Source organism: Peromyscus eremicus, chromosome 9, assembly GCF_949786415.1.
Source record: "Peromyscus eremicus chromosome 9, PerEre_H2_v1, whole genome shotgun sequence".
Taxonomy (NCBI): domain Eukaryota; kingdom Metazoa; phylum Chordata; class Mammalia; order Rodentia; family Cricetidae; genus Peromyscus; species Peromyscus eremicus.
Window position 1 is genome coordinate 76,181,567 of NC_081425.1, and position 72,089 is coordinate 76,253,655.

The 72,089-nt window shown below is 44.4% G+C and overlaps 2 protein-coding genes across 2 annotated transcripts; both read right to left on the reverse strand.

Moving 5' to 3' along the window:
• Positions 1 to 20,056: 20,056 nt before the first annotated feature.
• Ptger2 (prostaglandin E receptor 2) lies at positions 20,057 to 30,580 on the reverse strand. The gene is made up of 2 exons (XM_059274510.1): positions 29,619 to 30,580; positions 20,057 to 20,953 (listed from the first exon to the last, which is right to left on the reverse strand). Exons 1-2 carry the CDS (start codon positions 30,459 to 30,461, stop codon positions 20,708 to 20,710), a joined length of 1,089 nt encoding a protein of 362 aa, XP_059130493.1. The 5' UTR covers positions 30,462 to 30,580; the 3' UTR covers positions 20,057 to 20,707.
• Positions 30,581 to 60,445: 29,865 nt separating this feature from the next.
• Ptgdr (prostaglandin D2 receptor) lies at positions 60,446 to 61,420 on the reverse strand. The gene has a single exon (XM_059273108.1). It carries the CDS (start codon positions 61,418 to 61,420, stop codon positions 60,446 to 60,448), a length of 975 nt encoding a protein of 324 aa, XP_059129091.1.
• Positions 61,421 to 72,089: the final 10,669 nt, after the last annotated feature.

Consider the following 72,089-nt stretch of genomic DNA (forward strand, 5'->3'; position numbering starts at 1 on the left):
CTCTGTGTGTCTCTCCACACACACACACATTTAGTCAATTTTCTTACCATAGCAAGATTTATGTAGTCTTTGCATGGCTGTATCTTGTTTATTAGTAATAAGACAATACATTATTGGTTATTTAACTCCGAAAGTGCCTCTCAGTTAAAAAGTACAGAAGATATATTAGACATCAGTGCCAACTGTTCAGAACTGATGAACATCAACCATGTGTTTTGTTGGCTTCAGGTTTCTTCTAAGAAATAAAAATTGTAGATAATGTTCCTTTGGTGTCTCCCTCATCTCCAGGGACAACTACCATCAAGAAGTTGCTGGGCTTCCTTCCTAATGTGTTCCTGCCTTCTATGATGTCTTCCCCACTCACAGTTAATGCGTTAAAAATGTATGCGAGTGTCAGTTTATTCTACAAATCCATCTGAGACTTGTATTTTACTCGACACTTGTGGAGGATCTTTCCATAGCAAGGCATTCTATTTAATTCATCATTCATTTTCATTTTCACTGGTGTTCGAACTGTGTCTGACAAAACACAAAGTGTGTTTGGATTTGTGCTTTCCCGATCATAATGAGATTGATCCTAACTTTGTACGGTTTGGTTGGTCATTTCATATCAGACTCTTCTGCAAATTGTCTGGTTGGCTCTCTGCTTGTTTTCCCTTTGTGTCATTTGTGTTTTCAATAGAAAGATTTATGGACATTCTTTTTATGATTTTGTTACTATTCTTTCTTTGGCTATGTGGATGACAAGCATCTTAAAAATAATGAACAGTTTATCTTTCAACAGTTCTCATGGTGCTGTCTGTTGTGAGAAGCACAGCATTTTGATGCGTTGCAGCATATTGCTTATTTTATGTAGTAAAATGTACATATCATAACCTTTACCACTGGTGAAATCCAGTTATCCACAATGTTGCGCAACCACCACCTCTGTCTGGTTACACAACATTTCATCATTTGGAAAGGGAACACATATGCATTAAGCAATTCCTCCCTCTCTACCCCGCCAAGGCTCCGAAAGCATAAATCTCTTAACTTGCTGATTCTTGGTACTGTACATAAGTGGAATCACGTGACATGCGACTTTCTTGGTGTTTCACAAATGGAATCATGTGACGTGTGACCTTCTGTGTCCCACTCCTTTCACTTAACATGTTTTCCGTGTTCGTTCCATTGTGCCTTGCATTAATACTTCGTTCCTTTTATGATTTCTTTGTTAAAGAGGAAGTGATTATTGATTATGGTTTCTGACATTTCACGCCAGGGTCAGTTAGCCTCCTTGCTTTGGGCCTGTGATAAGGCATGGTGTGGCAAAGCTGCTTATGTCACAAAGGCCGGGGAGCAGAGAGATAGCAAGAAGAGGCCTGAGTCCTAACGCACCCTCCAAGGGCATGTGTCCAGTGGTCTGCTTTCTCCAACCAGGCCCCACCTCCTAAGGTTTTTCGAACCTCCCAAGATATCACCACCAGATAGGGACCAACATAAGCTTATGGGGAACGTTTCATCTTCCCATAGGAAGTATTCCAACCTGCCCCCCCCCAAAGCTTATGTCCATTTCACAAAGCAGAAGAATTCCATGTGCCTCTAAGAGCTCCCCACCACAGTCTTCACAGTTACAGCTTTGTTCAAAAGTTAAATCTGAGGTTCTTATCTGTGAGCCCCTACCAAAAAAAAAAAAAAAAAAAAAAAAAGCAAATTCATATTTGTAGTGCACAGGCTAACAGGGAAGACATTTCCAGTCAAAGTGTAAGATGTGGGGACATGGAGAGCAGGCATGGGACAGAAGTAGTACTGAGATCTAGCTAGGCCAACATTAAATCTGTTGCCCTGGCACATCTGGCATTCAGGATGAGTGACATCATCGTGTGAGTTCCAAGGGACTTGCTTGTGCAGCCCAGCCCCCACAGCCTCCATGGCTGCCTTCATGGTCCCCTCACAGCCTACCCAGGCCTAAGCCGGCTCTGCTTGTTCTCTGCATCTTTTCTCAACAGCTAGTCTATATTCCTGGCATCTCTGACTTGTTGGGGTCTCCATGACATTTTTTTTTTTACTTCATTCCCACGTCTTCATGCTCTGCCTTTCGGGGATTCCCTCAGGCATTTCACCCTCACATACCGTTTGGATTCCGGTTCTTTCTTTGGCATCTGAGTGAAAGCCTCCATGATTCCATATCTCTTGCCTTCTATATCCAAGCAAAACCAGCATTACATGGCCAACACCAGTGTCTGCCACCAGCCTTACCAGTAGTCGGGATTCCTGCAATCAGAGGGACCTTTGAGGGCCTAGATGACTGAACACGAGGAAACATTTTTGTAGGTAGTCCTGTGTGAGCAAGGCGTCCCCAAGCGCTCGTCTTAAAAGTGCACCCCAAAGCTCAGTCTTAAAAATGATTTAAAATCTGGCCAATTCTGAAGTACCCTCAAGACATCTTTCTACTGTCAGAATGCAAAGTGCTCGGCTTGTTTTAATGTCCCTAATCTCTTTGACAGCCACACTTCCCTCGGCCCCAGCTCTGGTTTTCATTGTGGATCAGAGGCAAGCATTTGGGATCTTTCTGTTCTCTATGCTCCCACTTCTCTCTGTACATCTGACTAAAGTGAGGTAGCAAACCCCAAGCCACAGCTTGCCTTCTGAGCAAACTGGAAATCTCTCCCTCCAGATGAATTTTTTTCATCACCTTTCAATTCAACCTGCTAGAGTTTCAGTACATGGACAAAATGTAGATAAGTTATTTGCCAGAGTGTTACACAAACAGCTTCCAGTCTATACAGTCCTGGTTCCCATTTGAAAACTCATAAATAGCCTTCTCTGCCCACATGCCTATCAGCATTCTGGCCTTATACTTCAATCCTTTCTGTAGCTGAATGATAATGGGTTGTGTGTATACAGCATGTTTTTTAGTTCGCCCATCATGTGACAGACACTTAGATTATTTCAGTCTGCTGCTTATTGTAAATAGTGTTTCTATGAACATTGCCACATAGGCTTCTGTTTTAGTTCCTGTTTTTAATTCTTGGGAATAGGTACATAATGGAAATGCTGGGTCACATGTAATTCTGTTCAGTGTTGTGAGGACTGTATTCTGCAGTAGCTACACCAATAAATTACTTTTATTTTCTATCTTCCTTTCCACTCCTCCCAAATGCTTACAAGAGGGACGTAAACCCAGACACTTAACTTTCAGTGCAAACTGCACGACACTGGTCCAAAGCTACACGTCCATGGTGAGAACTTACAGTCTGGACTGTGAAAAGCTTCCTTCTCTGTTTACTCAGCATCACTTAGACTTAAGTGGGTGTGGAACCATTGAAAAACTTACTTAGTTTTTCACAGTTTCATATATATATATATATATATATATATATATATATATATATATATATAAATGTACTTTGACCATATTCCTCCATTATCTTCTCTTCTCCCCTTTCCCTTGCCACAGAACCCCAACCCCTTCCTACTTTCATGATGTGTGTGTGTGTGTGTGTGTGTGTGATGTTTATATGTGACTTGAATTCTTTTTTGTGTGTGGGTGGGTGAACAAGCATGTGTATGTACATATGGAAGCCACATGTAGACAGTGATGTCTTCCACAATCACTCTCCACCTCACTTTTTGAGTCAGGCCTCTCACTGAACCTGGAGCATATTAGTTTGTCTAGGCTAGCTAACGAGCTCCAGGGACCCACTGTCTCTACGTCCCCAGCATTGGCAGAACAGACACAAACTCCATGCCCACTTTTTATGTGTGTCTTGGAGATCTGAACTCAGGTCGTCACACATCTGTGGCAGGCACTTGACTGACTGAACCATTTCCCTGCCACTGTTTTGTGTTCTTATCAACAATATCTAAAGGGTGGATTCTGCCACCCTTGCTGACGTCTACTTCCCATTAAACTATGACTATAGTTATGTTAGTGGGTATAGAGTTGGTAACTTGTGTGGTTTTTAAATTTGCACTTAATAATAGCTGATGACTTTCAGCATTTTTCAGGTCCTTGTTGGCCACTTAATATCTTTTTAAGAGAAATACCTGTTCAAATATTTTCCATTTTTATAAGTGAGTTATCTTTCTGTTGGGTTGTAAGTTCTCTAGATGCTAGGAGTTTCAAATATGTAATTTGTGAATATCTCTCTGAATTTATATGCTTGCTTTTTAAATTCATTATAGTTTTCTGATGCACAAAATTTTCAAATTCTGATGCTTATTTTATCTATTTTTTTATTTTATTTGTGCTTTTGACGTTATAGCTAAGAAGTTATTTCCAATTCAAGGCTATGAAAACTGATCTCTATTTTCCCCCTCAGAGTATTATGGTTTTAGCTCTTACATTTAGAACTTTTATTAGTTTCAGTTAATCTTATGTAATTATAACCAATTGATTTGTAGAAATTATCTATATTTTAAATACTAATGTTTTGGCTGCAAGAATGGTAGAAATGTTTTGAAGTTCATGACTGTCATTTTACACTATGCATGGCATTTTTATTGTGACAAGCATTACATTTTTATGTATAAAACTCACCATGTGTGTTTTTTGGTTCTGTTTAAGAAATCTTTCTCATCTGAGCTTCTAAGATTATTTGCCTACACTTTTCTATTTTCTTTGCCTATGTCTACATGACTTACCTGGAAATTACTTTCATACATGGTCAAGTAGAGATCTAATTACTGTTTCCTGCATAGACAACTAATAGTTTCAATGGTGTTTATTAGCTTTTCCCTCCTAATTTGAAAAACTACTTCTGTCCTACACCAAGTTCCTGACATGGTAGCCTTGTCTTTGGATCTGTCTATTTATATCTTTCCTAGAATCATTCTAATTAGCACAGATTCATTGTAAGTCTTAATGAGATCCATAGTAAGATGAGTGTGTCAAGGTCAACCTCCTAATTCTTCAAAATTGCATGGTAGATGAAGTGATGTCCCCATGTAAGGGTGCATACCTGAGTCCCACATCTTTTAGTTTACATGTTAAAAGGTACTTGCAGAAATAATTCCGGATGGTAGATGGAGAGAAAACTCTGGATGATCGAGGTAGACTTGGTGATGATCAGTGGGAAACAGGGGGGTCAGAGCCAGAGAAGGCGATGTGATGATGGAAGCAGAGGTCAGAGAGACACGGCTTTGGCCTGAGGAATGCTGGCAGCTTCTGAAAAAAGAGGGGATTCTGGGAAAACATAGCTAAATTGTATCTGTTCTGATCAGCCAAGTGCCTCATATATATGCATCAATCATATCATCTTGACTGAAACAGTCTAGTAGGATGTAATTTGAAGGATATTCCTTTTGTTCACTATAGGGTGCCATGTATTTCTGAGTCCTTCGTCACTAACAATGGAACTTTTTTCTTTTTTTCGTTAGTATAAAGTAGCAAATGTTTACTGCTCCATCAACATATGCAGCAGGCAATGGAGTCTTAAAAGAAGAGTAATTTTTTTTAAAAAAATGTTTGTTCACGTGTGTGAACAATTATACACAATTTGTGTGTGGTTTGACGCTGCCACGGTCCTAAATCCTTTTTGCAAAACTGTATGCTCTAAAAACTAAAACCAAAAGGTCACTTGATTTTCATAGGACATTCCCAAGGAAGTCTATGGAAGAACCCTTTTAGCTGTAAAGACATTTCTGGAGATGGAATCCCTTGGTGAACGTGTTCAGTTACTCACATTTAAGATGAACTATACAGTCAACAGTCAAAATGATCTCTTCACACTCCAAATTCAAACTCTCACAGCATGTACTCACTGACTTGGTTACTTTTGTGTTTAATTTTTAGCAAAATTAGAAGCCCATGATGGTCCTGATTCTTTAAGGACTGCTCACTCCAGGTTGCAGCTCAGGGGTCCAGCCTTTGCCTAGTGTGTCAAAGGCTGTGGGTTTACACCAAAATAACAAAACCCAAAGATCCATCACTTGAAATAGTCTGAATGAAAAATAAGACTTCTGGTTGGGCACTGGTGGCGCATGCCTTTAGTCCTAGCACCCAGGAGGCAGAGGAAGGAGGATTTCTGTGAGTTTGAGGTCAGCCTGGTCTACAGAGCAAGTTCCAGGACAGCCAGGGCTGTTACATAGAGAAACTCTGTCTTAAACCCTCCTTTCCCCCAAAAAAGAAAGAAAGAGAAGAAAGAGAAGACTTCTGGTTGAAGATTTACATTGGAAGCCTGCTAAAGGGGTTTTGTATATAGTTTTTGGCCTGGATTTTTATTTATGTCACTATTTTGGGATTTTTATCTGAATTCTTAGGAAAGGCAAGCTTCAGATTCTAACTCTAAACCCCAGTGCATCGCTCTTTGGCAACAGAAATAAGTGCTTATCAGATGTCAGTTTTATTTTGCTTGGAGAAAAGTTCACAGAAAATGATGGGTTTAAGTATAATGCCATTATTTCCAAGATATAATTTATACACCGATAAATCTTCCTGAAATTTATAGTTTTGCAACTGACCAAGCTAAGCTTCTTGTGTCGTTTTCTTCTAAGTTGAGATAGAGCAAGTTCAGGGATGAGCAGCTGACAAAATTGGGGCCTTGCTAGTTTTGCTTCCAGCTTTTTCTTAAAAGCTGTATGCTGTTTGTGAGATCCTCCATGGCAGAAAAGCAACTGGTCTGAAGTTGTTTTCTGTCTATATTAAATTTCCTTCTTAAGACTTGGGTCATAGTACAATTGTGCAGGCATTGATGAGATGCACATTTTATTAACACAATTAGCACTTCCAGATCTAGAGTTTGATGCAGGGCCAGGCTGCTTATAGTGAAGTTATTGATCAGTGTTAAATTGGTTTTATTTTCATCATGATCATAGTAAGAAGTCTGCTCCCCCCAAAGACTTGTATATGGATCCTGTATACTAGGACAGGGAAACTGAGGCACGGGAGGCTTCAGGGCAGTGGAAGCCAAGGCTCAGCGAAGTGGAAGTAGAATTTCTCAGTTCCAGGCTGGCAGGTGTTCTAGTTTGAGTTTTCTTGTTGTGATAAAACTCTCGTAGGCGAGGAAAGGGTTGATTTGGCTTATCCTTCCAGGTCACAGTTGATCACTGAGCAGAGTCAGGAGAGGAATCCACTCCTTACTCACAGGCTCCAATCCTAGCTAGCTTCGTGTATGACTGAGGACCAGCTGCCCAGGGAATGGTGTTGCCCACAAGGGGTTTTATCTTCTTATATCAAATAACAATCAAGATGACCACCTGCATCCCATAAATATGCCCACAGGCCAGTCTGATTTGGGCAATCCCTCTACTGAGACTCCTTTTTCTGGTGACTCTAGGCTGTGTCAGGTTGGCAGTTAATGCTGAGATGGCAAGGTCTCATGAACTGAGATGAGCACAGGTGGGCAGAGCCAGCATACACTGATTTGTCCACTGAGAAGCTGGTAATGACGGGAATCAATCGTGTGGGAAGCTGACGAGTTAGGAAGGAACTGGTTTCCAGGCATCAGAAAGGCCCCTACTCCTCTAGGTGGCTATAGAATGGGGTATTGCTCCTGGAAACCTATGTCATGAGGAAGAAAACAAAAAGCATCGCAAAATGAAAAAAAAAAGAAAAAACACAGAAGTCCACACTGCTTTTAATGTTCATCAAGAGCTTCATGGTGAAGGCTATTTTGAGGGCTTTTCTGCCTTTGTATTAACTGTACTGAAGCTTTCTTCCTCCTCCTCCTCTTCTCCCCTTAGCAAATGTGGCAATACTACATTTTCCCAAGGATCTTTGGACTTGATTAAAAGTTAGGGTTATTTGTTTCTAAACTTAGCTGAAAATTAGATACACTCATTTGTTAACTCAATAAATATTTATTGAAAGTCTACTATTTGAAGTGTTTCAATTGCAAACAAAAAAAAAAGGTCTGCCATTAAGGAGTCTTTTATTTACTTGGAGAGAAAGATGATAAGTATGCACATAACAGAGACATGTGCATAATACCAGGTCCTGAGAAGAATGAAAAGGACCATAAGAAATAAACAGAATGGTGGTGGTGGTGGGAATATGGAATATTTTATAGAGTTATTTTTTACTTTATGTAGGTCAAAAAATATTCTCTATTGTGGTGACATTGAGCCAAGGCCTGAATGAAATGAGAGAGAAGAATGAGACTACCTGGAAGGAAAGATATTGTTTGTGGGTGGTGTGGAGAGAAGTCGGTTCCGTCAGGGCTATTCTTATTGTGAACACAAATGTATTTTCAATGAGGTATATCACCTCCGACTTCAGGGCCTCAGGGCTTCAGTCAACCTCAATCAGTTAGACCCACCAGTGATACCTGACAAAGCCGTTAGCTACATACAAGCATGATGCTGTTGTTGTTGGTTCTGATGTTGTCTTGCTCAGTAATGGCCAGAGCAAGATTTGAGATGATGCCTAAACCTTATACTAATGACTGTGCTGTTCTTTCTCCAAGGGCAAAGCCTCTGTCAGCATGGAGAAGACAGGCTGGGAGGACATCCATAGTGAGAAGAATGAACCATCCTTTTGACTAATGTCCAGACAACAGCCTCTATCCCCTGGGTGTGCTGTTACATACTCTCTAGAGTAAATATAACCCTCTATGCTCTCCAGCATAGATCTATGGTTGGTGGGGAAAGTCAGCGAAGAGATTTATTTGCTGCTTACATGGAAACTGTGGAAAGTTTAGTGGTAGCCACATTATGGAAAAAGTCTTACGTAAATTTACTTTAAAGAATGATAAATCTCAGAGGGGCAGGATGGCTCAGTGGGTAAAGGTGCCTGCCGTCATGCCTGATGACCTAAGTTTGACCTCTAGGACCTGTGTGGTCAAAGGAGAAAACCGGCTCCCACAGATTGTTGCCTTACTTCCACATGTTCACAGCCACACCCCCACCAAGCACGTGAGGTAAATAGTTTTAAAGGGTTAATGAATCTTTACTGGGGAGATGGAATGCTGTGTGTTGGTAGAAGCTGAGCTGAGTAGTAAATACGGTTAAGAGCAGCTATTCTGTAGTTAAGGAAGAGGAGGGTAGTTGGAATTTTCTTTGGGCCTCTAACCAGCTCCCAAATAAAGGCACAGAGACGTATTATAAATTATGAATGCTTGGCCTTCGCTTAGGCCGGTCTCACTAGTTCTTTTAACCTTATTTAATTGTTTCTGTTCCTAATTGTGCCTCAGGGCTTTGTAACTTTCTTTCATTCTGTATGTCCTGCTTTCCTACTTCCTCTGTGTCTGTCTGTCTGGTCCCTGTGGTCTTCTTTTCTTTCTTCTTTTTTCATGCCTAAATTCCTCCTCCTATTTACTTTCTCTGACTGGAAGTTCTGCCTATACTTCCTCCCTCACTATTGGCCATTCAGTTTTTTATTAGACCAATCAGGTGCCTTAGGCAGGCAAGGTAAAACAGCAACACATTTTTACATAATTCAACAAATGCAACACATCTTTACATCGTTAAGCAAATATTCGGCAATGGAAGAAGCTTGAGAAACGTGTGAAACCCCAAAGTTCAAACAATTATATAAGGACCCGGGCCTCCAGTGGGCATGCCTCAGTTTTCTTTGGGACAGAGAATCATTCTCTCATGTGATACTTAAAATTTTCAGTAAGTCCGCACTGGGAAAAAGGGCACTGTGATTTCAAAATACTGCATGTACACTTAAATAACAGTTTGTAGTTGTAGATGTGTTTGCTTTATTTCTCTCTTCTAGTAAGAGGATGATCAGGGGTAGAAGTCCTTGAAGGCAAACTTTAATGTCATAGTAGTGCTTAGCTTTACTGACTGGTGAGCAGGTGAGCTAGACAAAGCTAACGGTTCTTAGAAAAGCAGCTCCATGGACCACACCATTATTTTGTTTCCTATTTCGTACATATTCAGTCCTTTATAACTCAGAAGCCAAACATTTGATGGAAACTAACACCAAACCTGGGAAGATGGCTCAGTGAATAAAGTACTTGTCACAGAAGAATGAGGACTGGCGTTTGTGAGCCCAGAACCCATGTAAAAGGCCAGCCAGTGAGGCAGCTCCTGATCCCAGCACCCAGGAGGCAGAGAGAGGACCCCAGAAGCAAGCTGGCTAGCTAGAGGAGCCAGAATGGGCGAGCTCCAGGTTCATCAAAGACTCTGCCTTGATATGTAAAAGTGGAGAGTGAGGAAGACATCTGATACCAGGCCTTTACATATGTGTGCACAAACATGTGTGCATATATATATATATATATATATATATATATATATATATATATATGAACTTACAACATGCACACACAGCACAAACATATACATATGAACACACATATATGCACATCACACACACACATACACAGACACTGATACACAACCCCTACCTAACCTGAGGATTAGAAATTAGACTGTGATTATAGCTTAGACTAATCTTTCCAGATGTACAAAAACCATGAACTTGTGATCTTGTTTTCTTTCCCCTGCAGGAAGTAAGCTTCCTGATTTATCTTTAAATAATTTTAATGCTGACATGACCGTGAGCTCACAGAAGCACCAGGAGCATAGGACACAACCTTTTCCTCAGAATTACTTGAGATTGGGTTCTGGACCTGATACATCATCACCATGAAGACTTCAGTGTGTTTTTCCGAGGATATTATCCAACATTAGCATGAGACAATAACCAAAGGCAGGAAATTAAGATGGACGCATTACCATTTAGCTCTCAATACCAAGCTACATTTTGCTAATTGTCCTAATAGACCCCAGTGAAAGGATCTAATTCAGAACCACTCATATCTGCTCATTCTGACCCTCAGGAAAGAATTCTGTCTGGGATCGTTCTTCACCTCTCCTTGACTTCCATGGTTTCGGGCTCTTGAAGATCACAGGGCTGGTCTTTCTTCATGATTGTGGGACGAAAATCTTTGACAGAAGGAACCCTCCCAAAAGTGATTCCAGGGCGTATTACACACAGTCTTCTGGCTTGTGACTTCAGTTGTGTCCATCACTGGTGCTGTCTGCTCTGCCCCTCAGACTCAGTCAAAGCCTGTCTGAACATCTCACCATCAAGTTCCTTCCTTGCTTTGCCATTAGCAATTATTTTATCGGCAGATATTTTCACTTCAAAACTTATTCTTGTCTGTGTGGAGTCAGTTTTGTGTATTGCACAAAACAGTATTGCACACACACCCATGATCTGTTACCATTCTACATTTTGAAGTTTGAATTTGCACCACCTTGGTTGGTGGGAATCCTCTTTGAATCCAGCTTCAACGTTCTTGTGGTGTGATTATTTTGTTCTTTGAACCCCTCTCAATTTTCTTACAGGATAGAATATTAAATAAAATTAAAATATTAAATAGATTCGTTCGATTCTCTCCCTGGAATCAATCATTTCCATGAAACTCACTGTCTTCTTTAGAAAAAACAACAACAAAAAAACCCCAAAAACGCTATGTAAAGACCAAGTTGGCACGAGGAGTCCTTGTTACCATTGGGTTGGGGGAAGGCTTGCAAATTTTGTGTTCTCTTGGTGAATAAAGCCAGAGAAGATACACACGTATTTATGTTTGTATTTTGAAAAATATGAGCTAGAACCAAGTCCTTGCTTCCAGTCTGGCCCCACAGTATCTATTCTCATTTCTACTCTTCATCTGTGACATCTTCTCTCTGTTCTCTTCAAATGCTGGCTTATTTGTTAAACCCATCTAAATGACCAATCTCTCATCATGGCCACCACTCCCCCCCCCCACCTCCTTCTTCCTGCTAAAGCTGTTGGCCCAAATCTGAACCTCCAACTGCCCTACACAGACACCATTCTCACGCCAGTTGGGTCCTGATGGCCTATGGTAGGCATCCTACAGGGGCATCTTTCACCTTGTTCAGGCTTACAAGCCTGGTCATGGAGTTATCCCCTTGCATGGACTGTAGTGTGTAGCCATTCCAGCTTTGACCTGGAAGTTCCAACCCCCATTGAGGCTTCGGTAATGGTCATGCCTACAAGGCGGGGCTGAGAGAGGACGCTGAAGACCCAAGATCCAGATGTGCGGCTCTCTTGGTTCCTGGACCCTGGATGCTGGAGCTAGACTGAGCAGAGTTCTCCAGAGAACACCGCCTGACTGTGCCACACCTTACCCTGTAGCCTATCCCTTCACTTGTAAGTTACCCCACAAAATAAACCTCCCTTTTAACTACGTGGAGTGGCCTTAATAATTTCACCAATAATGGACACCCTACTCTCATAGAGAGGAACTCACTGGGTTGCTTCTTATTTTAAAGGGGAGCATAACAAAGGGTGTAGCTGTTGTGCTTACCTGTATGCTCACACCCTGGGCTCCATCTCCAGCACTGCACACAACTGGGCACAGTGGCACACACTTGCAATCCCAGCATTTGGGAAGTAGAGACAGGAGTTCAAGGCCATCCCTGGCTCCATAGTGAATTTGAGGCCATCTTGGGGTTTTAGAAAGAGTATCCACAGAAGGTTTCTGTGGGGTAAAATGACATTTGGCTGGTCTGAGCCGGGAGGGAGGTGAGAGAAGAAGGAGGTGAGAAAGAGAGGGATAAAACCACCACCAGATCCTTCTCCCTCTGCAGTCCAGCCCCAGCTCAGCTTTCTGGGTTAACCTTGTATTGTGCTGTGCATAGAATAACACTCTACTTCTCCTTGGGTGACTGGCCTCCTACTTAATAGTCCTACTATAAAATATCCTATTTTATATTCTTAACATGTTCAATAGATAAACTAAAGGCACAACTTTATTGTTTGAAGATGCCATTAATATTGATCATGAAATAATAATGTTTCTCACATACTAAGTCGTTGCAACCATTAGGTGTCACTATAACATTGTGGGGGAAAAACAAGAGATTCTTAGAAGGGGGCCTGGGGATGCATCTCAGTGGTCTAGTGCTTGCCTAGACCACGATGAAGCTCTGGTGTTGATCCCCAGTACTGAAAAAAAAAAAAACCAAAAAACACAAAAAAAACCTTGTAAAAGGCAGACAGTGTCTACATCTTCACCTTCCTTATTAGTGTTTCAAACCGATGTGTCATGGAAAGTTGTGAACATCCGAGCTGGTGTTTCCTCTCAGGGTGGGAGCTCAACTCCCCCATCACCATAATAGGTAGTAAAGAGAATAAAGGTCCCTCATTTATACTTAGGCATGTTCTTCTTTTATCCTACTTACACAAAGAGATTTATTTTTACAGGTCAGAGAGCAGCACACCGCAGTATGCAGCCCATAACATTCTGTTTATTGTGTCTTTCATCCTCAAGTAACACCAGGACATTTCTTTTTAAGAACACAGGAAAAAGTGAATGTGTTTTCAAAAGTCAGGGCCTTTTTGGCTGGTTTCTCTAAACTCAGTGTGGAAATACTGAGACACCCTCTAAGAGCTAAAAGATAGTCTCAACTCTATGTACAAAGGTCTGGCTGTTGCCAGTTTTAAATGCTGGATTTATCATGCACATCCTTAGGGCTGAGATGACTAGCTGCTAGTTATTTCTAGTAAAGATGTCATTTGATAACTAGGAGCTAAGGAGTCCCATTCCGAAGTGTGGGTTTTAGCTCTGATATCACCTAAGCACTAAGTCACTGACATGAAGGACCAAGTTCCATTAACAATCCAATGCCCACCCCTCCCCCAACTAGTGTACATGGCCAAGGGGGAGGGGAAGGAAAAAAAACAGGTGGTCATGTGGTTACAGATTAGAGTTTTGATCAGAACCATAATCATGGGGGCAACTTAAAGGATACCCTCTGGGCTGGCTAGTTTCATGCCACCTTGATACATGATAAAGTCATCAGGGAGGAGGGAACCTCAAGAAAATGCCTCCGTAAGATCCAGCTGTAGGCAAGCCTGTAGGATATTTTCTTAATTAGTGATTGATGGGGGAGGCCCCAGCCCACTGTGAATGGTGCCACCCCGGCCTGGTGGTCCTCAGTTCTATAAGAAAGTAGGCTGAGCAAGCCATGGGGAGGAAGCCAGTGAGCAGCACCCTCCATGGCCTTTGTATCAGCTCCTGCCTCCAGGTTCCTGTCTTGTTTGAGTTCCTGTTCTGACTTCCTTCAGTGATGAACACTTTGCTTTTGGTCATGGTGTTTCATCATAGCGATAGTAATTCTAACTGGAACACCCTTAATAGCCTCCTCACCTAACCCTGCGCACCTAGCTTCCCGCTCTGCAAACTGGGGTGCTCATGCTTCTTTTACTTGTTAAGGGTTCTAAGGTATGACTTTGTTTCCAAGAAAACTTGGGTGGCATCAGTAGAAACACAATGTTAAGGTTAAGCCAGGAGCCCGTGTATCAGAACTCACACAATTCTTGATTGTTACCTGATAGAGGAACAAGGGCAGAATCACTCCAACCATCACCACCACGTCCAAGTATCAGAAAGTGGAGCCAGGTGTGCGTGAAGTCAGAACGCCCTCTAAACTGGGCATCCAGGAAAACACAGGTCCTAAACTTCTCAGCATTTACTGTGTCCAGGCATAGTGCTAAATGTCCTGGAGATCTGAAAAATGGGGATCATTTAGAGATGAGAAAATGGGAACTCTGAGCAATGAAATAACTTGTCTGGGAAAACTTGGGGAGTCTGAAAAAACATCTACAGCTCTACTAGAGCTTGCACCAAAGGAAGAAGAAGTGTGAGCTGAGTGTGTGCACCAAAGAAAGAAGGAGTGTGTGCACCAAAGAAAGAAGGAGTGTGTGCTGAGTGTGTGCACCAAAGAAAGGAGTGTGTGCTGAGGGTGTGCACCAAAGAAAGAAGGAATATGCGCTGAGTGTGTGCACCAAAGAAAGGAGTGTGTGCTGAGTGTGTGCACCAAAGAAAGGAGTGTGTGCACCAAAGAAAGAAGGAGTGTGTGCTGAGTGTGTGCACCAAAGAAAGGAGTGTGTGCTGAGTGTGTGCACCAAAGAAAGGAGTGTGTGCACCAAAGAAAGAAGGAGTGTGTGCTGAGTGTGTGCACCAAAGAAAGGAGTGTGTGCACCAAAGAAAGGAGTGTGTGCACCAAAGAAAGAAGGAGGCGGAGTGTGGTGGTACAGGCCTGGATCTCAGCATTCTGGAAGGTGGGACAGGAGGACCTTGAGTTTGAGGATAGCCTGGGCTACGTAGTGAGACTGTGTCACAAAAGTGGGAAGAGAAAAGGGGATGAGTAAAGGAGCAAAGACAAACCCTGTGGAGCAGGACCAGCCACACTGGCAGTTGCTCCTGGAACCTGTGCTTTTTTTTTTCTTTTTTTTTTTCTGTATTGTTAAAATCTCCCTGTCCGCTCCCTTCCTGATTCCATTCCTTTTTTTTTTTTTTTCCTTTGGAGACCAGTTGGGTTACAAATCCACTTTCTTTGGGCTCCAGCCTCTCTAGGAATGGGATGATAGGTGTGCCCCTCTGTGCCAGTTTCCCTGTGGTCCTTATTAGTGTTTAGAGGTCGCTGAATTGTTTCGTATGCTCTTTATATGGCAGTGTGGACCTATCCGACTTGTGGTTTGGTTGGCAGGGCCTGCCCACAGTTAGGTTTTTCTTTTCCCAGTGATCCTTCTCAAAATACGACTTCAATTCTAAACCAGTACACAGAGTCTAGGGCAAGTATTTTGGAAAGGAGATCTATGGTATCTTAACCCTTTCTATGCAAATGGGGCAGATCTCTATTTCCCACACTTGCTAAAGGGTATCTATTTGGAGGGCAAGATGACAAGCAGAACTACCCAACACAAATTGTGGATCTGCTCATGTTGGCTGCTTTTCATTTTACCCTCTAGATTTAGCGCTCATGGGTAGACAGCCCAGGTCCTCTTGTATTGTTGAGTAACTACAACTAGGTTTGCCTGATGGGAGCGAGGGGCAGAGGAACTCCTTCCCGTCTGTGGCTGGGCAGCAGCTGTTTCCCCTTTCTGAGCCATGGCTCTGGAGGACTGCGTCTTCTGCATCTCTCACTGCACCTCTATGGCAGTAGCCATCCACATGGCTCTGGAGGACTGCGTCTTCTGCATCCCTCACTGCACCTCTATGGCAGTAGCCATCCACATGGCTCTGGAGGACTGCGTCTTCTGCATCCCTCACTGCACCTCTATGGCAGTAGCCATCCACATGGCTCTGGAGGACTGCGTCTTCTGCATCCCTCACTGCACCTCTATGGCAGTAGCCATCCACATGGCTCTGGAGGACTGCGTCTTCTGCATCTCTCACTGCACCTCTATGGCAGTAGCCATCCACATGGCTCTGGAGGACTGCGTCTTCTGCATCCCTCACTGCACCTCTATGGCAGTAGCCATCCACATGGCTCTGGAGGACTGCGTCTTCTGCATCCCTCACTGCACCTCTATGGCAGTAGCCATCCACATGGCTCTGGAGGACTGCGTCTTCTGCATCTCTCACTGCACCTCTATGGCAGTAGCCATCCACATGGCTCTGGAGGACTGCGTCTTCTGCATCTCTCACTGCACCTCTATGGCAGTAGCCATCCACATGGCTCTGGAGGACTGCGTCTTCTGCATCTCTCACTGCACCTCTATGGCAGTAGCCATCCACATGGCTCTGGAGGACTGCGTCTTCTGCATCCCTCACTGCACCTCTATGGCAGTAGCCATCCACATGGCTCTGGAGGACTGCGTCTTCTGCATCTCTCACTGCACCTCTATGGCAGTAGCCATCCACATGGCTCTGGAGGACTGCGTCTTCTGCATCTCTCACTGGGTCCCAGTAACTGCTCCCTCCCTTGTTACTGAAGGTACAGGAGGAAGAACAGCTTCCAAGGCCCCCTCCACTCATCCCTTCACCCTGCCCACCCCTCGGTAAATATTCCTCTCATTAGACATCCCTCCTTTATCCCTGAGTGTGTCATCCTTTCCTACCTGAATCATCGCTGACTTACACTTGACTCTGTAAAATTTCCACATGTCACATGCCTGAGTTGCAGAATCGGATTACTAAAACTGACCTTTAATACCACGCGCATTTCACAGTGCATAAGGTCACAATTCAACAAGGTATTTACAATTGTTTTTTAAACCACGTAAGTCTCCAGGATGGAAAAGGAACTTTATGAGAACAGCAGTGCTGTGTGTAAATTGGATTGTAGCTTTTGTGAGTTTCTAAACTACTACTGCTTTCCGTAGTCTTTCGGGTGATCAAATGCCTTTTGTTTTGACGTTTGTTTTTAAGATAGGGTCTCACTATGTAGCCCTAGTTGGCCTAGAATTCAATATCTAGACCAGCTGACCTTAAAGAGATTCTCCTGCCTCTGCCTCCTGAGTGTTGGGGTTAAAGACATGTGTCACCATACCCCACTGATGAAATGTTTTTTAAGTTACAAAGTCTGTTGTAATGCTGTTGAGTGATTGGCGCTATGTCAAGAATGCACACAGAGAAGACATACAGTGGGAAGGAATGAACTTCACTAAACTCTCCCAATGAGAAGCACGGGCTCATGACCCTGCATGGAGAAATGTTCTTTTGCAGAAGGGAATGCATCTCTGTGAGTGGCCCAAGTAGGAGTTCTTCCCAAGTCTGGAAAACCATTAGGTTTGGCTTAAGCTAAGTGAAATAAACAAACCTTGTCCCAAGTGAGAGCTAATTGTTCTCCTCTGCCTTTCAAAGTTGTCAAATTCTAAGCCAGAGCATGTTGTTTTTCTTGGTCTTGAGTCCAAATCAGAGCTGTCTTGACTCCAGCATTAGGACAACACCCCCCACCACTCCTGCAAAGTATACTGGTGCTGGGGAGGAGAGTGTTGAAGTTTAACAAGAGTTGCTGGTCATGGGGTGGGGTGGATTGACCCCTCCTGCTTGAAACCCATGCAAGCCCAGGCAGTTTGGGGATGGTAGTTTCTAGAGCATTGGCTCTAGGTTGTCTTGGTTCTGTGGTTTGAGGTGGTTGTTTCTGGAGCATGGGGCTGGTGTAGGTTATCTTGGCTCTAAAGTTCTTGACATTTGTGTCTTCTATAGACTTTACAACAACCTTGGTTCTCCATCTGATCTCTAGAAAGCAAAGGCTCCAATTTAACAGCAGCATTTTCCAGATCTTTCTTGGAAAGATGACCAGGGTCAAAATGGATCACCTTGAAACAGCCCAGCACAGAACAGACCACTTGGTTCCATTCCAGGACACCTTCACAAGGCTGGCATCCTCGGATGAATATTCACTTGACATTTTTCTCCCTTTTCACACCAGTGACAGTTGGAAGCCAAAAACAAAATCAGATTTTCTTTTCTCAAATTCAACCCTGTGGTCTTTCTCTCATCTACCTGGAAAACGAGTCAGTAACTGAAACAAGCGTGGCTGGTGGGATAGAGTCTCTAAAGAGGAAATGGTTACATACCTTCTAGGCAGTATTGTTTTCTAAGTTGCCTTTGAGACGTCATGCACAATAGGTAATTGTTAGATAAAGCTTTGGCGTTCTGTTTCTTCTATGTATAAACTGGTGCAAATGAAGCAACAGAGCTTAGTCACCAGTGTGCAAGGGACAGAAGCACACAGGGATGGGGTCCTGGAGACTGACTAGTTCTTAAATATACGATTTGACAGAACTGAGGAGATGGCTCAGTGGTTAAAGCCCTTCCGCACAAACATGAAGATTAGAATTTGGATCCCCAGAACCCACATAATTTCTGGTCTCGTAGAGACAGAGGACTTCCAGAGCAAGCTGTCTAGCTAGACTGGCCATATTGGTGAGCTCCTCATTTGATTGAAAGATCTTACCTCAAAGGTAGAAAAGCCATGAAGGATGATTCCCAACAACCTGTGGGCCTACACACACACACACACACACACACACACACACACACACACACACACACACAAAGGGATACACTCATGCACATGTGTGTGTGTATATGTGTATGTGTGTGCACATGCAAAAAAATGCATGCACACCATGCTCAAAATTGGACATAATAATAGTAATACATAAATAATTTCAGTGGCTTGAATTATGATATTGTCAGCTCCCAAATGTATCATTTTATTCCCATTAGTAATATGTCCATTTTAAAGAATTCTCAGGCATTGTTCTGGAATGGGTGCAGGGGTACAGTGTGGCCTGAGAGACCATAGTTAATATTTTTTCATTCTGAGATTTTAGGAAGTCATCTGATAAAAGGAATCAAAATTCCAGATTCAAAATAACCGGAATTTTATGCTTGAGGATCACAGCTTCACTTTTCCCCTGGGTGTAATTTCTTGGCATGAAACACTGGGTGGAGAGGGGGTATTTATTTATACCTGTCTAGATTTTAGTTGTTAAACTTTGCCTGTCACGCTTAAATTTATACAAATGCAAGTCATTTATTTATTCTTTTAAAAATAAGAGCTGATGATACAGATAATTTATATCAGAAATGCTTAGGTATTTGGAGTCGCTCTAAATGATCATCAGGTTTGATAACTAATTATAGAAAACAGCATCGAGTAAACAATGAAACCTGAGAAACAACTAAATTTTAAAAAATAACAGCCACCCTACAATTTTGTTGCTCTCAAATAAGGCAATTATATTATTCGATTGACCATGTTAGAAGACAGAAAACTGAAAGCAAAACTCTCTTTGAATATCAAGAACTCCACTGAATATCTTAAAACTTTAATTTATGACAAACACACATTTTAAAAGCTTGCCAAAAATTAATTCGATTTTTTTTCAACTTTCATTTCACTTAAAAGATTCCATGTCTACACTAACTGCAAACTGAAGACTTCCACTTTTCCGTGTTTTGTTTTATAGTTTAGTTTGTAGCGTTTCAGATGTGTTTACACCATAACTCTGACTAAAATGTACACGCTTACTGAAATACTTTAGTGCTGAGTTTACACCATGCCAAATGTTTGGAAATACATTAAGATATGACTCACAGTTACATGATTTCTTCTGTAGTATGAGTCAAAGTATGTTCCTTAAATAAAAATACAGACAGAAGAATTTGCTGTGACACAATCAATCTTGTAAAGTATATGTGCGTGTTAGTCACATCCCTAGTAGCAACACCAGAAGGATTCCAGTGCACTTGAAGAATGGACTCGATTTTTCAGATTTTGATTCTTAAAATCTGGCCTCAGATACAACTGTGAAAAAGATTTCCCCGAAAAAAACCTGAAGAGCATTCATTAGAATTCTTTTTATTTTTAATTATTTCTTTTTGAGAAGGAAATTCCTGAAGTCCTCTTCAGTAGCATCATCACAATAGACAAACAGAATAAATAACCCGACAACAGGACAAGGCTCCTAAGGGAAGGGTGAACCAAACCGCCTCTGACCAAATCAGTGCCGCCCTGTCAGGGGGGCACAGAGTGACTGGAGAGGACTCACCCCCACACACAAACGTTACAGCGTTACAGTAAAAGGGACCGGTGACTTCCAACTTCACGGTCCAAACAAAGAGTCCGTTAAGTAGTCACAAGACAACCACTTGTCCGCCTCAGTTGCTTCATCGCTTGCACGAATTGACTTCCTAGAGAATGAGTTTTCATTTGGCCTGACTGCACTCTGCATTTGTAACAGCAGTGGCATCGAAATCTAAAACAGGAGACAGTCACCACGCAGAGTTTTAAACAAATTACAAAACCACATGCTTTGTCATTCAGCAGGAAAGCTTAAATCAAGCGGGGCTCAGACGCAGCTGGTTGTCCTTCAAAGGCCACATAAGGTGAGCTCTAGACATCCTTCAGGGGACTTCCACAAAGATTTGTCATCAGATCTACAGTCAAACCACGGCTTCATCAGGGCAGCTTCATTTTGTTTATACGCCAGCTCTTAACGTTTCTCCAGCAAGGCTGTTTAAAGGCGTTTGCCGAGGCTCCCTCTTGAAGTGCGTCCTCACAACTGTCTACAAAGGTCAGTCTGTTTACTGGCACTGGGCTGGGTAGAACAGGAAGTTCGTGAAGCTTCTTGTGTTCTCAATGAAGTCCGACAACAGAGGACTGAACGCATTAGTCTCAGGACCGGTGGCCTAAGGATGGCAAAGACCCAAGGGTCAATTATAGAGTTAATTGATAAAAATCTAAGAGCTTGGAGGTCCCACTTTTCCTTTCGGGAAGAGGTTTCATTCATATAAGCAAAGATCTGAAAGAAGAAGAGAGGAAAATGGTGTTAGTTCTACATTGTAGGCAAGCAGACTTGGATCCCGTTGTCTCTTGAGGTCTAGCCTTGTTTTGTGTGGTGGTGAGCAGTGAAAGGGTGGGTGGCAAAAGTCTCCTACGTAAATCATAACCACCATTTTTCTGTGAACTTAAAAGAAATACTCTAGCCCGGCGGCGGTGGTGGCACATGCCTTTAATCCCAGCACTTGGGAGGCAGAGCCAGGTGGATCTCTGTGAGTTCGAGGCCAGCCTGGTCTACAGAGTGAGCTGTAGGACAGGCACCAAAGCTACACAGAGAAACCCTGTCTCGAAAAACAAAGAAACAAAACAACAACAACAAAACCAACCAACCAAACAAACAAAAAACAAACAAACCAAAAACCAAAAAAACAAACAAACAAAAAACCCCCAAGTACCCTAAGGGTTATAATCACACAAAACTTTCTAGTCTTGTCATTGGAAATGAAGGGAACAAACTTTTCTAGGCACCTAGAATAGAATCTGTTTTCCCTTCATTAGATAGCCCAAACTGACCTAAACCGCATGATCTGCCTATAACCTCCCAGGTAGGATTACAGGTGGGGACCACTGTGCTTTGCCAAATAGAATATTTTAATAATATCAGTAAGTAATGATAATAATATTTATTAGCTCAATTTTATCAGTAGCCCAATATATGTGTTGTGAAGCACTCCGGGTCATGAACCTGCTTTCTTCCTAATCCTACTGAAACTTTAACAGATGAGGAGGTAAGCTTCGGGAATAACATGTTACGTTTCCAAATAGCTGGCCTGACTCGACCATCATCATTCATGATTCAGCAAGAGAAAGCAACTGAGTGCTGGGTCTGGGTATTACACTATTATGGCTTGAATTTAACTCTGTTGTGTAACTTTGGTATCGTGGACAAGAAGCTGTGAGCCTGTAAGGGTGATATCACATCTACTTCACAGGGTTGTTGGAAGCAACACGTTAGCTGCTTCAATGGTGCTCCTGTAATAGTGCTCCACAGAGTGAGTGAGTTGTGACCCCACTTCACCAATGACAACACAGAGGCACCGAGGAGTTAGGTCACTCACCACGGACCTAAGGCTGTTTGGTGGCCTAGTTAGGGTACAAACCCAAGATTTCTGGTGCTGGTGTGGTGCTCGAGTGTGTGTTACATCCAGGTCAGTGTTACAGCAGGGGCCTTCAGAATGATGTCCTAAGCGCTGGGGAGTGGACAGACACATTCTTATATGGGGGTCAGCATTTTCAGACCAGTATTGGTGCTCTCCTCTGCCTTAATGCAGCAGTTTGGTAAGACTGGCAGGGCACCGTACCTGTTTGGTAGCCATACCTCTTCATTCCAGCCTACAGAGAGGAGGAGATCGAATGTGGATCACACCTCATCATCTAACACATGAATTCTTAATGCTCCAGGGATCCTCTGGCCTAGTCTGTGACTTAGGGAAGCCATCCACTTCTTCCCCGACACCCTTTTCCCAAAATAACTCATTCCTTCCTTTTCCCCTGGTACTTACTCTGCAGCATCTGGGAACTGGATGTACCAAACAAATTATAGGGAGAGAGAAAAGCAGTCGTCTTCGGGTTGCTTATGTTAGGACAATAGCGGGAAGGTTTGGCAGCCAGAGGTGTTTATGCCAGAGAATCTTGGCATGAGGAATGGAGAAAAGAGTTGGCAGATGAGTAAGGAAAAAGAAGAATTGATGGTGGGCTTCTCAGACCTCAGAGAGAAGTTAGGTGAGGCTATGCAATGGGGCAGTAGTTTTCTAGTCTGCCACACGACTCTGGATGCAAAATATTCAGTATGACGTGTTCAAGAGGTCAGCATGGAGGGAGAAACTCAGTAATAGTGTACATAATTCTGATAGATTAAAATACATCACACACACACACACACAGCATACACAAATAAGAGCACTCTGTTGTAGAGAACCTCATAGCTGTCTCTGATCCAGTTTTGTAGAGAACACAGTAATGCTGAGTGGGGCACGCAAGCAGCATGGACAGGCTTGAGCACCTTCCTCTCCAGCGCCACTCATGAAGATGAGTCAGGTTTTCAGCACAGACTAACCTACGTCATAGCTGCTGATCTTGTAGAGTGTGATAGGATAATGAGACGCGAAAGCTGCTTTAAGGGTGGAGCAATTCTGGGCCGCTGCTTTTTCTTTTCATGTGTGATGGTGGGTAAGCTTTAGAAGTGCTTCCAATATGCCTTTCAGAAGGTAGCCAGTACTCTGTAGGAGACGGCTCAATTCGTTTGCATTTAGAAGAGAGGCCAACTTCGGGCACCTTCCCTTGATGTAGGCTCCGTCTTCTGTCTTCATCTCCCCGGCAGCTTGTCACTTCTCCTCTGGCTGGAATACCACCTTTGGTCTTGTGCATTATTATGGAGTCAATGTCTTTTTTAAGTTGTGGTGAAGTCCACATAACATAAAACGTAACCATTTTTAGCACTTTCAAGTGCACGATTTAGCAGTACTAAGAACATTCAACACTGTCATGTAACTATTACAACTTTGACATATCATGATACTTTATGAGGTGAGCTTTTTTCTTTATGGTGCTGGCACTTGAACTGAGGGCCTCACATATGCTTGGCAAGCATTCTACCACTGAGCTACATTCCCAACCCTTTTATGAGGATTAGATGTCTAAAAGTCTCTAGCTGGGGAGAGACTGCCCCTCCTTGGGATGGCTAATTATTGCAACCAATAAAAGGCTCCATAGGGAGTATGTCTTTGCTACATTACTAAGAAGTCCTGAGATATACCTCCTCTATAGACCCCATAACCCATAGTAAACCTCCTTAATGATCCAGGGTCTTGTGACCAGGCGGCTAAGGACTGCCCTGTAGCTGACAGCCTGCCCTAACTATCCAGGTTTGCCAATCCCAATCCTTTCACCTTGACATGCCTTTCCTGCAGAAACCCCAAGAGAGACCACAGCTCAGAACCTGCCACCCATCTTCCTCTCCTGCATCCTGACCTGTGCACTGGCCCTGCCTGAATTTCTCATGGATCTCCTCTTGGAAATGTACTTGACTGATCTTAATGTAAAAAAAAAAAGAAGTTCTATTACCATCACCTGCCTCCAAACTGAGTGTGGACCTCCGTGCAGCTGCACTTCCTCCCTCTCTATGGCTGACCCTCAGTTCTTAACAAACAGCTGACACGTGGGAGACACGGGAATTCATGAGGGATGTATTGGTGACGTCCTAAAATTTAAATTCAGAGGTTGTGCCTTCTGGCATATACTACTAATATACTTGCTATGAGAAAAATGTCAGGTGCTAGTCTAATGCATCCAGTGAGTTAACTTCTTGACCTCCCCCACCCCAGGTTTTGCAAAGACTACAGAGCTGTGATACATCATATCGAGTGACAGACAGGAATCTGCTGTTTCAGCCATGTCTGAGGCAGCTGCCCATGGCAAGCTTCGTCTTGGCAGTGGCCAGGGGTTATCATTTAAACTATTCTCCTATCTTTAATGCCATACAAAGCAGGTTCAGAATTCTAGAGTGAATGAGTACTTCATTTGGCTTATCAGTGAAATCATGAGGGGAGATTTAAAACATTCACTTGCCTGGCTTTGACATATTCAGTCTTGGCTAAGACATGGACTTCAGGGGGTCTGACAACCTCCCCCTCCCCCCCAGAATGCAGGCTCATTTCAGAGACAAAGGCTTAAAAGACTGGTTACCTTGCCTAAGGAGTCAAACCGCAGTGGTGGGGCTCCAACTTCAATGTCAGGCAGTATCCTGAGCCATGTACACAAAGCCTTTGACGTAAAGCTTCCTGTGAGATTCACAAGCGACTACCTGAACTAGAGATACGCAGACACTTCTGTTCAAGGGTGCCATGAAGGCCTGTGGCTATCACTCTTCTGTTTAGAGATGGGAAAACTGTGGCCCCTTTTTAAAGTAACTGTGTGGCCCTCCCTGGGACTTCTTCATCATCAATACTGACCAACAGCGAACTGGCAGGCCGCGCTCACTGTGTTCATCCGCCTTCTGTAAGATGGTGCGGTGTCCTAGCCACAGGCTTTGCCCACTTAATTCTTAATTTGTTGTTGTTGTTGTTGTGATGGTGGTGGTAGGGGGGGCATGCTTTAAAAAAGCCCTTTCTCCCCAAACATGTCTGTGGCACATGGAAACTGCAGCCTACTTTATTTCATAAGAAAAAAACCGGGGCGTCGGTATGGCTCCAGCATGAGCGTGGCCTTGACACTGTGTGTCTTGGAACTGCAGTGATGACCAAGTAGATACAGCCCAGGACAGTGGCTCTGGGGAAATGACGGACAGTGTGATTCATCCACACAGGAGTCCCCTAAACATATTTCACAGATGGCTTTGGAGTGACCCGTGTGAAAGGCTAGGAGGGAGTCAGTCAGATCTCTGATAGGCAGACAGATAGGGAGAGGAGCCACAAACAGATACCAAAGTTGGCAAACTTCCAGCTTTTTCTTCATATACCTGACTGAAGACCTTTAAGACATGTCTTCTTCTCCCACCAATTGCCCCCCCCTGCACTCCATGCTACCCTACCTACCCCCACTACCCTACCCTCACTGATGGACCAGCAAGACAAGTTCAAGGCTGGATCAGGACATGTTTACCTCAAACTTGTAGAGCTGTCAGCCTCCCTGTCTTTGTCCAGACTGACCAACACTAAACTGGAGGAGGAAGACTCCTCACAGACCCTTAAACCCAGCCTTCTGGAGAGGTGGGGCTTCAGCTTTCCCGGCTCACCTCTGCCTTGTCTCTCTGTGTATCTGCTCTGTGTGTGTGTTTCCCTAATAAATGCCTTTCTGTACCTGCTGATTCTGTCTGCTGTGTCTGAGACTTTCCCTGCTGCTACAATGAAGATTACCGTTATACTGAGATTCTCCCTGCCCTCTAATTTCTCAGTTGTCAGAGAAGACACACTCAGACAAGGCCCCAGACAGTAACACACGTACTACCCACAGAGCAGAAATCAACACCCCTTGTCCACAGGAAGTTTCAGCCTTCCCTAAATGCTCTTTCTCTGACCCTTCATATTATACACGTGCCCTAATTTCAGAGTACTTAACCCTGCTTTCAATTTAGGGAACAGTTTTAGGTAGCAAAATGCTGTCAGAGAAATGGAGCTTAGTACACCCCAGTGATGTGAGTTGAGGTGCAGCAGACTTGGGTTGAAGACCTGGATGGGAATTGGTGGTCATAAATTCAAAACAGGGGACAGGAGAGGCCAAGCGAACAGAGCAAGTTGTAGATTAACTGAGAGTTAAGCCTCCACCTGGGAAAATATCTGCTGACTGCATTCTTAAATGACGGTATCTATTTGTTTTTAAGTTCATACTGTGAGGGATGGACTGTTGATATGCCAAAGAAGAAGGAAGTGATCTCAAAAAGCTGTGATATATATTTTTTTAAGCTGAAGTCCTGGCCTGAAATAATAGTGAAGATCCACCTAGCTGAAGGTGTGGATATAAAACTCTAACTCTCTGTTGTGAAAAGGTGATGCTTCGTACAGACTACATTTTAAAAACCATCATAACTGTCTATATTTACAGTCACCACTGCAGAATAGCAAATCGGTAGAGCAGGAGATGTCAAATGAAACCACTCACACAGAGGAACGTTCTCTTAAAAGGAGATGTGTATTTAAATGGTCCCAACAATAGTCAAACACTTCACTAATGATGTCTCAATGATAAAGGGCATTTTAGCTGTGGGTGAGCATTTACTCACATATCGCCACACTAAGTTCTCTGTGGGCACCAGGGATGTCTAGACTTCTCTTTCACAGCTACCTGAATATTTATAGTTTATATCTTTGTGATTGGCTAATTTCAAACCAGACCTTCATCACCTTTTGACATGACATTTTACACAAGGAATACCAGGAATGAATGGGAAACTCCAGGATTGTTTGCTTTGATTTTTTTCTATGGTGCAAAGATCAGATTTCCACTAATCAGATTTACCTAGAAATTCTAACCCTGGAGAATTTGTAAAGATGAAGATATTTTTAGGGTGAGCCAATGGTAGGGTCTTGAAATTTCAGAACTGAACAAAATGCATAAGCACTTTATCCTAATGGCATGTGGAAAACAGTTTAAAATGACCAGAAGCTAACCACAATTAGCAAAGTGCTGAGAAAGTGACTGGGTGTGGGCTGGAAATTGAGACACAAACAGTATTTGAGACAGGAATGGAAGGCTCATATGTTTCCTATGCTCTGTTCCATTTCGGGAAGAAAAACAGCTTCTATTTATCACTGTGAAATGATGACAACAGCTGATTAACATAAGGAGGAATTTATTAATTTATACAATACTCATTTAGTGGATAAACAGTTTGGAATATGTTGTTGGTCTTATGCATGGTTTCATATTGGACAGCCAAAGTAATGCCATTTCCTAAACACCACATGCTTTTTTTAATCACTAAAGAAAAGTTTTATGGACATCAAAAGAAGGTTTTATGTGAGGGGTAATCTGATTATTTCTTAATTTAGACTAGCATTTACCCTAGCCAGTCTCCTAAAATCTCAGTCTCGGGCTTGCATTTCACAGGACTGTGGAGAAGGGAAACGGAAAACATAGTTGGCGCTAACATGGAGAAGAAAGTCCTTGCTGTCTTATTTTTAAAGCTATTAAGTTGGAATAAAGAGACAAGGTGGTCCAGATATTTACAATACGTTCACAATTCTCTTGTGAAACCAGAGCTGGATCTTCTCCCATGTAACTCTTGAAATGAGGCTTTCTTTTGGACATTATTGCTATTAACACTTGATGGACTCAGTGCTTGGGACTTTCTATCGAAACTCTGGGACTAGAAGCCCAGGAGGAAGTTACTCGACTCATCTGCACAGTAGGATGCATCTTGGAGGTTACTGGAAAGACAATGAATTGATGTAGAAATTCACACCCAGAGCCCTATGTCTTTCTGGTGTCACACTAGTGATACATGAAGCTGAGCTGACATTATCTCAGTATACTGGGCTTTTCCCCTCCCATTTCGAGAGTTTTATTTCCTGAACTTTGGAGGCCCAAGACTGACATCCTAGAAGGAAGAATTCCACTCTGCTCATAACCTGAGGTGATGGCTGGCATTAACTGTTCATTACGAATTCTGGATTTCCTGAGTCCCGTATTCCTCCACTGCCAGAGAGCTGAGGAACTGACTGGGGGTCCCACCAGCTCTGGCTGTGAATGCTACTCCTTGCTGACTAGAGGTCTGACACACTTTTGAGGAACATAGAAAACAGTTCTTGCTATTCTGAGTAAAAATGACCCCAAACACAAAACACTCTGCCCATAAAGCTAAAGCATAGGTGCCATGTTGGTTTCTAAATCACGACATTCCACAACACAAACTCTCCTGCTGGGGTGCCTAGGGAGATGCCACCTTCCACAGCCCAATTCATTATTTAAGAGGGAGCCTTGACCAGCTCCATCTCATTTCCCGCTAAGTATAACTTACCAATTCAGACTATCTTCTCCCATGACAAGTGTGAGGGTAATAGGGAGCAGAGCCAAGATAACATGGCTGAGAAGTGGAGGGGGGGGGCGTTCCTTGGGAATGGGGTCCATATGTGAATCCCTTTCTGTCCTGGAGGATGAGTAGATGGCACCAATCAGAAGCCTTGATGAGGACAGGAGACAGGAAAGAGCTATTTCTACATCGTCTACAAGTGAGGTCTCTTTGGTTAGCCCGTCCATATCACCCTTTTCCAAATCCCGTTTACAGCTCTCCGTGAGAGGCCAAAAGGCTCCAACGTTGACTCTGCCTCCACATTAGACGTTAGGAGCTCAGGATCTATTTTAGAACTAGTTTATTTAGAGCTAATGGTCCCTCTAACTGGGAAGCGCCCATCCTTCTACCCTGGCCCTGCCTCCATTCCCGGGGCAGCCTTTTCTCCCCTTCCCTGAGATGTACCAGCTCTTGCTACGTGTGTCTTCGCGCTCATGAAGTGCACAGCTACAGAACGGAGGGTATGTGTATTTCTGACAGTGACATCAAGAGAATACTTTGTAAGGGGTTACAAGGGTCTCCTGTGAGGGATGCCAAAAGCACTACGCAACAATTGGTCCTTTCCTCTCATTTTCGTGCCCACGCAGACTGGTACTCTAATATGTAAACTGGTGAGCCCGTCAACTAGATTTTTGAACTTAAAATCCCTAAAGTCAAATGAAAGCGTCTGTAAACTGCTACATCAAGGGCCCTCTGAATGCTGTGGGTCAGCAACTACGTTTTGCCCAGGAGAAACGAAAGCACCAAGGGAAGAGGCCTCAAGGTCAAGGCCAGCAAACTGGGCTCCAGTGGTCAGATTTTAACAGCAACAACAGTCCTAACCTGGAAGGGACTCCCTCCTCTTGAGTTCCCCACCAACCCAGGGAAGGGACCATGGAGAAGGTTCCTGTAGGGCATAGAAGTGCTAACTTAGCAATGTTGTTCATGCGCAAAGGCTGGGGGTGGAAGGAAGTGGGTAAAGGTGAAAAGGAAAAGCAGCGAACGCAGTAGACCTTTATAAATTAGGGCGTTTTTTTTTTTTTTTCAAGTTGCCAATGTGTGCCTGGAGGTGGAAAGGGTGGGGAGAAAGCAGTTTGAGAAAAGCTGCGTGCGGCTGGGCTGTGGAAACAAACGAGTGACTTACTGTGAAAGGCAAGGAGCAGATGGCGAAGGTGATGGTCATAATGGCCAGGAGAATGAGGTGGTCCGCCTCCTCCGCCATCGAAGTCCTTTCTCCTCTCCTGCGCGACCCATGGCCACCCAGGCCACTGCCGGAGGATCCACAGCGGCTTCTTCTGCCCCGACGGTGCATGCGGATGAGGTTAAGGATGACGCTGAAGTTGCAGGCGAGCACCGCCAAGATGAGCAGCAGCAGCACCGTGGCGTACAGCTGCAGGTATGCAGTCCGCCCGTGCCGGATAAAGCACCAAGACCCGGGGCAGTACTGGACGTACTCCCCGTAGTTGAGCAGCGGCAGGGAGCAGAAGAGCAAGGAGACCGCGTAGATGGCGGGCAGGACCGCCAGGCCCCCACGGCGCGAGAAGCGGCGCCGGTAGAAGTAAGGGTGCCCGATGGAGAGGTAGCGCTCCAGGGCCATGGCAAAGAGCATGAGCATCGTGGCCAGACTGAAGAAGGTCATAGTGAAGGCGAAATAGGTGCACACGCGGCTCTCAGGAGCCAGGGCCACCAGGGTCTGGTTCTTCGCATAGGAAGCCAGCACTACCGGGCTGATGAGGCAGGTCCCCAGAAGGTCGGTGAGCACCAGCTCTGTCACCAGCACGTGGAACAAGGAGATAGAGGTCCTGCTACCCGCACTGCACCCGGTGTCCCCGCGCCAACGGCGCGCCAGCAGCGCCAGCGCAATAAGGTTCCCCAAAACCCCGGCGGAGAACATCACGGAGCTGATGGCTGGACTTTCGCCCGAGGGGAGCAACTGACGATTCTCGCAGTCCTCCACCCACCCGGAGTCATTGGAGGCATTGCCCATGGTGGAGGGCTTGGAGGAGAGATGCGCTCTCCTCCAGGCTGGTACCTGACAGCAGGAGGGTCTGAGCGCCCCAGTGCTCCAAGACACAGAAGGGAAAAGGGGAGGGACCAAAATCCAGAGCTCCCTTCCGGGCCCCCAGCTCGCGCCAAGGGCAGCCTCGCCCGGGTCTCCAGTCTGCGCGCCCAGTGGCCACTTCCCTGAAGCATCAGGTCACCCTGGAGGCTCCTCACCCGCTCTAGCTGCTGCCGCCAGCATAGAGGAGCAGCCCCCACCCCCACCCCGGTCCGCGAAGTCCGGGGGCGGGCCCTGTAGTGGCTTCCAGGCGAGCAACTTTCATTGTCTGTGAGCTGCTGCCGGGACAAGGCGAGACACACTAGCTGGGCTCTAGAAGGAGGTCCTAGCGTCCACCCTGAGGCGGCCTGTAGGGTCTACATTCCCTGCGGGAGTACCCGGGTAAGTGGCAGGGTCGTCTGACTTCAGCTCTGAAGCCTTTAGCCCTAGCAGATGGCTGGGAACCAGAGCAGGGTAGTAAGGCTGAGGTAACAGGAAAGCAAACCAACTCAGCAAACTGAAGTTAGGAGGACCCAGTCCTGTGAGATGCAGAGAACCGAGGAACTAAGACTTCAAGACAACTTGAAGTAAGAACAGTATGAGAAAGGTTATTGTTTTGCGTTTTTTAAAAGCATTCCCAAGAAGACACTCAACAAGGGTGAGTGAGACAAAAATTGGAAGTGAAAGCAAGCCTGTCCATCGAAAGAGTGGGACCATGTACACCACCGAGCTGCCTGTTGTACAGTTAGTTGTTTTGATTCAGTTATCAACATTTCATTTTTTCCTATGCCAGCACTATAACAAATGACAACTTGCTCAAGCAACCTTAACAACACAAAACAGGAACGGTTTTTGTCATCGCCTAGAGTCATGTTTGTGGCCACAAAATGTTCTCTACTCAAGCTCAGTCTTGAAGAAACTGTTGATAGGCTGTTTAGCCATTCATTCACCTTTTCACGGTCAGTTAACCACGAGGGCCTATTGGAAAGACTCATTCCTGGGAGTGTGTTGGTAATTGGCCAGTTCACAATGGAGCTGACACAAAGAGTTGCTTAGCATCTGTTGTCATAGTTACAGAGTAGTGAAACTGCACCGATGTTTTGAAATTTTCAAATCCAGCTTGACAGACAATGTAGGTAATTGCATGCTACTTGAAAAAGCATATTTCACGTGGGAAAAGAGACTGCTTTGGGAAAGGTTTGCACAGGAGCCTGGTAAAAAGAAAAAGCAAAGGGAAGAAGATTGCTTGAGGAGCACACCTTGCTTCCTGTGACTTAGCCCACCATGATTCTGGCCTGGGGACTGGAGTACAGGGAGATGGTTTTCTAGCGAAATAAGGCAAGCGGAATTTATTTGCGAAGCCTCCAGGTTCATTTTCACACAACATCGGCTGTTCGCTCCATTGCTAACCTTCGTAGGGCATGGATGGAGTGGGTGCCAAAACTCATCTAGTTTTCTTTCAGGCTGTGAACTGCAGGCCAGTAGCATCCTCAACCCAGCCACCCAAAGGGGACCATTCCTTTTTGCAATCTTGTCCCATCTTATCCCAAGCGATCTGGCAGATGAGAAGAATTGGCATGATTCCACTGCAGTGTTTTCACTGTTTATTTTCCAAATGCTTTTATATACTTTCTGTTTTCATTACAACCTCTTGTTCCACTATTTCTATGTATTTGTCTATAGCTTTCCACTAGATGAGTACATGGTGGCAGGACTCCGCAGACTTTAATGGATGCCAGAGAACAATTCGAGATCCTCATCCCAAACTCTGCCTTTAACTTGCTAATCTTCACCTCAACTCAGCTGTATACTGTGAGAAGATTCTCGAAGAGGTGTGTGGACAATCTAGTTTCTGATGCCCAAGCTCTGTTCACATCCCTTCCTCACAGATAGCCCCTCAGACCCTAGGGTACACACCCCATGCATGTGGGACAGCCTTGGGTAAAGCTTGGGGGAAAAGCTAGTATGAAGCCCAGAAATAGGTTTAAGGCAAACATTTAAGCAGGGAGTTCCCTGATCTCAGGTGCAAGGAAGTTGTTCTACAGTACAGGTGGCTTTGGGTCTCAGTGAGTAATCTCTACTTAGGGGTGGATTTGTCACAAGAAAAAGACCAGAGCTGAGTCTTCTAATTCTTGGGAGCTTATATGTTACCAATTACTACATGCTTTCAGTTGCTACATACTCAAGTAACCATTTTTGTTTGTTTGTTTGACTCCAGTATTTGGACAGAGAGAGGTATCAGTTCTACTGTGTTAGGCAGTTCGGAAGCTTGGCTGGATGGTTACTTTGTCATCCCTGCTTCCTCAGCTGGGCCATCAGATTGGCTCCAGTAAACCAAAGTCTCATCTTGTAGTTTAAAGTGGCTTCTTCCTGTCTCCGACTGTAGTATCAGCATCTCTGGACAAGTTCAGTTTAGCCAGAATCTAGAATTTCTTAACAGAAAACATACTAACGCCCTCAGTTCTAGAATTGAGCCATAAAGCTTTGCTAACTTTCAGTTCCTGTTTGTGGGGCCATTGTATTTGGGGAACACCATGCGATTAGTAAGTTATGTCAACTTAACCAAGCATGGCGTGCCCAGGAGCTGATTAAACAGTCTGACCGTATCTGGGAAGGTGTTCTAAAAGAAGGTAATATCCGTGTCTGTGGACTGACTAAGGCAGATATCTGCTCCAGTGTGAGTGGGCCTCGTCTGGTCTGTTGGTGGCTGAACAGAACTAGAAACACAGAGGAAGGTTGGTTCCCAGATTGATCCTGGGCATTGATCTGCACTTTGGTCCCTGATTCTCAGGCCTTCAGGCTGACTAGATCAGAAGCCTCTGCTCTTCAGTTTTGAGACCTCTTCCAACTTCAACATCAGCTTTACAAGTAGTCCCACATAGAGAGCTACATGAAAATTAATGGTGAGGATACCGTTTGAGAAGGTTGTTGCTAGGCAGTTTTGTAGTTTAAGTGTAAAGTACACTACTGACGAAAACATTATGCACCATATGGTTGTGTATACAGAACACACATATGCAGAGAGAGACACAAAAACTATTTATTCTACTTTGTTGAAGAACTCTGATGAATACCTATTACTTGAAATCTAAAATTCATAGTTTTCCTTTATGTATCTGTAACTCAAGGGCTTTGGAAAGCAAGATACTTCCTGTAGGTCATCTTTCAAAAGGAGGCAAAGATAACCATGAAGGAAAGGAGAACTACATGGAGGAAGCTAACAGCAATGCTTGCATGGTTCTATCACAGTATCTACATCTTTCAAAACACCAAATCTTTACTTCATGATTTCTGTGTGTGTCTAAATAATTTTTTTTGAAGAGAGTTCTAAGAACATATCCGTGCCCTGTAGGAAACTAGACAAGGGTCACATCACTTCCCTCTAGCGAACAGAAGTTACTGGAAAATGGAGAGATGGGGTTTAATGACTGGTTTTTGGTGATAGCCCACAGAGGATCTGTTCTCCTGTAGGCTGCCTGGTGATGGATGCTTCCTATCCTCCAAGCCGGTCATTCCCCATGCTTTGGATTTGTGTAGCCAGGCTCTTCCCCTTGAAGGTGCAGGTTGCTTCCTAGGCTAGTCAAGATTCATCCAGAGAAATGGGTCCACTGTTAGCAATAACAAATGCAGAATTCACTGTTCAGCACAAAGCTTGCTTTGCTCGATATGTTAGCCAGTAACCACATGACAGTCTACATTATATTGATTAAAGGTACATTTAGTCAGTCCGGATGCATTTCAAGCTATATGTGACTCCCTACCAGGAAGCTGATACATAAAATACTTTCTTCATATCAGAAGTCAGACAGTGCTGCCTTGTGTCCTCCCCAGTGGGATTGGTGGGGGTGGGGGGGGGCACAATGTTTGTTGCTGTATTTGGTTCTTGTTTTAAGAACCAGCTAGAATGGCAGTCAGAGTGGAACTCTGGTCGTAGAGGAGGGCAAGAACAGATCAGAACGATGAAGATAAGCCAGAACCCATGAAGGACTGAAGCCTTTGAGGACAAACTGGATCTGCATGTGTCTTTACTGCCTCCAGCCTTAGTGGCATCAGTATCCTGCAGAGAAAGCTTGATGATCTAAAGATGTGCTTGGCTTGAGACTTGAAGAAACCCTTGATGGAGACCGAGGAGCTTCAAGTCCAGGCAATGTCCTATAAAGCAAGATCACGGGGAGTGTGTGAAAGCCACCAACATATCCAGAGCCTTGCATTTTTTCTTTAGAGCAGGGACACCATGATGCTGCTTCTCTGCTGCTTTTCAGATCACATGTAACATGTCACTTGTGACTAGCACTAGCCTAGGACCGTGCAAGGATTCTGGATGACATTTTCTGCTCGGCTTGGATGATGCATGCAAAGCTACCATACAACTCCCCAATGGGTTCAGGCATTCCATCTGCAGTGAAGGCATGGCAAAAGGAGAGACGGTGTGTCCTGTGTCTGGGACTTCCTCCCTCCTCCCTCGTCTGCTTTTGCGTTAGAAAAGCAAAGGGCTTTCCAGGAACACTGAAACAGGCAAAGAAGAGGCTGGAAACAGCTTTTGCATTAGTCAAAAACCTTTTTAAAACACACACACACACAAGGGAGAGAGAGAGAGAGAGAGAGAGAGAGAGAGAGAGAGAGAGAGAGAGAGAGAGAGAGAGAGAGAGAGGAGTAGTTCTCATTTGAAATGGGTGGTACATTTACTTCCTGGTTTCAAAATTGGTAAACAAGGAGAGAATTAAACAGTATCCAAACTTTCTATAAGAAATGTATCTGAAGTTAACCAAATATGTCCAAATGATGAAAGCTCTACTGTATAGAAGACTGTTAACTAAGAATGTAGAATGCAAGACAGAATCAGAAAAACCTATGTCCTGTAATTCCTATTAAAATTAGTGATTTAGTTAAGTATGTTAAATTACTCTTAAAATATGGAAGTATGTGGTTGTTGGGACCTAGAAAGTCACATAAGACAAAATTAACATTACAGATTGTTTTCTTGTGGCTGGAGGTGAAGAGGAACTAATGGTTGGATGAAAAGTCATCAGACTTGAGTTTGATCCCGGAAATTACACAGTCAAAGAAGAGAACTGACCCCAAAAGTTGTCTTCTGACTGCCACACAATGCACTGTGGCATTCATGTACACACACACACACACATACAAACACGAATATAATATATGTATTATATTTTTTTAAAAGGCCGAACTGCCAACACCCAAAAGTGAATCTTAGCATCCAATCAATGCTTATTTTCTCTGATTTGAACAAAAAACAACAGGAGGTACAACTTCTAGTACATTCTAGGTCTAAGACATAACTGGAACTCACAACTTCTTTTACGTCAGATCCAAATGAGATCAAGTGTAGCAGGGTAGAAGGCAGAAGCAAGCCACTCAGGAGGGACAGCCACACAAGAAGGCTTCAGTAAGCTAGTGTGTTTCCAAGAAGAAGCTGGGTTCTGAGGCAAAACAAGGCCTGGAACCAGGTTGTGGTCTGAACAAATGGTGCATAAAAGGGAATTTTGAGAACGTGGTGCAGAAATCTGCATTTAGACTAGAATTAGACAGGTGGAACTCTGTGTGTGTGTGTGTGTGTGTGTGTATGTGTGTGTGTGTGTGTGTGTGTAAAGTTAGAGAAACTGGAGTGAAGCAAGGAGGTAACAAAACACTGTCCCACTTGAGTGACACCTCACTCACCAGTAGGTGGGAGGAGGTGAGCCAAGGTGTCCATAGCAGTCATTTCTCAGTGGTAGCAACATACTGTATCATTGTATTTCTTTTGCTTCTAAACAATCATGTTTTTTTTTAGCATGTACACATCATCTTTGTTGATTTATTTTTAAATTATTATTTATGATGTAATGTGTATGCATATTTTGTCTGCATGTATGTGTGTGTACCACATGCATGCCTGGTGACGTAGAGCGCCTAAGAGGGTGTCAGAGCCCCTAAGACTGGAGTCACAGATTGTGGTGAGCCGCCATGTGGGTGCTGGAATTGAACTCCAGTTCTCTGGAAGAGCAGCCAGTGCTCTCAACCGCTGAGCCATCTCTCCAGCCTCATCATCTTTACAATAATGTTAACAACAAGAGTAATAACAATCAGCAGTAATCAGCTACTACGTGGAATGGGTGAATCAGGTGGGCGGGAGGCACCTCCAAGCAGGCGAGGGAGTGCAGCACTGTGTGGGGCAAGGCTCCACGTCTAAAATGGCAATAAACCATCCCAATTTTTCATTTCATCCATCAGACTGAGGAAGGAATGAGCTTCCTGAGCAAGCCTTCCCCAAATAAGAGTTTCATGGGCCGTTTCTGCTTCTAGATTCTAGGATGGACACACCCACTTGCTGATCCCCTGCCCGTGAGCCCGGAGAGTTCTAGGAGCGTCTGAAATTTTTCCCGGTTCAGGACCAATGCCCCTGGAAACTTCTCAGGTTCTTCCCGGCCCCAGCTTTTGCTGCCTTGATTGTTGTCTGAGCCCATGAAAATGGAAGAAGAAACGAAAACTTCTCGAGATGCTGCTCTGCGACTTTTTGTTTTGTTTCGGGTTCTAAGTAGCTTTGCTGCACAACTGGGTTACAGGAAAGAGATTATGCACCTTAACTTAAAATCAGTTCAAATCCAACCAACAGGTGAGGCTGGGTTCAGAGGTAGAAAGTGGCTGAGCCACTTGGAACTGTCCAAAGCTAAGCCCTATTTCCTTTTGCAACTGCCAGAGCAGGAGAGACAGATTTCAGTGTTCTGTTCTGTGTTGTGCTGTGTTGTGTTTTGAGACAGCACTGTGCCTCAATTTGTAGCCTCAAACTTGAGGCCCTCCTGTCTCAGTCTCCCAAGTATTAGGATGGTAGGCACTTGCTGCTGCAGCTGGAACTCGAAGATTCTATGTACGATTATCTTCCTGAGGCTGAATTTGAGCCTGAGGGTCTCCTTGTAAAGGTGGCGTCTTTAACTGTTGCTCCTCTGCAGCTCTAAAATCTTGACCCCTGGGGAGATGCCTGAGGAGGTTCACTTTCTCAATAATCAAGCACTTGGGCTCCCTCTAGAGGAGCAACATAAGAATTCCTCCAAAAACTTCATTTGCAAATAACAAGAAAAAAAAAATCTGATTTTACCTAGCTATAAAATTTTAAAGTATAAAGGTATCACTTGAACATTCCTAGTTGGAAACATCCCTTGGAGGGTTTTCTGCCCTAAAGCACATATAAAACGGTCACAGCCACAAGTGATTTCTGTGTAGTAACACAGGAACAATCATTTCCGTTTTCTGAACTGTAGTGACCTAACAAGCACTCCTCCCAGTGGCGGACGGCTGGATTGCCTCCAGTTCTCAAGAACAACCATTCTGAACTCTCTCCCTCCTTCCTCCCTCCCTCATCTCCTTTCACCTGCGTGTGTTAGACAAGAGCTCTACCATCAAGCTGTCACCTTCCGTGAGAGTTTGATGCACTCCCTCAAATGTCACTCGAGCTTCTGTTTACATAATTAAATCTGAGCTGTGAAATTACCACGTCATAGCACGTGATAGCCTCTGAGATGACCGCTCATTTCCATGGTGCAATCTTGTGGCTGTTCTGTTGAGATAAGTTCTCAATATGCAGCCCAAGTTGACCCCCAACTAGAGATCCTCCTGCCTCTGCCTCCTAGCCCACATCACTTTCATCTGAAATGGGATTAAAAAATAAGAATTTTGACACATCAACCTAGTGCTGGGTACTGCTGTCTTGAAAAATGCATTGATAACTTAGTGGACCAATGCTGTTATGAATTAATTTGACTTTGGGTGGGCAAACATTCTTCTGAATTTATGGATTTTGTTTCATCTCTTTGGTATTCTCTGGAAATCTGGTTCTTATTTTGCTCTTCAGGGCCCATGAGCTCAGAGATTAGAGGTATACTGAAAGTGAGGCTTCTGATAAGAAACCGTAAACTTAGGCCTCAAAGGGAAGGCAAGGGATGAGTCAAAATAAAACTAAACCTATTTTCACACCCTGGCCACAGGGAAAATAAAAGTCAGTTGAACAGACAGAGAGTACAACAAAGAAAATGAGATCCCTGCCCATGAGGTGTTACATACATGTGTTTGCTGGGGTTCTCTGTGAGCTTGTAACCCCAATTTCACCTCACTTGGATGGTCCAAAAGCCTCATGCCCGGTTGAGTTCGGAGTCGTTTACTACCAGTGTCTTAGTCAGTGTTCTATTGCTGTGAAGAGACACCATGACCACGGCAACTCTTATACAGGAAAGCATTTAATTGGGGCTGGCTTACAGTTCAGAGGTTTAGTCCATTATCATCATGGTGAGAAGCATGGCGGCATATAGGCAGACACGGTGCTGGAGAAGATGAGAGGTCTACATCCAGATCAGCAGGCAGCAGGAAGAGAGCAGAGCCACCGGGCCTGGCTTGAGCATTTGAACCCTCAAAGCCCACCCCCAGTGACACACTTCCTCCAACAAGGGCACACCTCTAAATAGCGCCACTCCCTGGTGACCAAGCATTCAAATCCATGAGCCTCTGGGGGCCATTCCTATTCAAACCACCACAACCAGGAACGCAAATGCCAGTGGGAGGAAGGCACTGCCAGAGACTCTCAGGAATACAAATTCCCATGAGATCAGGCACCCCAGGAATTAACCCATGAACCAGAGTTAGCAGGAAGGGACCTGCTGTGATGTCAGGTGTCCCTCATTAGCTAGTTCTCCTTTTGATCACCAGGAAACAAATAGATCCGGATTTGTGGAGATTTCCTCCATCAGGCAGGTGTGGTGGTGTGGCCCTGTAATTCTAGCACCCTGGAAACAGAGGATCACTCATGATAGAGGCCAAACCCAGCTCATAGTGAGACCGTGTCTCAAAAGAGACAAACCAAGAGCTTGAAGAGCCATGCCTCCAGGCACGCCTTGATGATGTCAGTCTCTGGGCATGCCTGTGAGGGGTTATTTACTTAGGTTAGTTGAGGTGGGAAGATACACCTTAACTGTGAGCAGCCTATAGGCCTTGATTGAATAGTAAGGAAAAACAGGGATGAACGCAAGCACCCATCACTCTCTGCTTTCTCTCTGTGGATGCAAGATAGGCAGCTGCCTCCAGCTGCTCCCACTATGACGGGCAGTGCCCTTCAAATGCAAGCCAAAACAACCCCCTCTTCATTAAGCCAATTCTTGTGCATTTGTCACAGGCACAGGAAAGGTAATTCATGTGGTAGGGCATCTACAAATGAGCGTGAGAAGGCTGGCATGCTAAAAACGGAAAGGCTTGAGAGGCAGCTTCACAGAAAGAGGATTTCCAAATAGCAGTCTCTAAGTATACTGTATGCCTGACACCCGTTAACAGGGAAAGCACATCAGAATCTCAGTGAACGAGCTAGGCGTGGTGACACGTGCTTGTAAGCTCGGCGCTTAGGAGGATGAAGCAGGAGGATCTCTGTGAGTTTGAGGTCAGCCTGGGCTACACAGTAAGTTCAAAGCCACCTTAGCCACCTTGATGCCCAAGTAGGTAACAAAATTTCAAACCGAACCAAACCAACCAACCAACCAAACAAACAAACAAAAAGCAAAGACACACTGTTTCCAGAGCAGGGCCAGAGGCTGGGGAGATGGTTCAGAGAGTGGAATGTTTGCTATGCAGGCATGAGGACCCGGGTCTGGATCAGCAGCACTCACGTTAAAAAGCTCGGTGTGATGGCTAGTTCCTGTCATCCCAGGAACCTGGCAGCTCCTGGGGCTTTCAGGCCAGCAATGCTAGTCAAGTGGGGAGCTCCAGGTTCGACAAGAGACCTGTGATAAATGCACAAGTCTCAAGGAAAAAAAGGTGGAGAGTAATAAAGAAGACACTGGATGCTGACTCCTGATCTCATGGACACACAACACATATGTGCGCATACACCACACACTCATGCACACACAAGCAAGGACAGTGTTTGTGGGTGAGGAGAAGACAGTCTGTTTCCAGAGAGGGCAGACAAAGGCATTTTATATGGACATTGTTCTGTTTATTGACTGGCATTGCATCTACATGGATATTCACTTTATAATTGTTATTTCTGGGTGTAAATGCACAAGATACGTAACGTGTAGTTGGCATAATTCCTACAAAAGAAGTCCAGTTCCCATGTAATTAGATTTTTGGGTTTGTAACTTAAATAAAAATGTATTTTCTTTTCTTTCTCTCTCTCTTTTTTCTTTCTTTCTTTCTTTTTTTTTTTTTTTTTTGGTTTTTTGAGACAGGGTTTCTCTGTGTAGCTTTTCGCCTTTCCTGGATCTCACTCTGTAGCCGAAGCTGGCCTTGAACTCACAAAAATCCGCCTGCCTCTGCCTCCCGAGTGCTGGGATTAAAGGCATGCACTACCACTGCCCGGCTTAGAAATGCGTTTTCTAATCAGAGATAATGGATTGTTCAGGTTCTGTTGTCTTGTCTCACATTTGTTGAGTTTTTTTTTGTAGTCCAATATACAATCAAGGCTTATAAATATTTCATGTATCATATTTTTAATAAAATATGCAGTGGATTTGTATATAACTTGGTGCTATTTATAATTAAATTAATTGTATTAATGATAAGAGCAAAAAATAATTACCCCAAATTTAGCAGCTAAAGACAACATTCTTATCTCATGCTCTGTGGAGCCAGAAATTTGGACAGACTTACCTGGGTACTCTGACTCAGGGTCTTTCATGAGACTGCAATCAAGATGTTTGATAGACATAAAAGTAAAGAGATCCTAGGGGCTGCAGAGATGGCTCAGTGGTTTAGAGCACTCATTGCTCTTCCAGAGGACCTGGGTTTGATTCCCAGCACCTACAAGGTGGCTCACAACCATTCTTAACTCTAGTTTCCGGTAATTTGATTCCCTTCTTCTGATCAGGCACATACAAGCTACACATACCTACGTGTAGGTAAAAACATTCCTAGACATAAAGTAAATATTTTAAAAGGAACGAGATCCTGTCACTTGTTGCCACATAGATGGGCCTGGAGGACATTGTCAACAAGCCAGACACAGAAAGCCAAAGACCTAGTTTCTTATTCATATGTAAAGGCTGAAAGAAGGTGACCTCATAGGAGGAGAGTGCAGAATAACAGCAGAGACTGGGAAGGGTGGGAGGCAGGGTGGGGGTGGGTAGAAAGAGGTTGATGACTGGGTACAAATATAAAGTTAGATATAAAGATTAAATTCAAGGGTCCTGTAGCCAAGTAGAGTTAACAGTGGTTGTAGTATCAGAAAAACTAAGAGAAAGGATTTATTTAGTACTTCTAAGGCAAAATAAATTTTTTAAAAAAGATATTTATTTATTTATTATGTATACATTGTTCTGCCTAAGGCCAGAAGAGGGCACCAGATCTCATTACGGATGGTTGTGAGCCACCATGTGGTTGCTGGGAATTGAACTCAGGACCTCTGGAAGAACAGCCAGTGCTCTTAACTGCTGAGCCATCTCTCCAGCCCCCAAAATAAATGTTTGAGGCGACAGATCTGTTAATAATAAATACACTTGATTGATCATTGCATATAACATGCATGTATCAAAATATCACACTGGGTTCCGTGAATATTTATAATTGTGAGTCAGTTTTGGGGGAAAGATATGGCTGGTGCTGTATCAGCTGAACTCAGGGGGTCCTACTTGCTTCCAAGGACATGCACATGGTTGTTGAAGGATTTCACTCCATCTGCACTGGGGCCTGGGAGCTTTACTCCTTATTTGGCTGTTAGCCAATGTCTCCTTCAGTTTTCTGATGTGTGAATCTCTTCACAGCTCACAGCAGGCAGCTGGATTTCATCAAGTAAACAAACAGGAATTTCTGGGACTTAATCAGTGGGGGTGGCCCCTCAGCATCTCTTGCTCTTTTCCACTCCTTAGAAGCAAGCTTCTGGGTCCAGACCACAGAAGGGAAGGGTTCTCCCCAGGGTACAAAGACTAGAAGCTGTGGCTAGAATGTGTCCCTTGAAAGCTCATGTATTGGAAATGTAACCCTCAAATTTCTGTGTTGCTATGGGGCTTCTGGGGTGATTAGGGTTAGATAAGGTCATGAGGTTGGAACTCTCACGACAGGATTAGTGTCCTTCTCTGTCTGTCCATCCATGCACGCATTCATCCATCCTTGCTCTACTGCATCTAAAGATCAGTCAGTGGCTTTCTAAGAAGAGAAAAGCACCCAAGCAGCAGTACCTGCACTCAGCCCATATGACACACCCTCTGCCATGCCCCGACACAGCAGATGCCAAGTGCCAGACCTCTAGGGCGATAAGAAATACAGCTCTGCTTTTATACCTCACTCGGGTATTTTGTTAAAAAGCAGAAAACAGACTAAGATGCCGGGAGACTGGGGTCCTAGCATCTCTTTTCCGAGCTGCATGTCTGTGGCTCTCGCTCGTTGCCCCCGATGGTTTGGAGAACTGTGCTAGCTGTCACTAGATAAAATCCTGATAGTAGTCCTCTTGCTGACCACATATAATTTCTGCATGCTTAAAAACTGGGGCTGCAAGTCTACAACTATTTAATAGATATTAGGGGGCTCTTTTGGAAATGTCTCCCCTTTCCTGCCCATAGTATGATTTACACAGGGCACATCTTCTAAAGCCACGCAAGGCATTTGTTAAACACACCATGTCTTTTTGAGGTGCCTCTAGGGACCTAAAGTGAACTGTAGGAATTATACCAGGACTTATGATTTAAAAAGTTCGTTCTAGGGGACGAAGATGCCTCAGTTGTTAAGGATTCTTCCTGCTCTTCCAGAGAACCGAAGTTCGGTTCCCAGCACATAAGGTGGCTCACAGCAAAGTGTGTAATACCTTTTTTTTTTTTTTTTTTTTTTTTGCCTCTGTGAGGACCTGCACACACACACACACATACATACACATATATGTAAACTTAAAAAATAAACCTGTTGTTGGGCTGGAGTGGTGCATGCCTTTAATCCCAGCACTTGGAAAGTATAGGCAGGCGGATCTCTGAGTTTGAGGCTAGCCTGGTCTACAGAGTGAATTACTCCAGGACATCTGGCCCTTACACAGAGAAACTCTATCTCGAACCTCCCATCCCCAACCAAAACAAAACAAACAAACAAACAAAACTGTAAAAAAGGGGCCCATTCTAGACATGTCCACTTGATTGGTATGACAATAAAAATACAAAGGTTTTACTTTTTGAGACAGTGTCCTCTGTATCCCTCAAACTCCCTTCATAGTTGAGGATGACCTTTGACTTAATCCTCCTGACTCACTCATCTGAGTTCTAGGGTCACAGGCATGGGCCACCATGCCCAGTTCATACGGTACTGGGGGTCAAACCCAGGGCTTTCTGTATTAGCAAGCATTCTACCAACTTTGTTACATTGCCTGCCTTCAAATAAAAAATGTTTTAAAATGAATTTTCTTTATATAAAACCAGGTGTGGTGGTGCATGCCTGGAAATCCAGTTCTTGAGGGATAGAGGCAGGAAGATGAGAAGTTCAAGGTCATTCTCTATCTCCTGGGGGGTTCAAGGTCATCCTAGGGCAGAGAATCAAAAGGGGGTGGGGAGCTGCTACCACCAGTGCTCATATTTGGGCTAATGCTAAGGGCTCAGCGAGTAAAGGCACTTACTTAGGAACAAGCCTGGTAACTGTAGTCCTGTCCCTATGTCCCACATGGATCTTGTTCTGTAGACCAGGTTGGCCTTGAACTCACAGAGATCTGCCTGGCTCTGCCTCCTGAGTGTTGGGATTAAAGGTATGCGCCATCGGTGCCTGGCTTTTTTTAAAACTATTTTAACATACTGCTATATTTCTACTTTGCCTAAAAGTACTTTTGTTCACATTTAAAAGATACAGATTTGGTCCTTAGTTTTTAAGGGGCCCCCAAGTTCTCAATCAGGTTAAAAGAAGTACAACATTACGATTGGCACATTTGAAATAAAATAGCCTTTCTCAGGGTGGGCTTTTAAGCACAAAGAACACATCCTGGGTGGACACACCTCACTTAGCAAGAACAGTTATCCAGAAGCAGAACTCCAGAAGCCAAAAGCAAGGTTAGTACATTTAGAGAGATTCCCAGAACTATGGTCTTTGATGGACTAGGCCTTTGTTCTCTTTTTTTGGCAGGTGATGCTGGCTAAGTGCTGGGTTTCAAGGCCTGAATGGTACCCTCATCATGGTGTCAGTTGTGCTAGGGTCTGAGGACCTGTTACATTCCCCACTGGTTCTTCTGGGCCCCGGGGGTATATCCTCATCTCCTTAGCACCAGCAGTCTAACAGAACTTATTCTCTGTTTTACATAGCAAAGTAGGCAGCTGAGCAAGCAGGGTCCTGTGGTGAGGGCTAGGAGCAGAAGGGCTAATGGCCTAGCTATGGCCGTAAGTAGAGCAGTTAACCAAGGAGGGCAGGAGAACAAAGACGACGACATCTCCTTTCTCTCTCCTGGAGGTTGCTTCTGAGCATGGCTAAACTTTCTCCAATTATCCCTGACTGGTTGGCATAGAAGCAGTGAGTTTCTCCCAGCACCGTACAGAGACCTTGTTTCCTAAGGAGGAGATCCAATCCTCTTCATTCTGAAGAACAACCTCGGTTAAAGAATCTACCCGGACTTCCAGATGGGAAGCAGACTCTTCTAGATGGCCGGGGTCTATGTCTTCTTGAGCACTGAGCTTCTCAAGGTTTTTATCCCCCACAACTAGGGGTGAAGTGCCAACTGCAGGGGAGCCTGTGATTTGTGCCCCCACCCACAAGGAAATGAGAATGGGGAAGGCTCACTGTGAATGGGAAAGCCCAGAATTTAGATCCAGGTTGTCCCTGCGTTCTTCACCATTGTAGATGAACACTTGTGCTACAGCATACACAAGGATGAAAAAGAGTGGGGCCTCCTCCAGGGCAAACAGTTCAGAAGATGCACACTTGGTTAAGCTGTTAGTGCAAGCATGCTAGGTAGTCTCTTGGGTCTGGAAAAAATGTTTGACTGTCACTCCTGGAATTAACCTGCTCGGTGTGGCCACAGGCATCTGCTTAGGGGGAACTACCTAGGAGTATCTTGGTGATATTAAACAGGCATCCTTCTCCTGGAGGTCCCCCAGGTGAACTTAGGTTAGTCCCATTTACAGCTATTAGGGTTGGAAGTGGAGCTTGGATTAGCTTTGGGCTTCTCGGTTTTGGTCTGGCTTATGGGGATTTGGGGCCTTTCTGACAGGGAGACAAAAAAGACAAAATGGGAAAACTGTAAGTACAGGGACCGTATCAGTCTTATCTGTAGGGGGTCTGAGAATCTGGCGATGAGCTATCTGTAACCTCCTTTAGCTGAGTGTAATGGGTCCACAGGAGACACCGGGGACTTTCGTTGTTGTAGAGGTGGTGAGGACCACAGGGTATGGACCTTTCCACATCGGCTCCAGGCTCAGAGTCAGGATCTCTACCCACATGAGGTTGCCAGGCTGGAACTTGTGGCAGGCTCAGACAGGAGCAAGGGTTTAGCCTGGTGAGTAGTCCTCTGTGTCTGTTGCAAGGCATGTAAGGACTTAAGGAGAGTGATTTTTGCCTTATGAACTTCTCAAGAAGGTTGGCCCAATTTCCACTGGTCTCAGAGACATTTATATTTTACCTGTCCAGAGCTTTGTGGCCTCGAGGCACAATGTCATTTTCAATTAACATTTAGGACCTTTGCCAGATTTAGGGAAACTTTGGTCATGAGGGTGGGGCCATTATGACTCCGGAGGTGGGGAGGATAGGCAATCCAAATCTAGGAATTTTTTTTTTTTTTTTTTTAAATCTTCAGATGTCAGCAGAGAGTGTGGGTCCTCGCTCAGCAAGAACCACCCCATTGGTCTTCTGTTTGGCATCAAACTTTCCTTTTTGTCCACTTAGTTTCTTCCTGTGTCCCTTCCAACTGAGTTAAGGAGCCCTTGCTCTCTATAGAGGGCCCCGTGGACATCGGCAGTGGGCTGATGCATATCAACTGTCCCTGTACATGGTGATGGTTTGGGCTTCCTCCAGTGAAGTGCCTGGGTTAAAGTCTGAAGCTCAGTCCTTTGTGCAGATGTTCCTCAGCTGAGGGACTGGGTCTATATTGTCCTGTCCAAGGTGACAATCGCAGCCCCTGCAAACCTGATTCCATTTCGAACAGAAGCTCTCATGTAGTTAGGTCCGCAGCCGTCACATTCAGGAAGTGCAGACTCTGGCTGCAGTGGAGCTCAGAGAGGAGGCAGAAGGCTGCAGCCTGCTGCCGTAGAAAGGAGTAGAGGATGCTGCAGCCACAGTGGCAGGGGTAGCAGGGGCCAAGGCTGGGTACCTGCTTCAGATTGGGGAGGCTGACGCTGCTCTGGTCCATCTTTCACCACAACTTAGTGCTTCTGCATGGCCAGAGCCTGACTGGAGAAGCTGAGCATGCAGCTCCTGCCGGTCGAAGGTGGAGAGGCTGGGGCCAGGACAGTGCCTGGACCACAGCTCCTCTTCCCACTGCTGTGTCCCCCCATCTGGCTGGTGGAGTCTGATGACACTAACCAGGCTGCTGTCTTGGAGTGACTCTTTCGGGTGTTTTGGCAGCCGGCTGGCTGGGCTGATGGCTGAAGTTTTGTAGGATCAAATAGGAGGCTGGCCCAAGAGAAGTGCCTGATAATGTGTTGTTTAGGCGTTATACATCCGCCTCTCTGGGGTCCTCCTCAGGAGGTCCATTACAGAGCGTGAGGTGGTTAGGAACAGTTCCTGGCCCAAAGTCAGTTTGTTTACTAGCATGATTGTATGGGCAGCTGCCCACAAACAAGCCAGCCAGTTGGTAGAAGCAGGATCAACTCTTCTGGACAGAGAGGCTGCTGGCCTCTTCCAGGGTCCTAGTGCCTGGGCAAGGACCCCCTTTGTAATCATTTATGTAGGATAGGGCATCTTTTTTTTCTTTCTTTCTTTCCTGGTGTCTCTGACTTCCCCTTCTGGGACCTCTTTTATCTTTTTGTTTTGTTTTGGGGTTTTCTTCAGAGTCATGGTTATTGTAAACCTTTTGAGCAATTTCCAATAATTGAGACCTATTCATACTGTCAAATCCTTCTAACTTCTGAAGTTTCTTTTCTAATATCTGCATGATAAAAGTAATATTTTCCAGCAGCTGTCTTCAATCCTAAAAGGGCCTGACAAGAATTGTCAGAGCCTCCTTACCTTGGTCAGAGTTGAGGTACAGATCACTGATTGATAAAGGACATAAACCACAAAAGAGGAAGGAATATAACCACTTCCTCCTTCCCAGGGCACCACTGGCTGCTTAGATCAGGTGGTGGTGGGGGAGGGGAGGAAGTGCACAGCTTGGGGCAAGTCCGGAGCTTGTGCTCAGGGAGCAAGAGGGAGAAATGAATGTCTTCCAGCAGGACTGAGAGAACAGGCAGAGGTCTGGGGTTTCTCTGGGTGACTTGGCCGAGCCAACAGGAGGGTACAGGTCTTAAGCTGAGAGGCTGGTGGTCTCACACCAGAGAAAGCCACTAGTCAAATACAAGAAAGAAACCAGTTGAGGTTCCTGGGATTTCCCAGTCACCATGTTCCAGATGATCTGAACTGTCATGGGACTACCTGACTCCAAAAGATGGCCAATCGATTTCAAGAAGGTCCAGAGTTTTCCATTAGAGAAACAGACATTGCATCCATGCCCCTCCACAAAACTCCCTTTGGGCCTGTGACCACCACCCTCCATTCCACTCAGGAACCCTTACTGCTAGCATCACCATAATAACAGCAGCAGCAACTGTCTACTGAAATGGGGAGAGCAGGGAGGGTACAGATGCAAGGGGGAGTGCACCAAGGGTGGCTCAGTGTGGACCATGAGTCTGTGAGAAGTTGTGTGTCATGCCAGGGGCAGCAGCAGCAGCTGTGGTCCCAGGAGAGCTCACTCTCCCTTAATTTTAGGTCTTTTTCTCCAGTCAACAGAACTGACAGAAACATATAGAGAGATACAAAGTAAAGACAACCAGGGGTGGCCACCACATGTTCATGCATCTGAACAGATCAGAGGAGTCTGATGAAGTCTCACCCACCACTAGCCTCTGCTATGGGATGTCCTGTATGCTGTAAATATATGTTGCTATAATTGATTGATAAATAAAACACTGATTGGCCAGCAGCCAGGCATGAAGTATAGGTGGGACTAGCAGAGAGGAGAATTGGGGAAACAGGAAGGTGGAGTCAGAGAGACGCTGCCAGCTGACACTATGACAAGTGAGATGTAAGGTACCAGTGAGCCACGAGCCACGTGGCAACTTATAGACTTACAGATATGGGCTAATTTGAGATATAGGAACTAGATAGTAAGAAGCCTGAGCCATTAGGCCAGTTTAAATAATATAAGCATCTGTGTGTTTATTTTATAAGTGGGCTGCGGGACTGCTGGGGCTTGGTGGGAGCTGGAGAGAAACTCTCCAGCTACAAGCCTTTTCTTTGTGTCCTAAACAGAGGGTGCCTTAACTACACTTGTCTCTACAGATGACAGACCAGGTGACTTTTAATTTTGTTTCCTTTTAGAGGTTGAGGTGTCTGATTCCTCAGAAACATTAAGCAACAATCCATCAGAGGGAATTCAGGGTCCTGGAATGTCTCAGGTTGTGCACCCCTTACAAGTTTTTTGACCACCACATTCTTCTCAGTTTCAAGGGGCTCTGAGACCTCTAGTGTCTCCAGGTGTGGTGTCTGGCAATCTCACTGGGGCCTCCAGAAATGTTGTGAGGTATATGCCAGAGAAGACTACTTGGACATGAGTTCAAACCAATAAAAAGTCTTTATTAGCCAGTCAGCAGCTACATAGGTATTTGGGATCTGAGTGTCACATGAGACTTTCCTGGAGTAGACTTTTAAGCACACAAAAAAAATCACATCCTGGGCTGACATATCTCATTAGCAAAAATTGTTAGCCAGAAGCAGAACTACAGAAGCCAAAAAGCAAGGTTAGTACATTTAGGAATTTTTCCCAGAACCATGGACTTTAATGGATTACATCTTTGTTCTCTTTTTGGCAGGGTTGCTGCCTACTTACTTGGTTTTGAGACCTGAATGTTTTCTCCATCATGGCATCAGTTGTGCTAAGGTCAGGGGCCTATTGCACTAATACTAAATTGATGTAGGCAAGCTACTAGCTTCATTTTTTTCCAGGTGTCTGTTCAGTACAGTGCTAGGGTAATCATAAATGTAATTACCTATGATTTGGGGGTTTGTTGTTTTCAAACTATACCCTTGCAGTGGTTTGAATGAGAATGGCTCATAGGCTTGCATATTTGAATATTTGTTCTCAGTTGGCGGAACTGTTTGGGAAGGATTAAGAGGTGTGGAGGAGGTGTGTCACTGGGGTTGGTTTTTTGGGGTTTCAAAGGCCCTAGCCATTTCCAGTTAGCTCTCTTTGTCTCATACTTCTGGATCAGGATGGGAGTGCTCAGCTGTTCCCGCCCCCTGTTCTTTCTCTAACCCTCTGAAACTGTAAGCCCCAAATTCAACACTTTGTTTTATGTTACCTTGGTCACCTGTCTTATTACAGCAATAGAAAAGTAACTAGGAGCTCAAAATGGCAGCATGTGGTAACAGTTGTACTGAATTGTGTGACTTTTAACTTTGTCTCATATTTCCAATTAGGTTCCCTGTGCTTCCTAAGTATGAAACCATCAAGATACTTTATGAGCTTGACTGAAAAGATATTTCTTGTTTCTCTTAATGATGCTTGATTATCTTTAGTTTTAGCATTCTAGTAATAGAAAAAACAACATAAATTAAGTCTTTTGAGTTTGCCAAGAGGCATGATAAATTTTAGACACCTAATTGTGATGATTTCCAAGACTAGACTGATTTCTGAATCCTCAGTTGTCTCAAAGACTGGAATGTTCCCCTTGCTAATAACAGATGAGACCTGATGATGCCCTTCACTAAGTTAGGCAATTGTGAAAGGCAGTAGAGGAAGCCCCAATCGCCTGATCTCACTTAGCTATGAACTTAGCTTTGCACCATCTAGAGGCCGTTCTGGGAAGAGAAAGCCATTCATTCAAGGCAGTTTCAATCAGAGAAGGTGGCTCGCTTCATTCCAAGATCAGATGTAGTAAATCTAAGGTAGGACCTAGAATTTTTATCCATGCTAATTTCCAGGTGAGGAAGCTGCTGTTCCATGTCAGGGACACACTTTGAGAAGTGTTGGTCTAGTGTGTCTGGCTAGTGAGTGGGGGGTTGTTTAGGTTTTGATGTTTATGGAATTTCTATTTTCCTGGAGCTCCAGGAAGACCTGGCAAGGAGGCTTAGCAAGATTGTTGTGACTAAATGAATAACCTTTATAGCTAATGTGGTTAGTGTTGTCAACTTGACAGGACCTGAAATCACATAGGAGATATGCCCTAGGTACACCCATGGAAGATTATTAGGTTATTAGCTCTATTATATAAAGCATTACTAGATTAGGTTAACCTCTGGGCATGCCTGTGAGGGACTATTTCATTTTGGCTAATTGAAATGGGGAGACCCACCCACTATGGGTGACTGGCATACTGGACTGATTAAAAGGGAGGAAGTGACCTGGGTACTAGCATCATCTGGTCCCTGACTGCAGTCAGTGCAACTAGTTCTCAAACTACTGCTGTCTTGACTTTCCTTGATGGAGTACCTTGCAGCTATAAAACAAAGTAAACTTTTCTTCCTTAAATGTTGCTTCTGTAAGAGTATTTAATCATAGCAACAGAGAAGTAACAAAATATGGGAGCCCACAGAGGTTTCTTAGTGAGATCTGAGCTTGCTTTACCAGCAGGACTGCATAAGAGGATGATTGGACCATGGGCCTGGGTACCAGGTATTTGGAAGGCTCTACACTTGGTTGTATCTATCGAGGGGGAGATCTTTTACCTTGCCCCTTGGCATTGTTATAAAAAGCCCTTTTGAATAAAGTTCTGGGCTGGTGGATAAGGATGCAGGCCCTCTCGAGGCTATCCTGTGTTTCTTTCTGTTTCTCTCCCCTCTTTTCTTCTGTCTAAATCTCTTATCCCTCACTCCTCAAAAGTACCCAGGTAAAGGTGGGGGACTGATCCCCCACAACAAAGGCAATTAGCTTTTCTTAACCTGGTTGGGTAGTGTATGTTAAAATCCATAGTAATCTCAATCAGGAGCTGTAATCTGTTGTCCAGGAAAACTGGGAATGTAGGGGGAAGAGAAAAACACTATTTTCAGAATGTTTCTCCTTTCCCTAGCTGGTTTATGGGAACACTGAAACTCAGAGACAGAAGTGGTGAACTGCACTGGAAGTGGAAGAACACAGACCCCAGACACATAGTGGGATTCCCTAAGGAGTCATATGGTGGATCCCTTGAGTCACAGTGGGATCCCATGAGCTCTGCCTCCTAAGCCACTGAGCAGCTATTTCCTCTCTCTCTCTGCTGTCTGAATCCAGTTCCGTCTTACCTGCTTCTTTCCGACATGTGTGATGGTAGTAACACTTGATTTCTTACGTTTCTATGCTCTTCTCTCTGTATATTGATAGCCATGTAGCTTGTTCAAACAATGCCATGCTGTGATGTATTCACTCCTGGGTCTATCCTATAGCCAAATAGTGACTTTGGACCATTAAAACTTAATGACTGGAGTTCTGCTGTGCCTAACATTAATTTTTGTTCACATTTGAATGACAGACAGATCCTTTGACTCATTTTTATCTTTTGAGGGGACACTTGCAGCTGGCCTTCTCTGGGCCTGCACATACGGAGTCTCTGTGTCCCCCTTCAAGTAATAAAAAAATCCAACCAACCAACCAACCAACCAACCAACCAACGAAAACCCCAAAAAACAAAACACAAAACACATACACACACACACACACACACACACACACACACACACACACACACCAAACATAAAAATACCCCTTCCTCTGATTTGGTGGGATGTACAGCAGGGAAATCCGGGGCCAGGCTGTTTTTAAATTCATTTACTTCCTTAGCTGGGAGCTTGAGTCTAGTACAGAGACTGGTACCCAGAACTATCCCAGGGCTGACACAACCGTTCTCATGCTCTCTGGTGCCCTGCCTGCCCCATTCACAGTCCACATTCCTGCATGAGCCCCCAACTCCATCAGACTGCCCTCATCCCAAAGCCTCCAGTTACTAGCAGGCAGGGCCTCCCTAGAACTCCAAACCCTACTGCTGACCCACACATGACTTCATGGTGTGAAACCACCACTCTCTCAGCCTGTTCTGCAGCTTTTGGTCTTAAGTAACACACTTCTGCCAAATGAAGCTGCTAAGCCTGGGCAGGCTGCCCTCATTCATACCTGCATATCTCTGTACTTCTGTTCTTTTAGACCCAGAACTCAGCCTTGGTGCCTTTCCTCTTATTTTCTCAGTCCAATTCTAGGTATCTCTTCAAAAATACTTTCATGTAAAAAAATACTTATTATCTCAAATCTTGGAAACCATTAAAAAAGAATGATTGGAAAATGTCCATGGACAAGAGCAACTATGGTTCATGCTTTCTTTGTTTTATTTCTGCATTGTGTACATATTTGTTGGCCACATCTTAACGTAGTTTGTATCCTGCTTGTATAACTTAGTGTTACATGGTGAGTTTTCTTCTCAGTGTTTATGTTCGTTGAAAAAAATTTTAAAATAGCTATATGCTTAGTGAATATATTATATGTAAATCAAGGTATATTCGAAGTTTTGTTTGTATAGTCCTTATTCTGGTAGTTTCTTTCTTTCTTTCTTTCTTTTTTGCTACTTAAAGTAAGGCTACATTAAAAAAATATAATTCTGGTATCTCTAATTCTTCTTTTGGAGCAAAAATTCCAGATTGGAAATACTGGTACCCTATATCTTCTCAGGCTCTTGCTGTCACTGAGCAAGGCTGCTACCCAGAAAGGACATAGAAATTGACAAACTTATCAGAGGATTGTGAATATTCACATTTCAATAACCTTCTGAATTTTGCAAGTCACAGTGCTTTTTGCTTGGTCCTCCACCATTTAATTCACACTTTGCATTTCTTTGGCTAGGCTGAATGAGTTTCTACATTTCTGAACTCTATGTGTCCCCTCTTCTTTGAGTGTCCTCTTCAGTTTTCAGTTGGGGTTAGCATGTCCACCCATTTTCAGGGTTTGAAGGAAACATCTGCTCCCTGTGAAGTTCTTCGGACAGGCCTGCGTGTAGCCTTTGTGGGGTGCCCTGGCACCGTGTGTGCACATTTATTACTGAGCATTCACAACCATTACAGTCTTGTCTCCCTCCAGTGGACAGCTAGCAACTAGCACCTAACCAATTGCTAGGCACCGGGTCTGTGTCGATGATTTAATAAGTTAATGATAGATCAGGGAGGATCACTCCACAGTAGACTGTAATTGGACATGGATTTCATCAGGGCAGTTTGCCAGCATTTCATGTAAAACAAACAGGAACATTAAGCTCTTGGATAAGCCTAGGAAATTTTGTTTAAGGTATTTAAAAGGCCAATAGGACTTAGGAAAATTCATACTTGCATGGCTAGAGATTGAAATATTGCCGGCAATTGTTTGCTCATTAAAAAAAAATCAGACGTTTTCCTTTTATTTAAAAAAAGCAATATCCTCCACAAAATATTATAAAATTACATTTATTTATTCATTTGGGGCTTTATTAAATTATCTGGACAATTGCCTTAGCATACCTTCTAAAAGTAGGACACAAAAAAGATGCACTTCCTCAGGAAAAAAAAGCATCATTCACATTTAACATAGAAATGAAAGCTAAACCAAAACCAACTGCATTTTTCATTGTGTTATACTCTCAGATTATACTTCCTATATTCTTATTTGGCTTTTCACAGTTTTTCTATAAGATATATATATATATATATATATATATATATATATATATATATACATATATACTTATATTATATATATAAATTAATATCACCTCTGAGCTCTCAGAAAAACCAGAGGTGAGACAATCATGTTTTCTGCTAACCTGGAAAGCAGCAAACACCTCTTGCCTTTGGAAGGGACTGCAGGCTGGAGGCCTTGAGACCATCTCAGAGTCTGAGTGTTCAGGACGCACAGGGACTGGAAAATTCTCTCATGTCCCCATCTGTTGATTTACAAAAGGTGAGAGCTCTCGCTATGAGCTGGAGCTAGAACCTTCTGTCTCACTGCAAGGGCACCCTCCTTTTCTGGGCACCCCCTTTTCTGGGCATCCCTCCTTCTCTTTTGGCCATAGTGTTGCTGACCAGTGTAAACTCATGTAATTAAAGTGTGCCACAGTGTCCTTCTAAGCTATGCTGTACTCTGGTTCTGCCAGCACTGCTCACAGGAGCCTCAGTGACATCTCATTGTCTCTACAAATAGCAGAATGAAGCTGTGATAGGCAGGTATGAAGGCCATTGCCATCACTCTCCACAGAGGCTAAGTCCTGGGCAGGCCTCTTACTGTGCTAAGTGCCCTGTGAGTTCACACAGCTGAAATCGGTAAATAATATAGCTCTCTGCTAAGTCACACTCCAGTATTTTTCCAAGAAACAAATCCTTTCCTCCAAAGAATCCATCCATGTGATAAATGAGGTTTCTATGAATTGAAAATTTTAGAGTCAACAACCAAATTATTGATTCCCACTGACATCTCTGCCTCCATCTGCAGGAGACCAGACTTCGAAAGATCACAGTTTTCTTTTTTTCCACTTTGAGTTGTGGGTCATAGTTACATCTTGCCTCATATATACTACCTGGAAGTTGTACTTCTTCACCCAAGGCCAGTGAGCTCCCTGAGATGGTCTCCTCGAACTCCTGATCTGGACTGGTTTCCTGACTCACTTCTCTGAGTAGTATCTATAATTCAGATTATTCTTAGGCCATTTGCCAAAAACAAACAAAAAAACCAACCAAACAAAAAAGTAAGAGCAATTACGATACAAAATAAGTTAAGTTTTACTGGAAAAAAATAACGTGAGCCATTGTTAAGTTTGTTTATGAATACCCACCACATAATTATAAACAGATAGTGATGTTTCTACCGTATTTAAATAAAAATCCATAGGTTTCAAGACTGCACTAAAAATTTAGGGCCACCAGGTGCAAATGTTGGGACAATTAATATCATTGCTATATCAACACTTTTAACATTGTTTACAACATACACATTTTAGTTGCTGTTATTAGCACAATATTTTAAATTGGACCAAAATGGTTTATGGATACAGACTGACAACATATTGTTATATCAGAAAGTTTTGAAAATAGATGTTTTAGTTATGGGAGATAGTTTTAAATTTACTCTTATTGTTTTTAATTGTCTCTCTGTGTGTGTGTCTGTCTCTGTATGTGGTTAAATGCAATGAATTCAGGTGCCCATGGAGGCTAGGAGGGTGTCAGATTCCCCTAGAGCTGGAGTTACAGACAGCTGTGAGCCACCTGGATGGGTGCTGGGAAACAAATCCAAGTCCTCTGGAAGAGAAGCACATGCTTGTAAATGCGGAGTCATCTCTCTAGCTCCCCATGGGAGATCATTTGTAAGGATTTAAATTGTAGGGTTTTTTTTCCAGTCGTGGTTTTGTCTGAGTGTGTGGTATATTTTCAGCTTACCAGAGCATGCAAAGCCGTCACAATGTGGATTCTGTCTTAGATTGGTAGGAGTGGCTGTGCCAGTTTCTGTAGATCAGAGGTCTTATGAAAATCTTGTGAAATAACATCCGGAATACTGAAGTCCTGAAAATGATGAAAATCCAGGGGTCCACGATTGAAATCACAGACAGAAAACGCAAGGCCTGGAGATCTTCCGAGTCTCCTTCAGTTGTGTCGACAAGTTTAAAGGCTCCATAGTAAGCACGATACTGTTGGGGAAAAAGAAAATTACACAGAAAAGGGTAAGGACGTAGAAGGCTGATGGAAGGAACAAATCCCCTTACTTTGTTTATCTTAACCCAGATTTCTCATACTGTGTCTGGTGGGTGTGGATGAGGAGCCTGCAAAGTGGGGAAACTGAGGTATGTCTGGGAGACCGATCTGACTAACTCCTTGAAGGCTGTTCCAAATTCTGATCTCAAGTTTCCAGGATGTTGCCAGATTATGAAGATATCACCAGGCTTCCACACACAGATTCTTTAAGTTGTATCCTTACATGCATACTTTATTCAGCTGCCTACTTTCTGCCCACTCTAATTAGCCTACTTAGAAGTAATTGCCACATGCATGGACACACCAATAAATAGAGCTTTGAACAGAAGTAAAAAGACAGGAGCTCTGATGATAAAAAGACACAAGGTGACCGGATGAAAGAACTGAACACCTCATGGAAATTGTTCTTTTAAATTGTCCATTTAATTTTCTTTCCTTCCTTTCCTTTTTTTTTTTTTTTTTTTTGAGATAGTGTTTCTCTGAGTAGCCCTGACTGTCCTGGAACTCTCTTTGTAGACCAGTCTGGCCTCAAACTCACAGAGTCCCACCTGCCTCTGCCTCCCAAGTGCTGGGATTAAAAGCATGCATCATTACCGCCCAGCTATAAATTGTTCCTTTTAGTAAAATAGACTCTATATAAGATTGGGGGAGGGTGTACCCAAAGATAGATGTCTACTTACCTGTGTCCAGCTACCTCCTATGCCTTGATCTTACCTTGGGTCCCTGTAGTTTCCTTGGAGCTCTGCAAAATGCCTCAAATCATGATTCTCTCTGCCATTCAGGTCACATTGCTGCCTAGATCAGCACAACCCCAGACCACCATTCTGAGGCTGCATACCTTTTCTGTTGGCATTACACTTCCCATGGTTACTGCAATTCTAAATCCATAATGAAAGAAATTGACCCTAATGGAACAGAAACTACACAAATCCAATATTAGTAGGGGAAAGTGTGGCTAAGAGCACTCAAGGCCACCCAGGAGCATCTCTCAGAGGAGATGCACATTCCTAGAATCAATCTCCTTAGCTTTTGACTTGCTCCTTTATAACATTTCAGTGGTCTTGCCGATTTCAATCCAGTGCATATGGAAGATGCCTTACATTAGACTCATCTGTTACTGATATATGAACACTCTCTCTCTTCTCTCTTGCTTCATAATGCCAACAGCAGTCCTAATGGCCAGTGACCGCTTAGAACCTTCAACTCCCAGGCATTGTTCTACCTTTTGAAATTTTTATTTTCTCCTTACAAAAGTCTTGTGAGTAAAGACAGCCATTATTTCCATTTTACAAGCCTGGAAATGGATTAAATAGCCAAACAGTTCTGTCCTTCAAACCAACTTTAAATATTACTCCTTTTAGGAGTCTCTTTGCGCCACTGGCTAAAGGTCTAAGCGTCCGGGTTGGAATCTTCTCTTCAGATGTATGGTTTCAGGGAGGACGTGGTTTTCTTGTTTTTACAGAAAAGGTCATTGTCCCTGCTTTCCCGGATTCTTGTGAAGATGGAATGAGGTGGTGTGAAGAAAGCTCCGGGAGCAGGGGCTGCTACATCACCAACACTCGATAAGTAGCTTGCATAATATTTCCTCAACTAGGAGTTGCCCATTTCCTCCACTACACTCTCCGTTAGCCTTAATTACTACCCTTCCCTTTTGACTTGTGCCTGCACCGGGGTGATTTCCTCATTTTGTATCTCACTGAGCTACAGAGTGTGTCGGATGAGGGAGGTACCAGATATATGCTGAATGGATATGACTCGGACCACAGGCTTGGCAGCAAGCACCTTTATCTGCTGGACCATCTTGCCAGACCAAACTATTTTCTTTCTATGCAGTACTTACCCATGTCAATTCTACTAGGTTATCTTTTCTTTTACTTTTTTTTTCTGCAATGTTGGGTTTTTGTCAATCTGACAGAAGCTAGAGTCATCTGAGAAGAGGAAATCTCAACTTTGAAAATGCCTCAGGCTATAGACAAGCCTGGGGGGCATTTCTTTTTTCTTTTTTTTTGGGGGGGGGTGTTGAGACAGGGTTTCTCTGTGTAGTTTGGTGCCTGTCCTGGATCTCACTCTGTAGACCAGGCTGGCCTTGAACTTGCAAAGATCCTCCTGGCTCTGCCTCCTGAGTGCTGGGATTAAAGGCGTGCACCGCCGCAGGGTATAAGAAAGCAGTTGAGCAAGCCATGAAGTGCAAGCCAGTGAGCAGCATTCCTCCATGGCTTCTGCTTCGGTGCCTGCCTCCAGGTTCCTGCTTGGAGTTCCTGCCCTGACTTCCTCCAATAGATTGTGATATGGAACTGTAAGCTGAAATAAATCCTTTCCTCCCCAAGTTGCTTTTGGTCATGGTGTTTATCATAGCAATGGAAACATGGCAAGATAGGAGGCTGCTGGCCGGCTAGTCTGGCACACACACCAGCAAACAAACAAAGAGACCCTGTGTTAATCAAAATGTCAGGTGAGGATCAATGTCTGAGGTTGGCCTCCGGTCTCCAAGTGTGCATCATGGAATGCACATGCCTGTACTCATATAGGTGTGTGCACGCACATCACACACAGAGATGAAAGCTCAGTGTGTGTGTGTGTGTGTGTGTGTGTGTGTGTGTGTGTGTGATTTTCAACCTTTGTCAATCCTACAGAACTAATGTTGTTATCCCTCAACAGATGAGGTCAGCCAGTAAATAAGTCACTACCACAGCCAGTGAGTGCTGAAACTTGACCCAGACCAACAGCCATTGAGAAATCCCTTACTTCCTTCTAAGAAATTATGGCTCTTGAGAGGACTGCTGTCTGGGTTATCCTTATCCAGAACTTTACAAGTTGTTTTGACAAATTGTTTTCAAATATATTAGTTCCTTTAATTCTCACAATTCTATAAGGTGATATGAATTTCCTTAGAGATGTGTCAAAATGCTATGTTCGTCCCATTGTTTTACACTGTTTTCTGGGTTATTCACATTAAAGCATCCAAATGCTGCTTCAGATTTCCATGGACTTAGCTACTGTCTGCTTTCATCACAGCATCAGTGAACTCCAACTGGTCTAGAGCTTTTTGTTTTGGTAAAGGACGGGAGAATAAATGCTTCAGGTTTTATAGGCCAAGGTGCCAAATAATGAATGTTCAGTAGATACTAATAAAACCAGAAAGCAAACATATCCCCACAATGTTAATCTATTATTTTAATGTCTATGAGTATTTTGTCTGCATGTATGTCTGTGTAACACATGTGTGCCTAATGCCTCTGGAGCCAGAAGAGGACTCAGATCCCCTGATGGTCATGAGCTATCATGTGAAACTGATAAAATTGAAGATGCATTAACAATAACTATGTACAACTTTTAAAGTACATACCTAATAGGAAGAATTGAACTCTTTTTAACAATTTGAATAGTGCTTAGCTTAATTGGGGCTCTATGTTTTTGGTGTCTACCATCAAACTGATGGTATAAGTATTCATTTCGATTTGGGAGCTGCCAATCTAGTGTGGCTGTTTAAATGTGATATCTAAAGCAGCAGGTTCATCAGTCAGCCTCTGCCGTCTTCTTGTAATTTGGAACCCAAGTTAATGGGATTCTTTGCCATCCCACTGGCCAAGATAGAAACAAAACCCATCAAGACAGATGAGGAAACAACAGGCCACCTGTAACCCCCACACGCGCACGCGCGCGCGCGCGCGCGCGGGGGGGGGGGTGCAGTGCAGCAGCAGCCACAACCCTAGAGTTTTTCAAAACTAAATCTATGTTTATCGCTCACTTCTGTAAGGCCCTCAGGATGAACTAACCCCTTTCCTTCCCTTTGTCCCTTTCTAGGCCAAAATCCGGAGAAGAACTCCTGGACAAGTCCGTTTCCGACACGTCTAAATTAAAGGGCGGATCTAACAAAATAAAATATGACATAGCTGGGGCGGGAGGCTGGGAGTAGAGGACTAAGGTCTTCAGCAAGGCGCACAGATGACTAGAGACCTCACCAGACCTGAGCAGAGAGGACGGGGTGTCTGCCAATTGGAAAAGGTTTCGCGGAGTTCAGGGAACAACACCCAATTTGTCTCTCTAATCCTTTGACATTCTCCCATCTTCCTCTATAAATGGGGTCATACCTTAGGCCTGTGGAAGGAAACCACTCTCCTGGAATGTTGAGCACAGAATCAACCGCCCTGCCGGTGGCCCCGATGCAGCTCCTGGAGCCAGAGCAGCATCCATCCCACCCCCACCTTCCCACCTGGCCGGTCCCTGAGGCGCCCAGTTTTCCTGAACTTCGGTGCCCAGCAACTCACAATTAAAGGCAAGGAACACATAGTGAAGAGCACCGTCATGAGAGCCAGCAGCACGAGGTGGTCCAGCTCCTCCAGGGGATGTAGGGACTCGTGCCCGTGACCGGAGCCTGGCTGGGCGCGGTCCCTGGGGCAGCAGCGTGAGTGGCGGCGCCTCAGGCGCCGGTGCATGGCGTAGAGGTTGTGCATGGCGCCCAGGTTGCACAGCACGGTAGCGAGGACCAGCAGCGCCATGAGGCTGGAGTAGAGCACAGAGAAGCCGAGAACCGACAGCGAGCGCTTCTCATGGACCATCTGGATGAAGCACCAGGTGCCTGGGCAGTACTGCACGAACTTCCCAAAGCCGGCGAAGGGGAGCGAGCAGAAAGCCAAGCAGAAGGCTCCCACGACCGGCGCCACCAGCACTCCCCGGCGCAGGGTGATGTGCCGTTGGTAGAAGAAGGGGTGTCCCAGAGACAGCCAGCACTCCAGCGCCATAGCTAGCAGCTGTAACGTCGAGGCTAGCCCAAAGAAGGACATGATGAAGGCGAAGGCTTGACATAGCCCATTGCCTGCGGCAGGCAGCAGTTCCTTCAGGCTCTGATTTTGTGCGTAGGCAGCCAGGACCACCGGGCTGACCAGACACTTGCCTAGCAAGTCAGTAATCGTCAAGCCACACACTAGCACGTAGAAGACCGAGGGTGGCGGGCGCAGCGGCCGCTGCCGGCAGGACCCCAGGCCCGAGCGCGCCAGCAGCACCAACGCCAGCAGGTTGCCCAGTAGCCCGGCGCTGAAGAGCACGCCACCCATTGTCGCCGAGGAGCCCTTTTCCACCCAGGAGGATGCATGGCAGCGATAGGACGCGTTCATGGCCCTTGCCACGTCCTGCTGGAGGGGAGGCTGCAGCCGGGCCAGGTACGGAAGAGCCCCGGGCCGCTCCCGGCGCCGCTGGGGCACAGAGACGGTACAACAGAGAAAGATCAGCGGGCAGCGGCTGGGTGTTGTTCACAGCCAGTCCTCCTATCTAAGCTCCCGGGACACACCCTCGAGGAGGGCGGGATGCTGCCGCTGTGAGTATCCCAGCTGTAAGTAGCTCTGCTGAACAACACCCAGCCCTCCTGTCTCTAAGCTCCCGGAACACACCCCTCGAGGAGGGCGGGACGCTGCCACTGTGAGTATCCCAGCCATAAGCAGCTCTGCTAAGAGCTCTGTCCTAATGCACAAGGGTCCAGAGGAGAGACAGACCTTGCACCCAGAGTCGGGAGGAGAGGGGAGAGTCCCCAGACTGTGAGCACCCGAGGTCAGTCCTTCAGAGGAGGCAAGAGAACTGCAGACACAGAGAGGACTAGGAGCCAGTGGGGAGAAGGGAAGCAGCGGAGCTGGTGGTTGTGGTGGTATTGTGTTCCCCAAAATATTGTGCAACCTAATAAATTTATCTGGGGTCAAAGAACAGAACAGCCACTAGATACAGAGGCTAGAAAATGGTGGCACTCACACTTTTAATCCTAGCATTCCAGAGGCAGAAATCCCTCGGGATCTCTGTGAGTTCAAGACCACACTGGAAACAGCCAGGCATGGTGACACACGCCTTTAATCCCAGGGAGTGATGGTAGGAAGCAGAAAGGTATATAGAAGCTTTTGGCTTGGTTAAGCTTTTAGGCTTTGAGCAGCACAGTTCAGCTGAGATCCATTTGGATAAGGACTCAGAAGCTTCCAGTCTGAGGAAACAGGATCAGCTGAGGAATTGTCAAGGTGAGGTGGCTGTGGATTGTTCTGCTTCTCTGATCTTCCAGCATTCACCCCAATACCCAGCTCCAGGTTTGTTTTTATTAATAAGAACTTTTGAAGATTCCTGATACAGGTGGTGGCTATAAACTCTGAAGATGACCAAGCCTGGAGTCTGAGAAAGGGCTATGGTCTACTTTTCTCAAATTAGTTTAAATAATTAACATTGGCACCACTCCTGAGCCTTGGTTCCAATTCTCTTTGAGATCTCTGGAATGTGAGCTTTGGCGATGAGGTGAGGAAACAGGGCACCTTGGAAAGGCAGAGGAGCTGGTGAGCATGGCAGAGGCAGGCAGGGAGTGGCAGCCAACCAGGGATCGGGTGTTTGTTGAGTTCACCTGTCCCCTTCCATGGCTCTTCCTCCCAAGAGGCTGACTAAATTTCGGGACCAGCTTTTTCTACACGTGGAAAACCAAGAAGTGATATCGATAGGAGCGGCAGAAACCACCATGACTGTGTAGCCAGGGTGACAGGGATATGGTTAAGAGCATTGATGCTGCCATCAGGCCTGGGTTCAAGTCCTGGGTCTGCTGTTACTGTCTGTGTGAACTAGGACTGGCTCAGCTTCCCAAACCGTAGCGTCTGTCCTGGCTGCTTGGTGCCTTTGAAGTATGGAGGCAAGATATAGAATGTGCCTTGGGAGTCCTTGGTGCATGTGGTTGCCACAATATTATTGGGGGAAAGCGTTGGTTTTTGTTGGCTTGTTTTGTTGCTGATAGGTAGCTGAGAGTTTTAACCTGGAGTTTGAAACCAGCCCCTATTAGCTTGTTTTAGAGCATTACCATTCTTCTGTCCTGTGACTGTTGGAGAATCCTTCTTCCTTTCTGGCTGTGACTTGCCTACATCAAGATAGGAGGGGGTGTTAACTGGGGTTTCTTTATTTAACACTCCATATCTTGGGACAGAAACTGGCATCCAGAGTGGAATCTTAGAGGGACGACTTGGGCTAAATTACGTAAGCAAGTAGAGTATGCCTTGGCATGAAGAGCTTCGTTTGCAGTGTTCTCTGCCTATTCTGATGGACAGGGTCAGGGAGAGGCCAGGGCCCCGAGCTTCAGGAATCCCGAAGGGAGGGCAGAGAAGCTGCCTCCCAATGAAAGCCTGATCTGCAGGTCAGGCCACAGAACAGCAAGAGTTCACGCTTGGAAATTACACAGGACCTTTAGGATTCTGGTTTAGTACTTCAACCTCTCCGAGTTTCAGTGTCCTTATCTGTGGGCTAGGGGGCGTCTTTGACCTCCTGGGATTGCTGTGAGGCCGAGAAAAAAAAAATAACAATAGAGGGCTTGACACAGAGTAAGGGCAGTAAAAGCTAACTTTGAGAGAGAGCCTTGTCTCCGCTGGACAACCTCTAGGCCTTTCAGGGTGCGCTGACGCCATGAAGGCCTTGCATGAGGTCAGCCCTTGTCTATGCTGGACAACCTCTAAGCCAGCATTTCTCAACCTGTGGGTCACGACCCCCAGAGAGGGTCAGCACAACATGAGGCACTGTATTAAAGGGTTGTGGATTAGGAAGGTTGGGAACCACTGCTCTAGGCCTTTCAGAGTGCACTGACTCTCTGAAGGCCCTGCCTGGGGTTAGCTATATGTCTTGTGCCTTCTCTCTCACCCCTATCTCCTAGCAAATCATAATGAACTTAGGTGAACCCCACTTGACTATGACAGAGCTGAAGGGGAAGGAGGCCCTACAGCCAACAACAGGAGAATCGGATGAAGGCTGAGGTCTCTTCTCTAGACAGACACACATTTATATCAAGTTCAGAGATTCATCGTATCCTCAGGTTCCACTGTGGTATCAGGTGGAGGGAGACCTAGTAAACTCAGTTTAAGAATCCTGCCGTTGAAGGCATTGCTTGAGCATTCTCCTGAAGAACACTTTAATTCTTGGTGCTGTTTCCTCTTCCTCTATTTACCTATAGCTTTCTCTGCCCCAAAGGTGCAGGGCAGCGGGAGAGAGCCTAGTCATGTGAATGATTTTTTAAAAACAACCTCCAAATATGCGCTGTGGGTCCCTGATGTGGTTTACATATGTTGTCATCAAAGCTAGAAGGTTTGAACAGTACGATTAAGGAAACTACACATTTCCTCCTGGCCAGTGCAGCTGGCCTTCACCATGGGGTTTCCGGCAGCCTTTCCTGCAAGCTTTGCTGCTGTCCACTCTGCCTCAGTTCAACTTCAGAGTCATCAATCCCTGTCCCTAGGAAACCCTGTCCACTGACTTCACTGTAGAGCTGTGGAAAACTACCATTTCTTCATGCATCAAATACTTTGTTGAGCACCTATTCCTTCCAGGCATAGGAGGGGGCGGTGGGTTCTTAGGCCCTTACTAGAAAGGGAAGGCAAACATGTCATGTGGCCTTTAGAATCTTCTAAGTTTTTATATCAGCTTTCGGAGTAAGCAGGGCCAAGCTTCTGTTTGCCTTAGAAACTTTTAATGAAAATATCTCACATTAGAGACTATCTAGATGCGCTTCTCACGAAGCCCGTGGCTGGTACAGTGGGGGTGACCTGGAAGGGCTTGGGAGGTTTCCTGTGAGGACTGAGTCTTACCTTTGTTCCTGACGAAGTCTATCATCTCTAGATCTCAATTTCCTTGGGAATGAAGGATCATTTGTCTTGAGCATGTGCTGTGGGATGTCTTTCTGCCTGCTGTGAATATGTGTTGCTCTGATTGGTTGATAAATAAGGCTGCATTGGCCTATGGCAGGGCAGGATAAGGTTAGGTGGTGCATTCATACTGAAGACGAGATGAAGAAGGGTGGAGTCAGAGGAGACGCCAACCTGATGCTGAAGAAGCAACAAGACGCCAGCAGACCAGTAACACCATGGCCATGTGGCAACATATAGATTAATAGGAATGGATTGAGAAGCCTGACCCATAGGCCATACAGTTTGTAATGAATATAAGCCTCTGTGTGTTTACTTGGGACCAAGAGGCTGCCAGATGCCGTTAGGAGAGATTTGTCTTGACAGCTGGGCTGGGGAGGACCAGAGAAACTTCTGGGTATAAGCATGCTTTAGAAACACCTGGAAAGATGGCTTCACAGATAAAGGCATTTGCTGTGCAAGCATGATAACACAGGTTTAATCTGTGGAACCCACATAAAGGTGGAAGGAGAGAACTGGCTCCATGAATTTGTCCTCTGACCTCCACACAAATGCCACCATGGTCTACTCCCAACATCATACACACAACAGCAAGATTTTTTTTTTTAGTTGGAAATATCTAGAAAGATATAAACACTTTGGATGCTTCCACATCCAAACCAAGTATATCAAACATTCTGATGGTACTTTCTATGCTTCGGAAGTTTGTTTGTTTGTTTATTTTAGGTTCCTTCAACTAATCTGCTCTGCCCCTAGCATGTTAAGTACATGCTCTGTAAGGCCCTCTAAGTCATGTTAGTTAATGCTTTAATCTTACCAACTACACCACAGAAGCCTCCACTATTCATTCTCAAATAAGGAAAATGAGATGCAGAGAAGTTAAGCTGTTTGCGCTCGCATACTTTACGAGTCTAGGGGGCATCTGATCTGGATCTTCTAAGCTTCTACTTTGGAGAGGTCATTAAGAAGTGAGAGAGGAAGGCAGGGAACCTAAGATTTTCATTACCTGCTTAGAAGTTGGGAGCCACAGCTCCACCAATCAGAACATGCCATCCCCTCTCCTTCTGTGGTGAGTATCATGCGCTCTAGTGGGCCCTAATATCATTTTGGCATGTTTGGCAATGTTAGCAGTTTAATCATGTCTTTGTCTCTTCTATTCCAACCCTCTACAACTAGTCAACCCTTTAATTTGGCAAGAATCAAATACACACACACATACACACACACACACATACACATACACACACACACACACTCATACACACACACACATATGTATGTTGTTTTCAAATTGAGAAATTACATTTTCCAGAGATTCTGAGACAAGAGTAGGTCTTGGCCAACCTTCCTAACCTTCTATGTCCTTGTGTGAATCTGGATAGTGTTCTCTGTGTGTTTGGCACTGTACTTGAAGAAAACATAATTTTAATTTCCATCAGGAGGTAGCTTAAACCCTAAGGATTGTGATGAAGTCTGAACTTGTCTTTGGGTAATGGCGCTAGAGTCAATTAATGGCTGAACCGTTCATTCTTGTCCCAGTCACAGCTGTGGAGCTCCACAGATTACTGAGCTGCCACAGTTTGGTCCCAGTTCTAAGGAAGCTGTTGGCAGACACGGTTGGTTGGGTTCCCTGCTGAGCAGACCGAACTGGTGATTAGGATAGGGTGTATAGGGTCTTTACTTTGAGATTAACACCCGGAGAAGGGAAGGGGCAGAAACTGGGCTGACAAGAAACAGGATTTGATCCTTCTGGTAAAAGTCCTTTGCTGAACCACCGGAAGCTTGGCCTCGTGGCTATACTACTGGCTTTGGTTCAGCTGTCTGCAGCTGGGTCTCCAAGTCTTTGATCATCCCTTGGATGACTCAGGACTCTTCAGATTCTTCTTGAAGTTCTTTGGTCTTGTTCCAAACCTAAGTTACCCACTCTCAGACTCTGTCAAAAGCCCACAGTGTTTACTGTATGGTGTATTTGTTTGCATATTAGGTGATGTCCCTCAAGGGCTGTGGCTACCTTTACTTTGTCTTCTGTGGCCCAACTAGGCACACACAGTAGAGTCTCAATGAATGTTTACTGAATAAATGAGGACTACACAATGCCTTCTGCTAATTTCCATACCCCAAAAGATCCTATTCCTGAGTCTTAAACAATTTGAGGCTCTCATTCTAAGAAGCAAAGATCTGTGCAACTATAAGGCAGAATCCAGATGAAATTATTTTATATACCTGAAGGGAGCCCCAGAAGAAGATTCGAATAACTGATGACTTACTGTATCTGAGATATTAGCTGATGCTAATTTATGAATTATTCGAAATTACATGCTTTAGTTCCATCAGGAAAGATTTGGGATTAAACAATCAGAAGTTGTAAACACCCAATCTTTTTTTTTTTTTTTTTTTTTTTTTAATTTTTATTTTGCAATACAATTCAGTTCTACATATCAGCCACAGATTCCCTTGTTCTCCCCCCTCCCGCCTCCCTCACCTTCCCCCCCCAGCCCGCCCCCATTCCAATCTCCTCCAGGGCAAAGCCTTCCCCACAGACTGAGATCAACCTGGTGGACTCAGTCCAGGTAGGTCCAGTCCCCTCCTCCCAGGCTGAGCCAAGGGACCCTGCATAGGCCCCAGGTTTCAACCAGCTGACTCATGCAATGAGCACAGGACCCGGTGCCACTGCCTGGATGCCTCCCAAACAGATCAGGCCAATCAACTGTCTCACCCACTCAGAGGGCCTGATCCAGTTGGTGACCCCTCAGCCATTGGTTCATATTTCATGTGTTTCCGTTCGTTCGGCTATTTGTCTCTGTGCTTAATCCGACCATGGTCTCAACAATTCTCGCTCATATAAACCCTCCTCATTCTCGCTAATTGGACTCCCAGAGATCCACCTGGGGCCTAGTCATGGATCTCTGCATCCAGATCCCTCAGTAGTTGGATGAGGTTTTTAGCACGACAATTAGGGTGTTTGGCCATCCCATCACCAGAGTAGGTCAGTTCGGACTGTCTCTCGACCATTGCCAGCAGTCTGTTGTGGGGGTATCTTTGTGGATTTCTGTGGGCCTCTCTAGCACTTTGTTTCTTCCTATTCTCATGTGGTCTTCATTTACCATGGTCTCCTATTCCTTGTTCTCCCTCTCTGTTGTTGATCCAGCTGGGATCTCCCACTCACCCAAGCTCTCTTTCCCTCGACCCTCGCCCTTCACTACCCCCACTCATGTCCAGGCTGTTCATGTAGATCTCATTCCATTTCTCTGTCATTGGGCGATCCCTGTGTCTTTCTTGGGGTCCTGTTTTCCAGGTAGCCTGCCTGGTGATGTGAGTAGCAGTCCAGTCATCCTTGTTCCACATCTAGTATCCTGTTATGAGTGAGTACATACCATGTTTGTCTTTCTGAGTCTGGGATACCTCACTCAGGATGATTTTTTCTAGATCCATCCATTTGTCTGCAAACCTCATGATGTCATTGTTTTTCTCTGCTGAGTAGTATTCCATTGTGTATATGTACCACATTTTGTTTATCCATTCTTCAGTTGAAGGGCATCTAGGTTGTTTCCATGTTCTGGCTATTACAAACAATGCTGATATGAACATAGCTGAACAAGTGCTCTTGTGGTGTGGTTGGGCATTCCTTGGGTATATGCCCAAGAGTGGTATAGCTGGATCTTGGGGGAGATGGATTCCCAATTTTCTAAGAAATCGCCATATTGATTTCCAAAGTGGTTGTACAAGCTTGCATTCCCACCAGCAGTGGAGGAGAGTTCCCCTAGCTCCACATCCTCTCCAGCATAAGGTGTCTTCAGTGTTTTTGATCTTAGCCATTCTGACAGGCGTAAGGGTAAACACCCAATCTTAAGAATGAATGGTTATCACTAGGGCGGAGGGGAGGGGAGGAGAAAAAATTACCCATTTCTGTGATCTTGAACACAAACAGATACATATCTCCCTGTGTGAGCCATATGAGCAGGATTAAAGATAATCTGTAAATAGGATACTATTATCCAATGGTTCGACTAAACAGTATACTCTAGCCAAGTCCATGAACGTGGTAAGAGGGTGGTGGCACTAAGAGAAAGGGTTTGGCATGGAGTCTCAGAGTGAATTAAACTGACAGGAGAGTTGTTGGTCTACACAGCGGGACACTGTGATCTTTGTCTTATAAACCTCATCTGTACCACTTTTTTTAATCTTTGGAAAAACATTATTATGAACAGCAACTAACATCACTAAAATTCCACCTCTTGTTGGGGACTTGAAAATACAGCTTAACCAACCTGTTCCTTTATCTCGGTCTCCAGTTCTCAAACTTCACTTTCACAGCTGCAGAAGCTCATGGGTGGTGGTGATTGGGAAATCGCTTCGGATTATGGCCCAGTGCAAATTAACCCGTGGGTTAAGACAACAATAGGAAGAAAAGGAAAATGTTGACTCATATGTCTGTTATGGCAGAGGGGGAGGAAAGAATGCCGATCTGTAGCATAGGGGACAGTCCAGTAAGATTTTGTGCCCTGGAATACACTCTGCTGGGGAGCAGCGGCTATGGTGGTTCCCGTCATGCCTGCTGATCTAGCTGGGTCAGAGTTGGTTAGTTGAGTGACTGAGCCACATGGCAGAGATTGTCTTGTCACTTACCAGACCAATTTCCTCATCTTAGGCTGTCACATAGACTACCTTTTCTGGTCTCCCGTGTAGTTATGTGCTAGGGTATAGCTGAGTTCTAGATTCCCGTATGCTGGCTAGTCTCCATTCATTTTTTTCTTCCTTGGCTGAACAGAAGCCACCTGAACTCCTAGAAAAGGATGGACCTGGAAAGAACCTAGGCATCTGAATGACAGTGTGGGATGCTTACTGCCACGTTTTGATCATATGCAAACCCAAACAGCAGCAAATAATCCTATCCTATCATGCTGATGAGAATGAGAATTTGAAATTCGCCCTACTGCATTTGCCTGTTAGGGCAATTGGGGTTAGCCTAATGAGTGTGACCATGTCAATTTGTATTTCTTCTGCAAGGGAGGCTGGGAAAGGTGAACCTTTAATTAGACATACAACACCTGGACTAAAATTATGGTTGTGTTGGGAAGAAAGGAAGGGGCAGTGCTATTTGGTGGAGAGGCAGCAGAATCTCCCACAGTAAAAATGCCTCAGATCCTGCAGAGTGGTCAGGAGAAACGAGGACTGAGAAAAGTTCATGAAATTTGTCATCAGGAAGTTATGGTTTTAAAGAGCCCAGCATAGCGTATTTATCAGATTACAGGAGATGTGGGATTGCAGGAACTGTGAGTCACCAGAGGCAGAAGGTTAATTTTGGGTGTGAAAGGAAGGAAATTAAAAACTTGAGAAGTACGCTTTTTCAAACCCAGCAAGAACTGTTCATGTTCTGAGGCTGACAAAAGGAAACGGGCATGGGGAGGACAGAGAGGCATTGAAGAAAGGGGAGCTCCGTGTTAAGATATTTTAAGGTTTTAGTGTTAGTGGTCTGCACTAACACTAAAGAATGCATGTCAAAATCTCCAGAGTAATTGTTAAATAATTGCAAAAAGTATATATAACTAATACAGAAGAAGATGGGGTAATGTCAAATGTACACCAAATTCAAAGTGAGAAAAGTATAAAATAGGTGGGACCAATAAAAATTAGTAATCGGAATAGATTACCTCATATGGTATACATATAACGTGAATGCCATTAAATATAAATGAACTACAGTTAATGTAGATTTGGGATTTGAAAAAGAAAGAAATCAAAAACATTAAGTTGCCTCTCACTGACTAGAAGCACAGAACACACAAGAACTACAATGAACGCAAGGAAACCAGGAATCTATCTGTGTATCATTTATAGTAATGGTAAAAACAAAATTTTCTTTATAAACCACAAAAAGTTGGGGGTCCCATGTTCCTTCACCTTCTCTGTGTATTTTCTCAAGATGGGAAAAACTAAACCAAAAAAGGGGAAGGGTATTATAACTTCTAGAGCCTGTATAAAGATTCAAATCGGACCTAGCAATGAATATCTTCAAGATATTGGGAACAGAATGAAGTTAGTCCATCATAGCTGGGGAGATGGCTCGTTGGATAAGGTGTTTGCCACGTGGGTGTGAGGACCAGAGTTTTGATGGATCCCCAGAAATCACATTAGAGAGAGAGAGAGAGAGAGACAGAGACAGAGACACAGAGACAGAGACAGAGACAGAGACAGAGACAGAGAGGCTTGCCTGTAATCCCATGCAAGGCTCTGGAAGCAGAGAAAGAATCCTCAAGGTAAGATGGCTAGCTAGATGAGTCAGATGGTAAGCTCCTAGTTCCCAGAGAGACCTTGCCTCAGTAAATAAAGTGGAGAGCAACTGAGGAAGAAACTAGCAACCAGCCCCCGCAAGTGGCCCTCTATCTTCACGTGCACAACGTAACATGTGCGTGCACATGTAAATAAATAAACAGATAGATAAATAAATGTGATTTTAACAGGAAAGAAAGGCTACTCAGCTAGTAAGTTGGTTTACCACACAGCACCTCGTGACATAGGCTCACAGGATACCAGAGGTTCTGTGAAGCAATCATTAGTTCCATAATCATGTTTTTAGTATGCATCCTCTGATGCTCTTATATCTGTACATACCAACTTTGCAAAGTTCATCAGTAGTAACAATTCATTGAAGTGAAAAATCAAAAACACTAAAACCCCAAGCATTGTTAAATGTGTGCTGTGGAGTACACAAAAGGATTGAGCCATCAGACTAATGGATCTGTGGTTTCGAATTAGTTCATGGTAGATAGGAAAGAAAATAATAATGTTGATGGTTCGTTATGTAAGAAATAGATGTTGGTTTCTTCCTCTAGCCATGGCAAATATCTCCTGAAATATTACGATTCCCCAAATGATGAGGTGCTCGGAGCATCTTTCATTTTAATAGTTTTGGGGACAGTTTATGGCATAAGAGCATCTAAGACCTTTGGAATCTCTAAACAATAGGGTTTTTTTTTGTGTATTAATGAGATGACTGATGACAGATGTCAAAGGCACAAATTAGAGATGAGAGGTTAAATATGGAAACAGTTTTTCCCTCCAATCAACCTCTAACTGAGTTGTAGATAGGCCACTCTTCCCTGTGATCTAAATCGTGACTTGGAGGCCACCAGAGAGCCCTGAGCAC

Excerpts from the sequence above, each read along its gene's own strand:
- Ptgdr (XM_059273108.1), bottom strand. The coding sequence starts at position 61,420 with ATGAACGCGTCCTATCGCTGCCATGCATCCTCCTGGGTGGAAAAGGGC.
- Ptger2 (XM_059274510.1), bottom strand. The coding sequence starts at position 30,461 with ATGGGCAATGCCTCCAATGACTCCGGGTGGGTGGAGGACTGCGAGAAT. Across the intron at positions 20,954-29,618 it reads TCTGCTCCTTGCCTTTCACA|ATCTTTGCTTATATGAATGA; the intron begins GTAAGTCACTCG and ends TTCTTCTTTCAG.